At 35.9% G+C, this 72,089-nt stretch overlaps 1 long non-coding RNA gene across 1 annotated transcript; it reads right to left on the bottom strand.

Moving 5' to 3' along the window:
* Positions 1-12,833: 12,833 nt before the first annotated feature.
* Positions 12,834-63,392, bottom strand: LOC144224606 (uncharacterized). Its single transcript, XR_013333085.1, has 4 exons — positions 63,195-63,392; positions 60,652-60,878; positions 28,698-28,792; positions 12,834-12,903 (listed from the first exon to the last, which is right to left on the bottom strand). It is a non-coding gene; the product is annotated as an uncharacterized LOC144224606 (long non-coding RNA).
* Positions 63,393-72,089: the final 8,697 nt, after the last annotated feature.

The following is a 72,089-nucleotide window of genomic DNA, read 5'->3' as shown; positions in this document are numbered from 1 at the left end:
AAAATTTTAATAATCAGAATTGTATGCTGCGGATTTCCAAGAGTTTTTGGTATTTTATATCCAAAACACAGGGTAATTTTTAGACTGTGAAACCATCTATCAAGTCATCCTGACACAGGAATATAACAGAGTAGAAAGTAAATTGGGTTTTGATACACTCATCTGACATTCCCATCAACTAAGTCTCACCCCTGTGGGTAAATTTATTAAGACTGGTTTTGAGCAAATCAACAATATATTCATGATATTATGCAACTATGGCAGATTCAATCTATACTTATATACCAGTGAGGATGGTTCTGCTCTGCACAAGTCAAATAAGATCAGTGTTAATTATTATTTAACTGAACTACATTCCATATAATGTAGTATTATGATTAGTCAAGTGGTCAGAATGATCCCTTAATTCATAATGTCTTCAAGCAGGCTCCATTATTCTGCATATGTACATTATGCTAAAGTACTATTTCAGTTCCATGAAGCTGGTAAATCTTAAGCTAATATAAGACTGACTCTTATTTCCAAAGTGTTATCCTTCTCAACCTCTTCTTAATAATCTGTAATATATGTGAAAATTAAGGTATTTAAGCTCATAAGTTGGAAGAATTAATATTGTTAAAATGGCCATACTACCCAAAAGAATCTACAGACTTCATGCAATCCCTATCAAAATACCAATAGCATGTTTATCAGAACTAGAACAAATAATCCTCAATTTTTCATGGAACCACAAAGTACCCCAAATATACAAAGCAATATTGAGAAAGAACAAAGCTAGAAGTATAACAACCATATTGTTCAAGATATATTACAAAACTATAATAATCAAAACAGTATGATACTGGCACAAAAATAGACACACAGATCATAGAACAGAATAATGAGCTCAGAAATAAACATGTACTTATATGGTCAATTAGCATGATGAAAAAGGTAAGAAAATAAGGAAAAGACAGTCTCTTCAGTAAATGGTATTGGAAAAACTGGACAGAAATAAGAAAAGAATGAAATTGGACCACTCTCTTACACCATAGACAAAAATAAACTCAAAATGGATTAAAAATCTGATGTGAACTTGAAACTATAAAACTCTCAGAAGAAAACATAGACAATAATCTCTTTGACAGTGGTCTTAGCAACATTTTTCTAGATATATCTCCTCAGGCAAGGGAAACAAAAGCTAAAATAAACTATTGGGACTACATCAAGATAAAAAGATTTTGCACTGTGAAAGAAACTATCAACAAGCGAAAAGGTAACCCACTGAAAAGAAGAAGATATTTGCAAAAGATATATCTGATAAGGGATTAATATCCAAAATATATTTTAAAATAACAATAATCCAATTAAAAAATGAGCAGATCTAAATAAGCATTTTTTCCAAAGAAGATATACAGATGGCTAATAGATACATGAAAAGATGCTCTACATCACTCGTCATCAAGGAAGTACAAATCAAAACCACAATGAGATATCACCTTACACCTGTCAGAATGGCTAGGATCAAAAAGACAAGAAAAACAAGTGTTGGCAAGGATGTGGAGAAAGAGGAACCCTTGTGAGCTGCTTATGGGAAAGTAAATTGGTGCAAAGAGTGTGAAAAACAGTATGACAGTTTCTCAACAAATTGAAATAGAAATAGCAAACAATCCAGTAATTCCTCTATTGGACACTTACCGAAGGAAAATGAAAACACTAATTCAAAAAGATATATGCAAGACCATTATGTGTCTTGCAGCATTATTTACAATAGCCAAAAGAAGGAAGCAACATAAGTGTCCACTGATAGATAAATGGATAAAAAAGATATAGTATATTTCCACAACAGAATATTACTCCAACAGAAAAGAATGAAATCTTGCAATCTGTGAGAACATGGATGGACAAAGAGGATGTTATGTTAAGTGATAAGTGATATATAGTCTGACAAAGACAAATACTCTATGATTTCAATTATATGTGGAATTTAGAAAAAAAAATAAAACAGAAACAGATCCATAAATACAAAGAACAAACTATTGGTTGCCAGAGAGGAGGAAAGGTGAAGGAATGGGCAAAATGGGTGAAAGAGAGTCTTCTGTTTATAGAACAAATAAGTCTTGGGGATAAAAGGTACAGCATAGGGAACACAGTCAATGGTATTGCAAGTGCACTGCATAGAGACAAAGAGGAGCTACTCTTGTGAGCATAGCATAAGCTATTGAGTTGTTGAATCACTATTTTGTACATTTAAAACTAATGTAACATTGTGTGTCAACTATACTTCAATAAAAAATACACATTTTCAATATAATTTTAGTTATATTGAAAATAAAAAGAAAATTAAAGTATTAATTTTCAGGATTCTGCCAAGAAACATATGGCAATCCTGATTACTTCTTGAACAAAGGGACTATTTACAGAGGTTTAAGTAGGTTTAAGGGAATCTTAAGCAAGCAATGGTGAAGCACCCAGGAAGTAACAAGAAGTCACTGCAGTCCTTGGAAGTTAATGAATGTAGGGAAGGAATGATTATTAGTGAGGTCCAGAGAACTTGTGCAAGAGAAACCACATGACGGGAGCCATACTGTAGAACCAGCCCTGACAGAACCACAGAAAGGCAGAAAGAGAAAGGAGAATGGGGATAAATACCCTGACCTCCCTTGTGTCCTGTCATCTGATCTCCTGCTTGTGTGTGCCTCCTTCGGGCTGATATCAGTAAGAAGAAAAGAAAATCAAGGTAATATAAACTGTAGTTGCCATCCTCCTGGGACACAAGCCAGGGCAAGAGTGGGGAGCACAGAACAGAGCAAATAAGATACAACACAATGATTAGATGTAGTAGATACAGTCAAATAGATATTCTATGTTGCATACCCACAGGAAATATGTTTATTAAACATATAGTCTGTGGCCTCCTCTAATAAAACTATGAAATTACTTTCTTTCTGAAGCCTGTTTCTTTTCTTGAAATAATTCATTTCTATTTCAAGAATAAATTATCTGGTAGCAGATTTTAAACTATAATTAAGTATCTCCACAAGTGTTACTTATCCAAAAGAAGACTTTATTTATAGAATATCGGATGTGCTTTAAAATTCACTTCTTTATCTACTAAAGACAAGTTTAACCATAACATTGCTCTAGAATCCCAATACTAACAAGCACCAATAAGACACTTAAAAATGACAAAAACCATACGATGTATTGACCAAGACTTCCTTTTTATTCAGTTCCATTAATCTTCTTCTGAAAATGTTATTGCAATCCAAAAACCCCACTCAGATTGACATGGATGTAAGTAATAACTTTATTTTGAAAAGCTAATGCTTTCTTTATGTAGTCATGAATGTGTGATCCAATATGTACTATTTTCAAAAAATACGTACTCAAATGAAACATTCTCACATTTAAAAGGGGGCTTAACTATTGCCAAAACAAAACAAAACAAAACAACAACTAATTATATCTTTGACTAAGTGAAAAAATCCAAGCAGATGCTGAGTGTGGAGAGAAAAAGTGAGCCCAGCCTGATGTGTATAGATTAATAAGAGCAAAGACAGATAAGGAGATTGTAGACAGTGGAGGAGTGGTGAATTCTAGACCTCAGAAGTGAGGCATGTCTTCTAAAGACTAAATTCATACTGGTGTTTCATAGAGGTAGAATAGAAATGGAGTTTAGTGAACAAAGAGGTAGAGGAACTATTCAATTAAGAGATTTAACGAACCATCAACAAGAATAAAAACGGGAGTGAATTACAAAGGGAAAGATATAATGCATGCTTGTAGCCTCTTCTGCTATTTTTTTCTCAATGTCGAAATGTTGACCTGACATATTTATCAAGATCCATATTTTTCGTACTTTTAATACATGCTTCCCAAATGTATGCAGATATGTTAAATAGTCCATTTAGGTAACTCCACCAAACCATAATTGTCTTTCTGTATCTGACCAACTAATCAGGCCCAAGCATGATCAAATTTTTCATAATTTCTCAAAATTATTAGAATGTTCAATCTGCTTGACTAAACACAAAAATATAGCTCAGCTCAAGTGGAAATAAGCCACATTTACTCTTATTTAACCTCTTTTTAAACAAAGTTAGCTGGGGCACCTGGGTGGCTCAGTCGGTTCAGCATCAGACTTCGGCTCAGGCCATGATCTCATGGTTGGTGGGTTTGAGACCCATGTCTGGCTCTGGGCTGACAGCCATCTCAGAGCCTGGAGACTGTTTCAGATTCTGTGTCTCCCTCTCTCTCTCTCTCTGTCCCTCCCCTGCTCATGCTGTTTCTCTCTCAGAAATACATTTTTTAAAAATCATTTAAAAAATAAACAAAATTGGATTCCAGAGCCCATGTTATTTCCAACATTACTATGCATCTCTTTATGAAGAGAAGTCCTATTTCCCAAACTAAGGAAAACACTAAAGTAGAAAGATTAGACTGGTGATTCCTAGTAGCATAGAGCTCACAGCACAGAGCAAATTGCTAAAACAACAAAGTTTTGATGAAATGAAGTTAATTTATTTTCCTACCTAGATATTGTCACAACTGAGAGGCTCATGTCTTTTTTTTACCGTCTAATGCTACAACCAATACCCTGAAGCAGAGTACATTCTAAATTCATGCTGCCTATTTACTCTGTTATATAATTTCTGGAAATCACTCACTCAAATCTAAATTATATTTAATTCACATATAAGCATCTCAATGAAGGCTAAATATAAACTGGAGTTTTCATATAACTATGAAAATAAAATCTAACAAATGGCAAACTGTTGTAAATTATTTTGATCAATATTCTTTGGGCTTTTAAGGCTTTCAGAAAGGCTTTAAACTATTTCTAAAGCCATAATTTCATTTTGTTATTGGCTTTATGAACATAATATGGATTTATCGTCATTTTTGTTTCTTCACATATAATAAAACTCGACCATAGGTATACCTCATTTTATTATGCTTCACTTGATTGTGCTTCAGTTAATGCAGTTTTTACAAATTGAAGCTTTGGGTAAGGCTGCATCTCTATCTGCATCATTTTTCCAACAGCATTTACTCACTCTATGTATGTGTCACGTTTTCGTAATTCTTATAAAATCTCAAACTTTTTCATTATTATTACATTTGTTAGGGTGACCTGTGATCAGCAATCTTTTATGTTTCCATTGTAATTATTTGGGGGCACTGCAAACCATGCCCATATAAATGCAGCAAACATAATTGACAAATGCTGTGTTCTGATGGCTCTGCATACTGGCTATTCTCCCAGTTCTCTCTCTCCCCTACAGTTTCCCTTTTCTCTGAGATGCAACAATATTGAAGTTAGGCTGATTAGCAACCCTACATAACAGTCCTAAGTGTTCAAGTGAAAAGAAGAGCCATATGCTTCTCACTGTAAATCAAAAGCTAGAAATAATTAAGCTTGTTGAAAGCCAGCATAGATCAAAGGTGAGGTCTCTTGTACCAAACAGTCAAGTTGTGAATGCAAAGAAAAGAAAATGCTTTGAAGGAAATGAAAAGTGCTATCCCTGTGAACGCTTAAATAATAAGAAAGTGAAGCAGCCTTATTGATAATATGGAGAGAGTTTTAGTGGTCTAGTAGAAGATCAAACCAGCCACAATATTTCCTTAAGCCAAAGCTGAGCCCAGAGTAGGACCCTAACTCTCTTCACCATTTGAAGGCTGAGAGAGGTAAAGTAGCTGCAGAAGAAAAGCTTGAAGCTAGCAGGGGTTGGTTCATGAGGTTTAAGGAAAAAAGCCATCTCAATAAAAATAAAAGTGCAAAGTGAAGCCACAAGTGCTGATGTAGAAGCTGCATCAAGTTATCTAAAAGATTTAGGTAAGATAATTAATGAAGGTGGCTACACTAAACAACAGATTTTCAGTGTAGATGAAAGAGTGTACTGTTGGAAGAAATTGACATCTAGGACTCTCCTAGTTGAAGAAGAGAAGTCAATGCCTGGCCTCAGAGATTCAAAGGACAGGCTGACTTTCTTGTTAGAAGCTAATGCAGCTGGTGACTAAGTAAAAGCCAATAGTCATTTACCATTCCAAAAATCCTAGGGCCCTTAAGAATTATGCTTAATCTACTCTGTCTGTGCTGTAGAAATGGAACAACACAGCCTGGATGACAGCATCTGTTTACAACATGCTTTACAGAATATTTTAAGCCCACTGTTGAGAACTACTGCTCAGAAAAAAATCCTTTCATAATATTACTGCTCATTGACAATGCACCTGGTCACTCAAGAGCTCTGATGGAGATATACAAGAGATTAATGTTGTTTTCATGCCTGCTAACACAACATCCATTCTGTGGCCCATGAATCAAGGAGTGATTTCAACTTTCAAGTCTTATTATTTAAGAAATACATTTTGGAAGGCCGTAGCTGCCAAAGACAGTGATTCCTCTGATGAATCTGGGCAAAGTAAATTGAAAACCTTCTGGAAAATATTCATCATTCTAGATGCTATTAAGAGCATTTATGACGCATGGGAAAAGGTCAAAATGTCAACATCAGCAAGAGTTTGGAACAACTTGATTCCCACCCTCATGGATGACTTTGAGGAGCTCAAGGCTTCAGTGGAAGAAGTCACTGAAGATGTGGTGGAAATAGCAACAGAACTAGAAGTAGAAGTGGAGTGTACAGATGTGGCTGAATTGCTGCCCTCTCATGATAAGACTTCAAAGGATGAGGAGTTGCATCTTATGGATGAGCAAAGAAAGTGGTTTCTTGAGATGGAATCTACTCCTTGTGAAGATGTTTTGAAGGTTGTTGAAATAACAACAAAGGATTTAGAATATTACATAAACTTAGCTAATAAAGCAACAGTAGAGTTTGAGAGGATGGACTCCAATTTTGAAAGAAGTTCTACCATGGGTAAAAGGGTGTCAAATAGCCTTGCATGATACATAGCAATGATTTGTGAAAGGAAATTTCAATTGATACAGCAAATTCATTGTTGCTTTATTTTAAGAAATTACCACAACTACCCCAACTTTCAGCAAATACCTCCTTAATCACTAACTTATTATGTAAATATAAATTTTATATTCACTGGAAAACCAAAAATTCATTTGACTCACTTTACTGTCATATTCACAGTAAAAACTTATTGCAGTGGTCTGAAACCAAACTGGAAATACTCCCAAAGTATGTCAGTATATGTTTTTCCATACCAAAACTATTTTTCATATGCACATATGGTATATAATAAAATAGTCTCCTTATATCATAATAGCCAAAACCTTAGATGATAACCTTCTTCATTATACTTGTAATAGGGTTCTCTTAACTTAGAAATTTCATTGATAAATTCTCTTTTTTTATAAAGACAGCACAAATTCAAAGGATAAAATCTTGGGACCAAGTAGACATTAAAGACACTCAAATAGATTCACCTCTGCTATCCCAGCCTCCTCAGAATGGGCCAGAATTAAGTTATTCCAGATAAAAGGTGAGGATTTTATATAGATTTTGAGTCCTCTAGAGAAAGAAATTGTTCAACCTTATAATGTACTTTTAGTACTTTTGCTGTTAGCTTATTATATAATCTGTCCTATAGCTTCCATAGGTATTACAGCTTATATATATCTTAGCCCCTTTTCTTTTGTTTTGAAGTCCATGTAATGCAATCTGAAGAGCAGACCCTCGTGTGATGTTATATCCTAATTTCAATTCCTTAAACTTAGAATAGGAAAGAGTCTTAACATCACCTAGATAAATGCCCTCCAAATTTACTACCTCCTTGATATGTCTGCCCCTCCTTCACTTGAACACTCACAGTGGCAGGGAGCTTAACACCTTGTGAAGATGTCTCTGCATGCAGGTCTTTTCTGCACTAGGTTAATATCTCCTTTCTTCCACTGTTTACCCTTTGGCCATAGTATCAGCCTTTTAACTATTTGAGGTCATTATGCTTTACTTTATTTTCTTCAAAGAGAAATGTCTGATATTCCTTCAGGGAATGCAGTTAATGATATTTAGCCTAAGAGAACACCCATGTCTAAGAACGTATAAGTTTGGGTCCCCAAGACCTCAGACATCCCACACAGCATTCTGTCTCTCATAGCAAATCCAAAGAATTCAGTGAAAGAATGGGTATCTTCCCAAAAATCAACTTCAAAGATAAATGTAAATATATGATCTCCAACATTTCCTCAGTTAATGATTATGTATTTATCATCACAGAATTTAGGTCTTTTGAACCTGTATTTCAGTCTCAACTTTCTTCAAATAACTATTATCTTAAGTCTATAGTTACACATAATAAAAAAAGATATTTGTTTTATTAGTCTTAAACAATCCCATTAAGGTTTAAAGTAGCCCTCTAGTTTGAGTTTTCTAGAATATGACAAATCAGCATTGTAGACTATTTTTCCGTCCTCATTTTCCAACATTGTTTACTCCTAATCCTCCTCATCTGCTTTCATACAGTACCTCTTTGCAACCTTTTCTCTACCCACTCCCTCCCCTAAAGTTTTCTAATTATTGATCTGGAACATGATTTTTTTTTCACTTCAGGGAATAGTGCTGGAGTATCTCACAAGTTTTAATATATATATATACAGTATATGCTTTGGTTTGTGAGCCATTTGGGCTTTCTGAGAAGATACAAAGTGTTATTGAGGAGTAACAGCTGTGTAAGGAAAAAGGAGGAAGCAGGATTGGGTAGGGGAGCCATTAGCGATCTATCATGCTGGCTACTTCTGGATGCTGCAGTATATAATTTAAATAATAGTGGTGCCTGGGTGGCTCAGTCGGTGTCCAACTCTTGATTTTAGTTCAGGTCATGATCTTAGTGAGATCAGGCCCTGTGTCAGCTTCTGTGCTAACATGACAGCTCAGAGCCTACTTGGGATACTCTCTCTCCCCCTCTCCTGTTCATGTGCAAACTCTCTCTCTCTCAAAATAAACATTTTTTAAAAAATCTTTATAATCAAACAATAGGTCCTATGGTAATAGGTCCACCTCCTTATCTTTTTCACTAATTCAGTCCCTTGGTCGGGTACTATATTATAGGGATTCACTACCTGGGAACCAAGTACTTCGTAAGCTGTTGGATTGTGGTATCGATTGAAGCTCTTTGGGGAAGAAAGGCAGTAACCAGGATAAGTGTTTGTTCTTATGAGAAGGAATTACTGGTGCCTCTAGAACAGAAGAAGCCCAAGATAATTAACTTAATATCAAGTGGTTGTTTAATCTTCTCAAAGAATATTATCATTTCAAAGACTCGTAGTTGGTTTCTTACTGTCAGTCTGATTCCTCATCTTCTAGATGGCATGTGCCTCGCTAAGGCGTCCAGCATTTTTGCCATCTCTGGCTCATCCTGCTTGATCAGCATGTTATCATTTTTTATGTAATGAATCAATCTGATGTTTTGAGGGATGCCGTGTAATTCCATATCTCTTTGGACTATATTATGCCAGAGAGTAGAAGGCTTAACATAGCACTGGGGCAGATTTGTGAATGCATGCTCTTCTCTGTTCCATAAAAATACAAACTATGACCCTCTTTCTCTATTGGGAAAAAATTTCATTCATCAACTTAATGGCCAGATACCATGTATAATGAGGTCATACTAATATGCTCTAGGGATGGTACCATGTTTAGTATGGTAGTTGCAAATTGGGGCTATCACTTGGTTGAGACTGATGTAGTCTATAGTCATTCTCCACGACACATCTGGTTTCTGCAGTAGCCATATTATAAAGGTTCATTAGGTCTTTAAAGGTGGCACTAGTCTCCACTCTACCACCTTGGCCAGCGAGGGGCAGTTTCAGGGGCTTCTTCTTGGTCTTCTTCACTACAGACCAAGAACTCAATGTGAGAGTTCCTCCAATTGCCAAGAACATCAATCCCAATTATGCATCAGGATCCAAAGGAAATGAAGACTAGTTGGATTCACAGATCCAATGGATCCACTCTAATATGCATTTTAGGCAAGATTATACTTATTATATAGTTCCTGTATGCCTTCATGTAAATGGGGGATATAACAATAATGATTGCTGAAGTCTTGTGTGTCAATACTCAAATTGTTTGAGTATTCTTTTTTCCCAATATATAGTCACCTGAGTAAGTGGCTATTATATTTTGAGGAAGGAATGAAGAAATCATTACAGAACATGTTTGTTGTGCTGTTTAACTTGCTTTCCCTGAAGGCCTTGCTACCTCATCAATCAGTGGGTTCCCAGACTGAAAATTGGCACGAGTATGGAAACTGAGCAAATGATTTGGTATTTTACTGAGGCCATGGTCTTCCATTTTCCATTCTTCCATTCCTGCTTACTTTTGATTATATATATTAAAGAATATCCTCGTTAGCTGCCCATTTATTTTGCCCTAAGACATACTGTATGCCATTAACCATCTTCACAACTTTCTGCAGGTCAAGACCCCTGGGCTATCCTTCTGACCTTTATAGTTGTTATAATAATTATGACTCCTAGTTTCTGGAATTTAACTGCTACTACATGTTCTATATTGCTTCTGAGCTATATCATCCCCATGGCTATCAAAAAGCTGAGTTGCATTACAACCTCCCTCCCATAAGCCCTGACTTTCAGAGAAGAGTCATTCCCAAACATTTTAGTGATGCTGGAGTCCCTCTCACCAATGCATTCTTTAAAATTTTTTTTAATATTTATTTACTTATTTATTTAATTCACTTTTTAAAAATATTTTTATTTATTTCTAGGAGAGACAGAGGGAGAGACAGCATGAGCAGGGGAGGGTCAGAGAGAGAGGGAGATACAGACTCTGAAATGGGCTCCAAGCTCCGAGCTGGCAGTCAGCACAGAGCCCCACGCGGGGCTCGAACCCACGAACCGCGAGATCATAACCTAAGCGAAAGTCAGACGCTTAACCGACTAAGCCACCCAGGCGCCCCTATTTAATTCACTTTTTAAATTTAAGAGATGATTTCCAGATAATTTTATGATACATTGACTTATAGTTACAGACAATATAATTTCTGGTTGGTCCGTAGTAACTCTGGTATTCGATAAAGATACTTTAATGTGGAAGAGATGCTTTTGGAATCTATACCTAATTTATTGTTTTTTATTTTATTTAAATCCAAGTTAGTTAACATATAGTGTAATAATGAATTTAGGAATAGAATTTAGTGATTTATCACTTACATTGACACCCAGTGCTCATCCCAACACGTGCTCTCCTTAATGCCCATCACCTATTTAGCTTATGTCCCCACCCAATACCCCTCCAGCAACCATCATTTGTTCTCTGTATTTAAGAGCCTCTTATGGTTTTCTCCCTCTCTCTTTATCTCATTTTTCCTTCATTTCACCTATGTTCATTTGTTTTGTTGCTCAAATTCCACATATGAGTGAAATTATATATTTATCTTTCTCTGAATGACTTATTTTGCTTAGCATAGTACACTCTAGTTCATCCACGTTGTTGAAAATGGCAAGATTTCATTCTCTTTAATTGCCAAGTAATATTCCATTATATATGTCTTCCTTCTCCCTGTCCACCCCCCTCCACACCTTCCAGAAGGCTTCCATGTACTATGTTCATTCCATTGGTCTGAGTGGAGCTCCATGAACAAATCAATTGAATCTCTTTTCTTCCCAACTCAGCACCCTGGAATATTTGCCAAGTCCTCACAGTTCTGCCTTATTTACCATGATAATGATCATGCTGAGGGTCGTGACTGTGATGTCCAAGCTATGAGAAGACCATGGAGGGCTGCGGGGTGAGGTGGGAGAAGTGTGGAAGGGATGGCACTGGAAACCACAATGATGGTGGTGTAAGCTGAATTAATGATGATGGTGCAGAGTGAGGGTGACCTCAGGGATGACTCTGTTACTTAAGAGTATGGGTGAGTAGGTTGTTTTAAATGAGACAGAGAGAAGGGGTACAGACACTGTCACTGCAGCATTCTTTATGGGTTTGGGGAATGGTATGTCTTCCCACCTTTACAAGAGTCTTCTAAACTCACATAGTATTTCCATTCTAACATCAATTTCCAAGCTTTTAAAATCTCCCTCTGCCATCTGTATAGCATTTCATACATTTCAGCTTCATTCAAACAGGGCTGCTGTTTCTAAAAGTCACCTTTGCAGCAAGTTTTTTTCCATCACCTCAGTCCCTGATAGGACATTAAGCAAGTATCCTGAGAGTATGTTCCAAGTCAATATGTTCTCCCTCATTCAAACTTACATTTTGACCTCTTTGATTTAATTCTGGAACCCTGAAAATCTAATCCCAAGTAAATTCCTCCAACTCTTGCTGGTTCATGCTGGTTAATTCTTGCAGAACCTTTTGTATAAAGTTATTTTCTCCCATATCATGCTCCACATATCTCCAGCTTAGTTGTCCTTCAACTTAACCTTACTTATTGGCCCAAAAGCTAAGAGAGGAGTAGGGACTAATTTTGAGTCCCTGCAGCAAGGAAAAGGCCTCAGCCTTCCCACATGTAGGTGTGCTAGCTTCTGATAGATAAACATGAGTCACCTCTGGGAGGCTCTGGGGAGTCAGAAGGATTTGTGGAGCCAAATGCTTTAGGCACATTCACCCAGATGTGGCAGGATACAGCTTTTCCCAACCAGGATGATGACTTTGGCCCAATAGTCCTGCCTTGGCTGAACATTCCATCATCTTTGAAGCTCAGCAACTATGAAAGCCTGTGTTTGGTCATCAGCATTTTGTGCTCCACTGACAGGTTCAGCAATCGAGCCACCACCCACCACCTTATGCCAAGAATAGGGTCCTTGTGCCAGGGATATGCCTGGTATAAGATCCTTATTGCCAACCAGATGGTGGGCAATCCAGACCCCAAATTCCATCTTACTGTTTTATTGGACCTGTTCTAGTACAGCTGTGTCAACTGAGTTCTCCAGGAAGCAGATCGTGAGGAAGAATTAGAAATTCAAGTTTTATGGGCAAGCAACACCTATGAAAGGAAGAAAGAAAAAATGAAACTGAGCATGAGGGTCTGACAAAGTTTCTGTCAGTCAACACATCACTTGCGTATAAAAATTCCCTGTTAGAACAGTCCCATATTGGGTGGAAGCAGCCTCCCCTTTATAGCACAGTCTGGTTTAGTCACTGATTAAGGCCACCCTGAGAATATGATCTTAACTCAGAGGCTGAAGCAGAAGTGAAAGAGTTAAGAAACAGCAACTGTCTACTTACATACTAGTCCAATGGTCCCTATCATTGTCTGTCATAGTTTTACTTCCCAGAGCTTGTCAAAAAGCACTCAAGATTTTGAATTTTGGATGCACTAGGACTCTGATCTGAGGCCTCTGAGTAATAAAATTACTAAAACAACTTCTGTTGAAGGTCAAATCCTTAAGCTAAAATAAAAACGTAATTCCTGGCTGATCTAGCTGTCTAGTTCAGATAGAAGACAAGTGTGACCAGTATTTTTCTTTAGTAAAGTGTGCTTGCTGATTGTTCCTTAGAAACTTGCTTTCATGAAGGTGTTTGCAAATTGATTTTCTTATAGTTGTTCTTGATGCTTCTTTTGCTGCGAGTCTTATCTGAGTTAATCTATTACCTTATATATTGGTACAACCATAAGTCAGATAAAACATAACACATTTTCATTTTGTCACTCCATTATTTTTGCAGTAAGTCAATATAATCTGAGGTGAAGCATGCCTTGCTCAGCATTTATTGATCTGTTAGTTTGTTCATTGTTTACATCAAAACCCCACTTGTCAGTTCTGGCTCTATTACAATTATCTTCTCATAGGGAAAATGACAGCTTCAAAGCCCAAATATGAGTCAATTTCCAAGGTGAGTTATTCTCAAGATGCTGGTCCCAAATGTGCACATCACTTCCTCCCTCTAGGCATGAATGATGGATGACTTTCATTTTCTAGCTAAAAAAGAGAAAAACATATATCTATCCTAACAAGATACCACTTTCTCCCATACAAAAGAGTTTTAATTGCATCACAGTTCATGAGCACACAGTAGATGTTCAATAAATGAAAACCATTATTAATATTGGCTCAAACAATTGTGAGAAGGTCTGATCATTAACAGGAATCAATTACGGTGAGGTGGGATGGGGGATGAGGAGATAAGGTGGGTTGGAGAAACTTTTCCAACGCCCACAGAAATTAATTGGTCTTTCAATTAGATCTCACTAGGCAGACAACAAACAATGCTGAGCTAGACTTCTCAGGTTTCTAAGCTTCTTTTTGTTTATTTTAGAATTATTCTGCAGCCACATTAACTCTCTTAAGTCATAGAAATATTAGTAGTTTACTAATATTTTTACCCAATTAGAGTGCTTTTTCTAACTATTTTACTATCTACTCATTTCTAGAAAGTAATTTAACCTCTAATTCAGTCACCAGCCCTACCAACCCAAACATATGTTAATTAATCACATCCCTAACTATAGAGAACTTTGCCACTAACAGCCCTTTTAAGAAAATGTCCTTTGCTTTGATATGAAAATTATATTAAACCAATCCTGGGGCTCAGCTCAAAATCTACTTTTTTCATGGAGTCTCATACATGAGGACTATCTACATAAATCTCTCTTATTTCCGATAACATTTTCTGATCACTTCACATGTTTTGGCACTTGGAAGAGAATTGTTTTTTCACGGCACTGATGGTCAGTGAATCACTTTTAGAATGCAGTCCGGGAAACACACATGACAGGATTTGTGTGAACTTGGGTGAGTCCCTGAGACTATGAGCCTTTCTCTGTACATTCTCAAGTTCCTCCCAAGTCTGTAATTTTATGAGTTTGGCTTTATTTCTTAGTCTGGTATCCTACACAATTTTGAGTATCTTCTCAGAACCATCAAAGAAGTTAACTTAGTACATATAGAAACATAATAAGTACATGTTGAATCAATGAATGAATTAATTCATTAATTTAAGGCTTCACTGACTTAGAAAATATAATTTGGGTTGAGAAATCTAGTTATAACTTTTGCTATAGTTTATGTTATTGAAAGCCATAGTCACTATTCCATTTAGGTTTTGAAGGGACATTTATTTTCCAAAATAGTTTTTCTAGATAAGATGGTCACTGTTAGATGTACACATACACACCTGTACTTGTTGAGTTGAACAATCATTTTGATAAGCAACAATTTTTAAATAAGTTGATCATATGTATTTTTTCTTTTTTATATTCTTTTTTAATCAAATTGTCACAAAGGCAACTTCTACTATGTTCAAAAATATTATAAAAGCTAAAGTAGCTCAAAATATGCATGTATGTATGCATATGTATATAAATTATTGAAAATGACTGAAAAGGATAAAAGCAATGGCCCACATCTAAACCCCAAATTTTAAATAGTGTCCAAAAATTGCCACTCTTTGGAGGTTTATATATGAAAATAAATATATATGAACAATAAGGTTCATGATAGGGGGAATAGACTCTAAACTTGTTAAAATCTAGCAGTATATGATGTCTGTTCTTATTCTGTAAGAATGGAAATCCAATGTTTCTGGTATTCTCCTATTTACCTGATTGGTCAAGGAGAGGTCTCCCACTCTAAGTATTACAAGATGACTGAGCACATGATACATGACACTGGACACATGAGATTGAGAGAAGTGCACCAGTTACATATACTCACAGCTCAGGGGGAAAGGACACTGCATACCATGCAGGACAACATTCAGGTTGCTCCCAGGAACACAGTGAACCAAAAGTGGCCATGGGAGAGGCAGGCTTGGTTATAACAAGAGGGTGAGGTATCTCTTTGTTCCTGCTGTAGAATGTGATTGGCTTGTTTGACTATCTTATGGGCTATAAGGGAAGTGAAATCCATTAGGTTGAGAACCAGGTGGAAGGCAGCTAGTCTCACTGGTATGGCAACTAGATGGATGCGGAGACTTTCCTCTAATGGGAAATATATCTGACAAGAGCAGGGAAACTCATAGATAGGCCTCTGGAGCCCTGTGAGCTTCAATGAAGTCAAAGCAGCACTTAAAATTTTAGGACCTGTAATGCTTGAGCAGAAGCCAATATGAGGCCAAGGTAAGTTTCTATGCAAAAAGGGATTGTTAGACATTTATAAATTTATAAATATTTATAAATTATAAATTTATAAATANTCAGTCCTCTATAAAACACATTACATATGTACTTGGCCATTCATATATATATGCAACAGGAGATAATATCCAAATGAATGTGAATGACACCTGAAATTTACTGAATGTTTGGTATCAATAAAGGTATAATATGGTAGATTTTTCAAGAAATTTTATTAGTTTATGCAGCAGTCTAGTTTTTAAGATTATTTATACTGGATATTTAATTTAGATAACATGTAAGTTTAAAAACAATAAACAGGAAGAGAAGAGTAAGAAGAGAAAAAAAAGGCAAAGGAAGATGATGAAGCAGAGGTAGAAAAGGAAGAGAAGAAACAGAAAGTTCTTATCCTCCCTGCCACTGAGCCTTCAATATAAATATAGAGATTTCACCAGATCTATCTAGGACTTTCCCTGCTCTTTCAGTACAGGAATGGTTAAAAATTTTTATATAGTCAACCTTTGAACACCAGAGTTTTGAATTGTGAGAGTCCATTTATACATGTAATTCTTTTAATAATACAGTACACTACTGTAAATGTGTTTTCCTTGCAATTTTTAAAGTAGCATTCTTTTCTAATACATAATACATGTAATAATACATATAACATACAAAATATGTGTTATTCAAATCCTTATTGGTAATGGTTCTGGTCAACTGTAGGCTATTAGTAATTAAGTTTTTAAGGAATCAAAATTACACTCAGATTTTTTTACTGTGCAGGACGTCAATATCCCTAACCCCTATATTGTTCAAGAGTCAACTGTAAATGCAATTGGAATTAACAAAAGCTTGGGATATTACAATTGGTATTGTGAAAATACAAGTATTAAGAACCCACAAGATCTAGCTTGAATATATCCCCCAAACTGTCAGAGCCATAGAAATAAGCTTTTATTCTGACTTTCAACTGTTAGCACTGCAGAGACTATGAACATCAAGCTTTCCCCCAGGAATTACATTTGCCATTCAATAAGCTCTAGGGAAAATGTTTCAGACAGATAGTGGCTGTGTCCCTGTCAACATTAGACTAGGCCAGGGACAAATCCCAACAATTACACTGCATCTTATAAAGCATCCCTATATTCTTTTAGGAAATAAATCATTTCATGCTTATCCATTTTTATCATGACATGTGCAATACTACTTATTCCCCAGAAAATAAATTACAGCCACACTTTCCCCCCAAAACACTTATAATGTCTTCTCCATCAGTCCCCAAAGCAAAGAGTGCTGTAAGCTGTTAAGGGGATTCTGGAAACGGTTTTGGATGGAAGGATCAGGAGGCTCTGATACTTAGGGGTATGGAGTAGGACAGGGCATGCATAAATGAATATAATCAGTAAAGATGTGCTTAAAGGATCAATCACTTTGTCTGACTCACAAAGATGAAACATTTCCAGCACCTCCTAGGTTTTGACCAGGGAATCTTAAAGGAAAGGAATTTTATAAATTCAAGTGGAATTACCCTATAAATCTGAATGAAGCAGATGGAAACCTAATGGGATTTTTTTTAAACCAAATTTAGTTTTTTGGACTGAGAGTTTACATAAGAAACTATATCAAATCCCCACATTCTAAAATTGAGCTATAAAAGTGAGTTGAAGATTAGTTCCTAAAATGTGAATATTTTTAAAAGACATTTGCCTTTGTTTAGAATTGCAAATTTTCCCATCCCTGGATGTGCAACGCCATCTGTTCCTTCTTCCCTCCTGTTGAAGCACAGGTTCTATCAGATTCCAGTCTACCCACTTTTTCTCTCTTTTCCCTTTCTTAGAGGCTATACTCCTACATCTTCAGTCCTCTCCCACTTTACTGATTCATCCTTTTCAATGTCCTAATGGGCTTTAACTCCATCTGTATCTTAAAAAGATAAACCTTGATCTCATATCCCCCATCCAAAATATCTACACTATTTCTCTACTCCACTCCACAAATTCTTCAGCGTTTAGACTATCTCCAATTTCTTATCTCCCATCCAGTCTTCACCTAATTGCAAACTGATACCTACTCCTAACATGTTACTGATAATGCTCTTTCAGGAATCACCAAATATCAATGTTGCTATCATACAGGATACTCTTTTCTGCTTGTATCTTACCTGGTTTATCATTCAAAATAGCCTAGCTTTCCTTCAGTAACAAAGACCCAAACAACAAAAGCAACAATGGTTTATTTTAACTAATGTTACATGTCTATCACAGATCAGCTATGGCTGTGCTCCACTTTGCCTTCACTTAGGAGCCAGGCTGGTAGAGCATCCTCTACCTGGGTCCCATTGTTTGTGTCATGTCTAAAGGAAAAAGGGTAGATGAAGTATGTGCTAGCTTGAAATGACTCATATCTGGTCAAATCAAGTCCATAGACATGGATGACTTTAACAGGGAGGAACAGTGAACGTTGGTGAAGAGTAAGATAGTCTAAGACATGTTGCATTTCAGCTATTTTTTCATAGTTGGATACACTTTCATTTGTGTGACATTCTCATCACTTGGCTTACATAATACTATTTTTTCCAAATAGTCCTTCTACCCCTCTGGCTGCTCTTTTTCAGCACTTTTGAGAGTGCTTTTCTTATCCAACCCCTGAGGTTTGGAATTCTTCAGGGTTCAGTGTAAGGCCTTTCATGACAAATACTCCCTCCCTTAATGTTCCTTTCCACTCTCATGATTTAAAATATTGCCATATAGAATACATCAAAATAAAAAGCTCAACAGAAGAAAAAGACACCATACTGAATGGGAGAAGATATTTGCAAATGATATATCTGATAAAGAATTATATCCAAAATATTTAAAGAATTTATCAACTCAACACCAAAAAACAATAATCTGATTAAAATGGGAAAAACACGTGAACAGATATTTCACCAAATAAGATATTACAGATGGCCAACAGATACATGAAACATCACTAATCATCAAAGAAATGCAAATCAAAGCCACCATGAGATATTACTTTACACCTGTCAGAATGGCTAGAATAAAGAAGACAAGAAAAGCAAGTGTTGGTGAGGATGTAGAGAAAAAGGACCTCTTATGCACTGTTGGTAGGAATATAAACTGGTGCAGACACTGTGGGAAACTATATGGAGGTTCCTCAAAAATTAAAAATAGAATTAATGATCCAGTAATTCTACAACTGGGTATTTAACCAAATAATATAAAAAGACTAATTCAAAAAGGTAAATGTAACTCTGTTTATTGCAGCATTATTCTACAGTAGTCAAATTATGGAAGCAACCCAAGTGTCTATCAACAGATGAATGGATAAAGATATTTTATACACACACACACACACACACACACAATGGAATATTACTTAGCCACAAAAAAATAATGAAATCTTGTTATTTGCAACAACACAGATGAACCTAGAGGGTAAAATGCTAAGTTAAATAAGTCAGTCAGAGAAAAACAAATACCATATGATTTCACTCATATGTGGAATTTAAGAAACAAAAAAAGAAAAGAGACAAACCAAAAAACACTCGTAAATATAGAGAACAAACGTGATTACCAGAGGGGAAATGGGTGGGGGAGATGAGTGAAATAGGTGAAGGGGATGAAGAGTACACTTACCATGATGAGCACTGAGTAATGTATAGAATTGTTGAATCACTATATTGTATCCATGAAACTAATATAACACTGTATGTTAACTATGCTGGAATACAAATAAATAAATAAATAAACATAAATTTATATGTTTATATACAATATATATTCATAATAAATAAATAGATAGATAGATAGATGATAGATAGATAGATAGATAGATAGATAGATAGATAATTACCCATACACTTACAATTCTTTTTTTAAATTCTTTCACTCAGAGAGAGCAAGTGGGGGAGGGGCAGGAAGAGAGGAAGGGAGAGAATCTCCAAGCTAACAGTGTGGAGCCTAATGCAGGGTTCAAACTCACAAACCATGAGATTATGACCTGAGCTGAAACCAAGAGTCAGGCCAACCAACTAAGCCACCCAGGTATCCCTCCATTTACAATTCTTAAATATAAACTCCAGGTTTATCTGTGCAACTATCTCTTAGACATACTCACTTAGATATCACACAAGCATCCTGCATTTAAATGGTCCAAGAAGCAACTTTTGATCCTCCCCTGCCAAAACTGTTTCTCCGCAAGTCTTCTCATGCCAGTAAATGGGATTTTCAGCCACCTAATTGTTCATTCCAGAAACCTGGAGTTGTTCTTAATACCTCCCTCTCCTTCACCCCCACATCCAATCCATTACCAATTTCTGATTAGTCTACCTCCTAAAATAACCTCAAATAAGTCTGCCTCTCACTGACTCTTCATTGTAGTTTAAGCCAGTGATGTCTGTCACTTGAACTACCACAGTAGTTACCCTCTTAATTTCTTCCAGTCTCCTTTTCTGCCCACTGTCCTGTATCCCTATGATTTCTTCTTAGAGAAATATGGCAGATCAATTAAAAAACCACATCCAATTTGATCACATCATTCTCTTGCTCAAAACCATAAAATAGCTTTCCATTGTCTTACAATAAAATTAAAACTCCTAATGTGTTCCTAAAAGGCATGCTGTGAATCAAATCATTTTCCAATCTCATCTCTGCCCTTCACTCTCCACTCTCCAAAAGGCTACCTTTTTTCTGAGCCTAGAAATATGGCAAGGTCTTTCCTTACTCAAAGACTCTGTAAATGCTGATCTCTCTACCTGGTCACACCTTCTCTTCCTCATTGCCTTTATCTTCATCTTACTAACTGCTAATTGCCTCTCCATCTGGACTAGAGATTATTTCATTAAGAGATCTTCCTTGGGAATCCAAACGAATATTATTTTAACTATTCCAAAGCTCCATATTTTCTTGCATAACACTCTAAAAATTGAATATCGTGTCAGTTTCTAGAGCTGTTACAGTACCACAAACTGAGTGACTCAGAACAAAATAAATGCATTTTCTCAAAGATATCAAGACTAGGAGTCTGACATCAAAGTGTTGAAAAAGCCATGCTTTCACCGAAAGGTCTAGGGAAGGAGATTCTCTTGCTTCTTTGCTTTTGATAGTTACTGGTAATCTTTGGCATTCCTTAGCTTGTAGATAAATTACTTCAAGTTTTGCCTGTCTTCACATGGCTATCTTCCTGAGTCTCATATTATCTTCCTTTTATGAATGTCTCTATGTTCAAATTCCCCCCTTCTTATAAAAATACTAGTTACCGGATTAGGGACCACCCTAATCCAGTATGACCTCATCCTTACTTGGTTATATCTGCAAAGAATTTATTTCCTTATAAGATCATATTCACAAGTTCCAGGAGAGGAATATTATTTAATTCAGTACTGGTATATATACATTCATTATTCTTGTTTCATATATAAGGCACATTTTGTACCTTGTGGCACATTATATATATATTCAATAAGTATCTGTTGAATGAACCTGAGAATATCTGGATAGGAAAAAATCAAGGGGCATTTTGAAGAGATAAGATCATATCAATATACCATTATTTATTAGAAGTAGATTTATCTTAGATAACCTCCATGCTTCTTTTTAACTGTATCAAGGTATAAATATTTCAAGAAGTCTTGGAAAATGTAACCATTACCACAATTAAGATATTTCCAATAACACAATCTAAGGAATGCCAAAGATTACCAGAGGAAAGGGGGACGGGATAGTTATTTAAAAATGCACTTGTGAACAGCACTCTCAACAATAGCCAAAACATGGAAAGAGCCTAAGTGTCCATCAATGGATGAATGGATCAAGAAGATGTGGTTTATCTATACACTGGAATACTACCTGGCAATGAGAAAGAATGAAATCTGGCCATGTGTAGCAACATGGATGGACCTTGAGGGTGTTATGCTCAGCGAAATAAGTAAGGCAGAGAAGGACAAATATCATATTTGCACGTATAGGAGGATTAGGAGGAACTTAACTGAGGACCATGGGGGAGAAGAAGGGGGGAAATAGTGGGGGAGAGGGAGAGAGGCAAACCATGAGAGACTCTTGAATGCTGAGAACAAACTGAGGACTGATGGGTGTGAGGGGGAGGGGGGAGATGGGCATGGAGAAGGGCACTTGTGGGAATGAGCACTGGCTGTTATATGGAAACCAACTTGACAATAAACTATTTGTAAAAAAAAAAAAAAAAAAAATTCCAGAAGAGAACACAGGTAATAATCTCTTTGGCATCAGCCATAACAACCTTTACTAGATGTTGACTCCTGAGGTATGGAAAGCGAAAGCAAAATTAAACTACTGGAAATTCATGGGGGAAAAAAACAAGAAACAAAAAGCTTCTGCACACTGAAGGAAACAATCAAGAAAATTAAAGGCAACCTGTGAAACAGGAGAAAATATTTGCAAACAACATATCTGGTAAAGGGTTAGTATCCAAAACATATTAAAAAGTTATGAAACTTAACACCCCAAAAAAATGCGCTTGTGAAGAGCATTGTTTTATGGAAGTATTGAATCACTATACTGTACACTTGAAACTAATATTACACTGTATGTAACTAATTGGAATATAAATAAAAACTTTAAAAAAAGTATTTTTTTCATCACTTCAAAATATTTCTTTTTACTGCTTTGCTGTTAAGTCCTCTCCCTAGAACTACCCCCCACCCCAGCCACAGGCAGCCACTAAAGTGCTCTCTGTCACTGTAAATTAAGTTTGCCTGTTCTAGAATTTCACAAAAATGGAATAATAAAGTACACATGCTTTTATACCTTGCTTTCATTTACACAATACAGCGTTTTAGGGATTCATCAATATTGTTGCTTGTATCAATAGCTTATTCCTTTTTATTGCTTATTAGTTTTCATTGCATAGATACACTACACTTAGATTATCCACCCACTTATTGATGGACATTGAGGTTATTTCTTTTTTAAAAAATCTCTTAAAAATAAAGCTTCTATGAACATCTTATACAATTTGTGTGTGTGTGTGTGTGTGTGTGTGTGTGATTTTTTTAATTGTTCTTGAGTAAAAACCTAGGAGTGGAATTGTTGGATTATATAGAAATTATATGTTTAATATCATAATAAACTGTCAGTTTCTCAAATGAATTGTAATGCAAATATTTTCTCACAATTTAGGCTCACCTTATCATTTGTGTAAGTCTTTTGAAGACTAGACTTGTTAATTTTGATGAAATCCAATATATTAAATTTTGTCATTGATAACTTATGCTTTTTGTGACCTATATAAGAAAACACCAAGAAGATTTTATTCTGTCTTCTTCTGTAATTATATGTTTTGTTTTTACCTAAGGGTGTAAGATGTGAAATAAGAGGATTGGCACATTTTTTCCATATGGATATCTAGTTTTTCCAATACAATTTGTTTTAATGTCTATCCTTTCGAGTTTCTTTGGCACACTAATTAAGGATTGTTTGACTAAATGTGTGTTTCTATATTTTTATGGACATTCTATCTGGTTATTGATTCACATGTCTTTCTGTATACCAATACCACAGTGTCTTGATTTCTTTGGTTTGTAATAAGTCTTGAAATCAGATAGTATACATTTTCCAAATTTTCTTTTTCAAAATTCTTAGCTTTTTATATTCTTTCAAATTACAAAAAACTGCTTGCTAATTTCTATCACACACACAAAAAGTACACTGATACTTTGAACAGAATTGCCTGTATATATATCTCAATGTGTGAGCAATTTACATCTTAAAATGTTAAGTCTTCTAATTCATGGACATAGTATATCTTTCCATTTACTTAGGTCTTTAATTTCTCTCAGTAATATACTGCAGTTTTAAGTATATATGATATGCATATATTTTAAAAGTTCATTCTTAATATTTTATGTTTTGGCATACTTGTAAGTGGTATTTTTATTTCTTTTCCATTTTTGTTGCATATACATTGTAATAAAATTGATTTCTGTATGCTGTCCTTGTATCCAGCAACCCGTTTAAATTCATGTTAGCTCTGATAGCTTTTTTATTTATTCTGTTTTCATTTTTTAATTTAAATTCTAGTTAATTAACATACAGTGCATTATTGCTTTCAGGAATAGAACACAGCAATTTATCACTTACATACAACACCCAGAGCTCATAACAGGTACCCTCCTTAATCCCCATCACCTATCTAGCCCATTTCTCACCCCTTCCCTCCATCAACCCTCAGATAATTCCCTGTCTTTAAGACTCTCTCATGGTTTGTTTCCCTCTCTCTTTATTCCCCTCTCCCATATATTCATCTGGTTTATTTCTTAAATTTCATATAGAAGTGAAATCATATGGTATTTTCTTTCTCTGACTGACTTATTTTGCTTAGCATAATACACTCTAGCTCCATCCACATCACTGCAAATGGCAAGATTTCATTCTTTTGTATATATGTGTATACACACACACACACACACACACACACTACATTTTCTTTATCCATTCATCAGTCAGTGGACATTTGGGCTCTCTCAGTAGCTTGACTATTGTTGATAATGCTTCTGATAGCTTTTTTATATATTTCTTAGGGCTTTCTACATATACAGATATGCTGTATATGAACAAAAACAGCTTTACTTTTTCCTATTAAATTTATTTGTATTTTTTATTTTCCTTTCATTATCACCCTTACTAGGGCATCTACTAAAATGCTAAATAAAAGTGGTGAAAAAGCAGACATCCTTGTCTTGTTCCCAATTTTAGAGAAGCAATATTCAGTCTTTCAACATTAATAATAACCTTCACTTTAGGTTTTATTATAGATATAATTTATTAGATTGAGGAAGTTTTCTTCTTTTCCTAGTTTATTGAAAGTTTTATTAATTATTTTTGTTGAATGCTTTTTCTGCATTTCTTGAGATGATTATATTTCTTCAGATGATTGTATTGTTAATTTCCCCTTTTCTAGTAACATAATAAGTTCTATTTATTGATTTTCAAATGTTTAAATAACTGCATTCCTGGGAAAATCCCATTTTGTCATGATATATTTCCTTTTCATGTATTCTTTGATTTGATTTTGTTAGGAATTGTTTTCCCATTTATATTCATTAGAGATAGTCTTCCTAGCTACTTGTGTGTTTTTGTAATGTAATCAATCTTGCTTGAGTATCAGTATAATTATGCCTCCATAAAATGCCTTTAGAAAGTGTCACTTCTCCTCTATTTTCTGAAATATCTGTGTAGAAATAGTATTTCTTTTTCCATATATGCTTAATATAGCAATTACCAAAGAAGACTGAGCAAGTTATTATCAATTCAATTTCTTTAATATAGAGCTACTTGGATTTCCTATGACTTATTGTGCAAATTTTGAAATTTGTCTATTATATCTAATTTAGTGGCATGAAATTGTTCATCATATTCTTTAATTATTATCTTAATGTCTGTAGGATTTGAATTGAAGTCTCCTTTTTCATTTCTGATGCTGCCACTTTGTGTATTCTCCAGTTTTGTCTATCATAAATCTGACCAGATTACCAAATTCATAAATGGTTTCAAAGAAGTTTTCAGTGGTACAGATTTTTTTATTTCATTGATTTCCCCTATTATTTCTGCCTTTAGTGCATTAATTTGAGACATTTATTCTTTTTTAATATAAACATTTAAAGTTTAAATTTCCCATTAAACACTCCTTTCACTCCATGAAAAAATATATATATATATATTGTGTTTTCATTATCATTGAGTTCAAAATATTTCCCTAATTTACTTTGTAATTTGTTTTTCTACTTAAGAATTTTTATAAATATGTGAAGTTTTCTTTTCATTATTAAAGAATTTTAATTTATATCTTTTGTGCTCAAAGAATATGCTATGTATGATTTCAAATATTTTAGGTATCTTATGCTCAGTATATGGTTTATTTTGGTGAATGTTCTATGTGCACTTCAAAAAAACATGCATTCTGCTGTTGTTGTGTATGATATTCCATATTTGTCAAAGTCTACCTGATAGTTGCTAGGTCTAGTTTCCTGATGGCATTACTCAAATACCCTATCTCTTCAGTGATTTAGTGACTAGTCTTCCTAGTCTACTGATTATCCAAAGAACAGTGTTGAAACTTTCAAACATAATTGGGAATTTTTTAAAATTGAAGAATAATTGACATATCATATCCTATTAAGTTTCAGGCGTGCACCATAGTGATTTGATATTTGTATACATTATGAAATAACCCCCCATAGTGAGTCTAGTTACCATCTGCCACTATAGAAGTTATTACAATATTATTGACTATATCCTCTACACCATCCATTACACCTCCAAGACTCATTTATTTTGTAACTGGAAGTTTGTACCTCTTCATTCCCTTCACATATTTTGCCCACCCCTCAGCCCCCACCCACCTCAATCTGGTAACCAATAGTTTGCTGTGTCTCGGAGTCTCTTCTTGGTTTTTCTGTTGTTCACTTATTTTGTTATTTAGATTCTACATAAGTGAATCTAAATACAGAAAGATGCTGTATGTATCTTTCTCTGACTTTTTCCACTTAGTATAATCACCTCTAGATCCATCCATGTCACCACCAATAGCAGGATTTATCTATTTCTTATTTAACATATTTAGTTTTTGCTTCCAGTTTTGAAAATTTTGTCATAAACTGCATACGGTTCTAAGATTTTTATGTCTTGATAAACTAATGCTTTCATTGCTAAAAATAATCATTGGAAATATGTTTATGCTATCTATTTTATGTTATTAATATACATATTGTATTTTCTTATGATTGGGATTTACACACTGTAACTTTTCCATTATTTACTTTTGATTTACCTTTGTCATTACATTTAAAGTGGTTTTTTTTCCTCCAAAAAAGCATACAGTTAGTGCTTGCCCCTTTTTTTTTTTCAGTCTGGTCATCTCTGACTTTTACTTGGAGTGTTTAGACTATCATATGTAACATAATTATCGATATACTTGATACCATCAAGGTAGGAAACACACCATCTTCCTGTGTTTCCTATTTGGGCTGTCTTTTCTTTATTCCCTTGTCTTTTTCCTGCCTTCATTGTATTAATTGAGGTTTTTTCTTTTATTTTTTCCTTTTATCTTCACTCTTTTATTATTTCTATTGTTTTATGACTTAGAGGTTGATTTGGGTTTATATTTGCATCTTTAACATACCACAATCTACTTTCAAGTAATAGGATACTCTTTTGAATAATGTAAGAACTCCATAACAATATACTTCCATTGCTCTCTCCTCCAGTCCTATATGCAATTGGGTTATAAAATTTTACTTCTATAACTGTCCCTACATCTTCCTCTTTCACCACTTATGCATTCTCTAACAATATCCAATTCTTCTTATGGGCACTTGGGTGGCTCAGTCAGGTAAGCATCCAAGTCTTGACATCAGCTTAGGTTATGATCTCATGGTTCATGAGTTTGAGTCCCACATCAGGCTCTGTGCGGACAGTGTGGAGACTGCTTGGGATTCTTTCTTTCTTTCTCTCTCACTTACTCTCTCTCTCTGCTCCTCCTCTACTTGCTCTCTGTCTCCCAAAATTAAACTTTAAGAAAAAGATTCATTCCTCTTTATCAATGTCTTTTCCAAATTTTGATCATCCAGTAACATCCCCTTAGAAGAACAACTGCCTCCCTTTAGAAATTAGCATTCTAATGTTTGCCATGTGGGAGCTCTAGGAATAAAATAAGAAAATGTGTTCAAAAACACCTTATAAAGTTTAAAAAGAATTATATGTGATATCTTCATGATTCCATAAGTATTTTCACAAGTAACATATGCAGCCCTCAACAGAAACATAGTAAGGCATATATATAAGTTCAGTACTTTGAAATGTGTGGTCTATGAATGGACATGAGTGCAATTCAGGTTTTGAGCTAGAATTTACATTTGGGCTTTCTGTAAAATGAAATTTGATAAGCAAAGAATATTGTAAACATGGCAAATACTTAGCATACTTAACTGTGAAGGACAGCAAACTATTTTAAAGCACCACAGTATCAGATTCTTTGCATTTAAAGAATTAATATGAGTAAAATCTGTTTGAAAGGCACAAAAGGATACTTTAAAATAAATAGTCAGCTCCATCACATCTCCCACCTCAGTCAGGAGTTACTGAGTATAGCCCAAAGTAGTAAAGCTATATTTCTTTTGAAATATACTATAATTCAAATTTCACATCAAGTTGTAGTGACCTTCCTTTCAGTTAGTGTGAGTTAGTGAGGTTTTAAATTACTTTTTATCACATAAATACTGTAAATAGAAGCTGGGCTTACAGCTATCCCTCTACACTAGAGAATTGAGTGCCAGAAGGGTCTAGAGAAAGAACAAGAATTACTTTCATTGTATCTTCTTTGCAGTGCTTAAATTTTTTTTACCATGAATATAAATTACTTTTTCAATTAAAAAAAGGTAGTTAATAAAACCATTTAGTGATATAATTTCATAATTTTATTGTGCATGGTCCATTATGGATTATAAACTGCCAGTAAGGATGCATACCTAGCTTTTATTAGCACTATATCTGAAAAGGTATTTGTTGTGCATAATTGACTACTGTTTATTACACTTTAATGATTATAAATGCACAGCACTCATACACTAAATATAAATAATTAGTGATGAATAAAAACATTTTTCTTGACAGTGTTAAATAGCTAATAAAATATCAAAATTTCATTGATTCCCATTAAAATTAAAATTCAGTCAATGGACTCACACTTAAGCATCACACCAATGCTTCCAAGAGTCTTTGGATGTCAGATAAGGATGCAGTGAATTCTTCTTTCAAATGCCATATGTCCAATACATTTTCTGCAGAACGTTAAAAATGATAAACAGTGGTGTAATGAAGTGGAACCTTCCATTATTTCAGCATGGTTTATCATTATATCACTGAAACAAGAACACTGACTTGTAAAATCTACTAGCTCCCTCCAATTTATATTTAGAATCACAGAAAATTAAATAAGAGATGTAATTAGGTTGTTCCTATGAGAAAATCCAAGAAGCACTGTTTTTACAATGCCTCCTTTCACAAATGTTAATGCTTTATTTTTCAAACATGTTATCCGTGTCCAACATTAGGTTGGGTGCTGGGAGAATCTGACAAACTGACACTAAGGTGGACACTTTTATAATGTGATCAGCTCTGAAAACCTCACAAACGAAAAAGAAAAGTCCATTTTCTTCTTACGTATTTCTTTCCATTTAATTTCTGAGGCTATTCTAGAACACCAAGTCTTCTAGAATGACTAAGAAAGAAATTATTTATACCCTATATAGATTTTTGTCATGCCTAAATAGCAGCTGTGTCTTCAGTGAGGATTTCTACAATTGGAGAATAGTTATGTGTCAGTTGATTATCGATATACAGTTTAAAGAAATTTCTATATAAATACCAAGAAGATTTTTTGTATGTATAGACAGGTTATTCAAAAAAATTATATGGAAAAAGAAAGAAACTAAAATAATTTTGAAAAGGAAGAATAAAGTGGGAGGCATCAAATTACCCCATTCTGAGACTTAATCCACAGCCACAGTAATCGTAACTGTATAAAACTGGTGGAGAGTGCTGCTATGAACATTGGGGTGGGGGNGTTAAATAGATCACTAAAATTTTTCTTAAAAAATTTTAAAAAGGAAGTAATTGATGAGCAGGGTAACTGGAAGGAGAAGAAAAAAGAGGAGAGGCCTTCCAGGGCATGTTGGAGCCTGGCATCAAGGGCGATAGATGCAGTGGCAGGGCAGCCTGAAGAGGAAGGCCAATCGCCGGATGTTCTACCTATGCCATGGAGCCCCGGTGGCCACTCTCGTCTCACACAAAGGCCTTATTTCCAAAGGTTTATGAAACGGTTCTCAAATATTATCATTTGTGACTCCCACTTTGAAGAGGAAGAAACTCGGGAAGACTCAGGAGAAGAATTTGCTTAGGGTGACAACCACTGGGAGAGAAAGACTCAAGCCAAAATGGAGACTTGTATTTAACTGTAAATTGCAGGACTCTCAGCCACGTGCAGCTTCTGCATAGGGTAGGAGACAAGGTATGAAAAACCCACTCACTTTTCAGTTTACATGTGCATATGTGAGCATATTTTGGGTGTTGGGTGAAGTAAGTTACTTGAATGATGATTTTATTTTCTATTAAAATTACTCCTACTCTGAAAAAAAGTATGTGTCCTCTGGATTTTACTTTTAAAACCCCTAACTCTCAGTTCTGCAAACAGTTTGGCCCTTATTAAGTAAAATTCTACTGGGAATATTTATATTTAACTCTGTTTAACTTATACCAGTTGTAAATTTTTTTTTTTTTTATGTTTTATTTATTTCTAGAAGAGAGAGAGAGAGAGAGAGAGACAGTGTGANCTAGAAATAAATAAGACATTTGAAAAAAAAAAAAAAAAAAAAAGTTCCAAACAAGAGTCCAAAAGTTGTACAACGCATAAAATGTTTCTTCATATACTTTCTCTTATACCCTAAGTGACAGGAAAAGTTCAAACCCTAAGTGACAGGAAAAGTTCAAGTATGGCTATCCCTAAACTTGCACACATTACACAGCATGGGTGGGTATGCTGTGTTTAGCACAACTGACTGGCTTCAACAGCATCAGAGGCTTCCATGGGTACCGTCTTCTCTAAGCATGTTCATTGGTAGATTCTTTAGACTCCTCTTTTATCATCTCTGCTTCTCATACAGCTCAAGTGTCTCTACACTGGCTCTAAAATTCAAACAAGCCCCTAGCCTCAAGTTTTAAGACACTACAGCTAATACCACCAATTCTCACTTTAGATATGGATCCCTATACCATTCTATCAAAACCATAACCCTCTTCTTCCAAACTTTGGGATAGAATTCATCTATCCACTCCAAGTTATATGCAATCTCTAGCCATTCTGTTATTTACCAGCATTGTTTAAAACCTTTCAGAGCTGCCCATTAATCTTGGAATAAGGGACAAAATCCTTGAGCATGGCCTAAAGGACCATAAAGATTCTCGCTTTCACTTTCCTCTCTGGTTTCAACCCCTACTAATTTCTTCCTTGCTCCTGACATGCCAGTCAGACAGGGTTTTCAGTTTTTGTTGTTATTGTTTTTTCCATTTCTTGAGCACACTATGGTTCCTATTGTCTCTAGGTTTTCCCATCTGCTTTCAACTCTGCCTGGAAAGTATTTTCCTGCATTGGTCATTTAAACTTCATTTCTACAGAAAAGTCTTTCCTGATGCCTTTATGGTAGGTGTGACAAACTGGGAAATAATACAAATAACAATAGTAACAACAATAGCACCAACAACCACAATAGCCCCTAACATTTACTGGACATTCCTTTTATACCAGTTTCTGTTCTAGATATTTTGCACATATTTATCAATTTATCTTTAAAATGACCCTCAAAGCTCACTCAGTTAAGCGCCTGACTTCACTTCAGGTCATGATCTCAAGGTTCACGAGTTTGAGCCCCATGTGGGGCTCTGCACTGTCAGTGTGGAGCCTGTTTGGAACTATCTTTCCCTCTCTCTGCCCTACTCCACATGTATGCATGCCCCCCACCCCGCCCCGTTCTCTCTCACTCTCTCCAAAATAAATAAACTTTGAAATAAAATAACCCTCAAAAAAATTAGTACCATTATCGTCCCATTTTATAGACAAAGAAACTGAAGCCAGTGAAAAACTCACCCCAGGTCTCACTGTTAGCAATTGAGGAGCTAAGCTCCAACCACAAGCAGCCTGACTCCAGGTTCTGTACTCTTAACCAGTGGCATGCCACAATGCTTCATCTCTCTAAGGCAGAAAATGCAGCAATTCTTTTTATTCAAATGAGATAGAAATTTCAGGATACCAAGAGATAAAGATTCATCAGATTTCATAGGCCCTTACCACTGCTAAGCAATATCAAATCTAAATTCTATTTGAACTTCTTATAGCCTTCTATCTGTAAAGGGAATTTTCAATTACCCAGTTTTATGTTCCCAAAGTTGGTGTGATTTGCTGGTTCTTAAGGTGGGTCACAGAAGGGTTCTTAAGGTCCTGGGAAGGATAAGGAATACTTCTAGCAAAGAGCAAGGACCGTATTATTACTTTCCCTGGAGCAGAAATTGTCAGCCAAAGTTAAAATCCCATTATAAAAGGGTTTTGGCCCTATTTGAGATACAGAGGAATGAGTTTCCTTCCAATTACAGATATCAAAAAATTAAACCAAGCAGGATTTTATATAAAGGTTATATAAATTGGCTTTACACAGAATAGAGAATAATACAGATGCTACGTTTTCTCTTTCTGTGCAAATACCTATAGGTTGCAACCATGCTCTCATATGTTATCTTAAGACCACTGTAATTATACATTAGTCTCATGTAGTTTGCTAAGAAGGAAAATATTTCCATTTTGTGCCAGTTGTACCTGTCACTTCAGACCCATATTAGGGAATTTTCCTAAGAAGTCACCATTGTCCCTAATGCTTCCTGAGGGCCCTTTTCCCATCCTCTCATCTGGCCCTCACTCCCTTTTTTTCAATGCTCTGCACTCTTCTCTTTCTTCACTTTCTTCCTCACTAGCGCAAGAAAGCCGGGGTCATCTCAATCTATTTCACACATTGTGAATTGGCCCAGAAAATTCATTGACTGGCTACAGAATGAATAGGTTGATTCAACAATTATTTCATTTATTCTTCCAATGTATTCATTCAACAAATATTCTCTAATGTTTAGAGGATGTCAAAAAATGGATAAGACACAGACATCAAGATTTTTAGATTCTAATGAAGGAGACAGTCAAATTTACAGGAGATTTCAGTACTTCTATGCCACAACAGGTTTGAGCAAGGAGTGAGAACACACCAGAAAAAGAACTATGGTCTTGAGGGACTGAAAGTGATCACCCACGGGGAAGGACACTCAGCTGGATCACTAAAAGTGGACTTGAAGCAAAGGAGTGAGAAGGTACTCCTGTGAAGACATGTGGAATTATGCGGATTTGATGACTTGTAGACGGTGAACCAAAGGCTGGGAAAGATGAATCTCAGAGGGAAGCAGGGGCCAAAGAATGGAGGGGCTGGCCTCGTATGTTAGAGAGTTAGATTTTATTCTGAACGTGATGAAGAAGAAGTGAAGGGCTCTAAGGGAAATGACTGTCTGATCAGCTGTGTGGTCTAGAAAAGCCGCTCCAGAGGTAGTGTGCAGGAGCTGGGGGGAAGGTTGCTTAGCTGCATATGTAGTTGGGAGATTATTAAGTGACAGACATTGGCATCCTAATCTAGAGGACCTTTGGGAAGAGTTGAGAACAAATAGAAATGAAGTTAAGAATTACTGTGAACAGAATCGACAAAACTTCAGGACTGATTAGATGTGACTCCAAGGCTATTGTCACTGCCTGTGTAGCCACTTATACAGAATTTAGATGGTGTGTGTGGCTATGTAAACAACCATTAATCCTATCCTATTTAGAATCCACCTCGTTTAACTTTTTTATAATTGTTTTTTTAAATGTCCAAAGTTTAGAGGATTTTTTTTCCCCTTTGGGAATTCCTACAGTGCTCAATACCAAGATTTCTCAAGATTTCTATCCAAAGATTCATTCAATATAGAATGCATCCACCTTCTTTTTTTTTTTAAGTTTATTTATTTATTTTTAGAGAGAGAGAGAGAGGGAAAGAGACAATCCCAAGCAGGCTCTGCACTGTCATCATGGAGCCAATGTGAGGCTTGAACCCATGCACCATGAGATCATGACCTGAGTTGGAACCAAGAGTCAGACGCTTAACTGACTTAGCCACCAAGGTGTCCCCATCTTCCTTCCTCAGGTTTGCACAGCAAGTTTCTACCAGAATCTTGGGCCTCTTTGATGAGTTCTCATCCTCAGGAAATCCACCTTGGGAAGCTTCATTTTGTACTTTTTTAATGATCCGGTTACAAAGCTCAGATATGGCCTCTTTCCCATGCTTGCCTCCTGTGTTTTAGTGACTTCCATTACCTCACCTTCACATTTATGGAGACAGAATGAATTACGTCACTGGCCTGTATCACTCAGAAATATAGGTGAAATATAAAGAGAAGTCCTCTGAAATTAAACTGACTTCAAAAAATAATTATTTTTCCCTTTACTATCAACATTTAATATTACCTTCAGAAAGGGTTTCTACTTGCTTCTCTATTATTTTTGTATTTCACTATTTTTTGAAAATAATAGTCAGATGTTCCATATACTGGATGGCCACAGGGGGAATTTAAGCAGAGTTCAGACTTTCATGCATGAGCACTGAAGGAAGCATGAGAGGATTCAACAGAGTGAAGGCCAGTCCTTTACAAATTTAAGGGCATAAATCAAGATTAGGTAAAGCGTATTTCCACTAGTGCCATGAATGGTACTGCCATGCCCTATAACATTCAGATAGCTGAACGCTGAAAGGAATAGAGTCTTAAATTATTACTAATGAGATGGCTATCACAAGGAACTGCCTAGTGGGAATCTATATTTTTGTTCCTGTCTCTCCATGTTCTGCACGACTTGCATTATGAGTCAAATGCAAGGCATGAAAGCCAAATCTGATGATGAAACAGCTCCTTCTGATTCCCTCACAACACAATTTTCCCTGACTTCTCTGATAGGCAGTTGATTTTCACACAGAACTTCCTCAAGATACTCTTTTTACAGAATAATGAATCATATACCATGCTTTCAGTTTGATAGCTTTACAGAAACCAATATGCCAATCATTATTTTCCTAACCATATTCTAGTTTCAACCATGATGATTGACATCAGGACCCCTTGCTCAGTAGTGCTTTTAATTACAGCAGAGAGAATGACCAACCTCCTACCAGTAAAGGCATTTCACAATCTCATATTGCAGTATCTCCTTTGTGGTCCATAACGAAAGGAATTCCTGTTTTGATAGTATTTTGTCATGTTTTAAGGCATATGATAAAGATATTTATTTGATAAATGATTTGGCAATACTGTACTCCTACATTATTAGACCGTGTGTAAACACATTTAGTCCCATGTTTCCAAAAGCCTCTTTATCTTAACTACAGCCAACAGAGTCTTCCAAAATGTAACACTTAAATACTTTGAGTATAGTTTAGTAGGAAATAAGGGTATAAAATTAGTCTCAGCTTTTAAGAAATTTGTGTTGATTTTTAGAATTGTTTTTATCTTAAATGCTCTCTTTTATTGTACAATCTTTTGTCTGTGGTTAAAAACATGTAAAATATCTTGTTATCACATAGACTATAATTGGTAGGAGAAAAGCCTACACAATAGTTCATGTGAAATGGTTAAGTGGGCATATCAAGCATATCTTCAGGCACAAAGGTATATTGAACTGACAGAGCCGAGAGAGTCAGATTCGTGGTTTAATCTGGAAGTGCTATAGAGTCCATACTTCTCTGCAGGGAGTGGGAAGGTGCAAGAGTGACAACTTTTTCCATGAAAACCTAACTTAGGAAGTTACTCATTCCCTCCAAGAGATATTTTAAGTACTTCATTTTGCTGTATTGCAGCAGAGAACAAAGGAGATGAACACGTAGGCAATCAGCCAGGGCGTTTAAGGAACAGAGCTAAAGCTGTAAGAAAGGAAAAGAAAAAAAGAGAAAAAGAAAAGAAAAGAAAAGAGAAATGAAAAGAAGGGAAGGGAAAGGAAGGGAAAGGAAAGGAAGGGAAAGGAGGAAGAAAGAGAAAGAAAGAAAGAAAGAAAGAAAGAAAGAAAGAAAGAAAGAAAGAAAGAAAGAAAGAAAGAAAGAAAGAAAGAAAAGAGAAAGAAAGAAAGAAAGAAAGAAAGAAAGAAAGAAAGAAAGGAAAAGAAAAAAAGAAAAGAAAAGAAAACTTATACCAAAATAAAATGGTAAAACAGCAGCTATTTTGTAGGAAGTGATTCTCCTTATTAATAAGGTTGATAAACATTTTGCTTAAGGAAATCATTGAACAAACGTAAAAATAAAGACTAAATCATAATAAGGGCTCTAATCTAAATTGTAGCAAATCAGCACAGGCCAGTTTTATACAAGAACTACAAAAAGAGTCAGTGGAACTTATAAATGTTAGAAGAAAATAATTCAAAACATAAATAACCATAGAAGTAGAATTTAGGGGCACCTGGGTGGCTCAGTCGGTCAAGTGTCCGACTTCGGCTCAGGTCATGATTTCACAGTTCGTGGGTTCGAGCCCCGCATCAGGCTCTGTGCTGACAGCTAGCTCAGAGTCTGGAGTCTGTTTCAGATTCTGTATCTCCCTCTCTCTCTGACCCTCCCCTGCTCACGCTATCTGTCTCTCTCAGAAATAAATAAAACATTAAAAATTTTTTAGAAAGGTAGAATTTATCTAGTATTTAATATTTTACAGACACCGTGTTAAACACCCTTATCTGTATTGCATTATTGAATCCTCATAATGAACCCATAAAGCAAGTGCTTATTTTCGTGTCCATTTTATAAATGTAGAATTGATGCTTAATGTGAAAGAATTTACCAAGGATAAGTGGGAAAAATAAGATTCTGACCCTGTCAGAAAGACGGTTATCATGCTCTTTACCACCACTCTAAGGAGAAATAGTGTCCATATAAAACAGATTACTTTCCTGATGGCTTTTACCAGCTCCTTAATAAAAAATGAGTCAATTAAATTAATTAATAAGATTGAATAAAAATGATTCCAACTTACATTGGAATATCAGTAAACAACAATTTTAAATTTTGTATAACCTACCAGCAATGCAAGTTGAAACCTTGCTTAACAAGAAAAAAAGTCTCTGCGTCTAGTTAGAGTGACAGTTTAGTCATTCTCAAAAATTCTTTCATACTTTTCTTGAAGTTTCTAATTAAAGATCTCATATGGAAACAACGTACCTTATAAAATGCTTTTACAAGACATAAATCAATCTGGGAGCTTTCCATGTTACAGAAATACCGTATCTATGACTGATGCCATTTTTATTGGTCTCAAAGTTGCAAGAACTATATAAGGAAATTTTTACTAATAATTTATCTGTCTTCTAAGTATTTGTGCTTTATTTGTGTATAATGATCATTTCTCCCCACCTGTTTTCTACAAACGATTTATTTGCCCATGTGTGCATAAATGCATACACTCACACTTGAAGGCTTAACATATATATACACAAACACACATAGTTACAGATTTTTTTAATAATTTCAAGGCTATTGTGGTTGAGCAGCTACTTTTATAGCTTAGCAGTTATATTCATGCAGTGTCAGCAACTGCCCAGGCTATGATGATATAAGGGTGCTAATGATATTATATTCACTGAACTGCCATAATAAGTTTCCAGAGAAAGATAACTTAATTGGCAGCCTATTATCAGAGTACATATATGGGTGCTCTGGCGTTTGGAATGTGCTCATTGAAGCCAAGGTAATTGAGGCATCGGGTGATTTGAGTAATGGTGATTAGAATCATCTGTGTGCAATGTGCAGTGAGTAGGAACATGTGTAGAAAAGGATCCTTTTTATGAGACATTTAACTGTTGAGACCCCTGAATAACCTTCCTATTCTTTTACCCTCCTCACTTCTAAATCTACCAGCAATGCAAGTTGAAAATATTTAGACATACATTCCTGAGATCAATTTTTGTTACAATCCCCAGATCTTAGAATAAAAATATGAATTTATTTTTAAGGTAAATTTTATTTAATATATATTCTGCTAAGTGTATATATATGCACCTTCCGTAGTCTATACCAAAGTTAAAGGAATCACACATGATTTTTAATGTGTTAAAGCATAACACGATGGGGGCACCTGGGTGACTCAGTCGGTTAAGTGTCCAACTCTGGCTCAGGTCATGATCTCACAATCTGTGGGTTTGAGTCCCATATCGGGCTCTGTGCTGACAGCTAGCTCAGAGTCTGGAGCCTGTTTTGGATTCTGTGTCTCCCTCTCTCTCTGACCCTCCACTGCTCACACTGTCTCTATCTCAGAAATAAATAAAAAATGTTAAAAAGAAAAAAAAAGCATAACACGATGATAGTTTCTGAGAGATAACAAACAGAATTGCAGATATTGTTAATGTTGAGGGGGGGAAACATATCAATATAAAAGTGGGGTGCCTGGGTCGCTCAGTTGGTTAAGCATGGACTTTGGCTCAGGTCATGATCTCATGGTTCGTGGGTTCAAGCCTCACTTTGGGTTCTGTGCTGACAGCTAGCTCAGACCCTCGAGCCAGTTTCGGATTCTGTGTCTCCCTCTGTCTCTGACCCTCCCCTCTCTCTCTCAAATAAATAAAACATTAAAAAAAAGTTTTTAAAAAGTTCTGTGTAAGTACATGGTAAATTCATAAATAACTATATGCATAACCCATAACAACGTACTTATTAATAAAAATAATCCTATTATAAATTTTAAAAACATATACATTTATTCTGGGTTAGATTTTACAACTTTGAAGTTTTGTTCTAGCTTCCATTAGGCCTGGGGTACTTAATATTGGTAGGAAAATAAAATCATGATGTACAAGGAAGGAATAAATCCCTAGGGTTTGCTGTATAAACTATTAGTAAAAATTATTATTCTAAACAGAGAAATCCAGAGATGAAAACTCTTTGATATATTTTTTTCCTCCAGTAGGTGTTCACAGATATTTAGTGAATAAGTAAATGTATATTTGGGGACCAGACATTGGTAATCTGATGATAAGATTATAGTAATTTCCTTTTGAATTATTTTCCAGTAGAAACTCAACCACAAATAACACCAAATAGCACTGAATTTGAAACAAATACCACATCAAGTCACTAAAAAGCTTCAAATTATGTTATTCTGAATATTGATTGGTAAATCTTATTAAATGAGAGTTCATATGGTCATGACTATATTATTATTGAGTACTTGTGTTTCCCTAAAATGTAGAGAGACACTGGAAATTAGCATCATATATAAACTTAGTGTTAATGAAACCTTTGAAATAGCCATTACCATGTCTTATACAGACTATGTGGAAGCATCAGAACCAAGTCTACAGCAGATGACTAGATCCTGAAGATCACCTTCTCTTTTTGGGTCCCACAGAATCCAGGTCCTAACCCTGTCTATGGCCTTTCTGTATCACCTATCTCTTTTAAAAATGAACTATCCGAGTGATGTGTAATCCTTTTACAAAAGAAGCTTGGACAAAAGTAGCATTATCTACTCACTAATAAAAGACTTAAGCTTGAAGATAACCTTTCCTTTCCTTTAAGTCAGGTCTCTAGTTTTCCTATGTCATGGTTTATCATAACTACTTTATATTTAGCAGAAAAACTTTCATGCTGTTAGAGTCTAATTAGGTAGTGACATTATGGGTGAACTCTGAAGAACAGATGTTTGGGAAAGTAGAGCAAGAGGTCATGTCTGCTAAGCATATCCCAGTGCAATAAAACTCCTAATGTGTCCTAATAACGGGCATCAGAATAACCCACCTAATAGGTTAATTAACGTTGCCAATAAAGAAAGAAAACAAAATCACTACCTAACATGACTTCTTTCAACTAATATTTTCTATAATAGGTCTGATAAAAAGAGGTTGGAAGTTACAAGGCAGCCACTGTTTTCACACAAAAAAAGACCTTTCTTGTCGATCAGCCATATACCTCACTGAAGAAAGGAATCATTAACAACCTATAAAGCTTTTATTAAATTTTAATGAAGAGGTGCAGTTGCTAGGATTTATCAGTCTCACAGCTAGCATGGAGTCCTTTATAAGTTTCTCAATGTTCACATTTATTTTTAATCATCTTTCTTGAAAAATGAATTCATTTTCCTGATTCTCCTGTTACTGTCAATGCTACTACCATCCAACATTTCTAAATAGCCAGAAAGAAAAGTCTAGCCATAATACCCATATCTGTTCAGTCATCAAATCCTATCATTGTTTCCCTTGGGATATTCTTCATATCCAGTTTCTTCCTCTGAATTTCTGTTGCAATCAACAATGATATGGGTAGATCCAGGAATTCCTGGAATCCAGAGACTAAGCACATATTGGTAAACAAGATTTTTTAAAATGTAAGGAAATCTGTTGTGTTTTGGTGGCTTTGTCTTTCTTTTAGTATTTACCCCTTCTACAGTGAATATAGTCTGGAGGGCCTCAGAGTGTAACAAAATTCTACAGCATTTGATCTTGTTAAGGAAGTCAGGAAAGGCTTCCCCAAGGAATTTAATCTGAAGCTGAGCCAAGACATGAGAAGAAAAAAAACTGAGCAATGAAGAGAAGGAAAGGTAATCCAGGCTGAGAGAATATTATGTGCAAAGGCTCTGTGATGGTAAATACAAGGGATAAAAGAGGGCCTGCATTGCTCCCATGGAGAGCATTAGGGAACACGGTCACATAAATAAGACTGGAATAGAATGGAGGGACAAAAACATGTACTCTTGATGGGTATGTTAAAGAATTTGTCTTTATACAAAAATCACTGGATTTTCTATGAAACCTCAAATGCAACGTGTTGGGAGAGAAAAAAAAACCTTTCTTCACCTTAATCTCTGATTTCTCCCTGTTTATTTCCTATCTTTTAGTGAAAGGTATAATCCATCCACAGTCTAAAACAAAGTTGGAAGCTTCCAGATTTAATTGGTCACTAAAGTCAGTCTCTTCTACTTCCTACCTATGCCTCAAATTTATGCCATTTCTATCACTGCTGTTTAATCCATACCTCATCATTTTTTCTTGATTGATATCATTAGAATTCTTCTGGTTCTCTTGTTCAGAGTCCCTCTAATCTATCCTCTTTACTGCTCATCAAGTAACCTTTCAATTTATTAATGTAATCACATTAATCCCCTGCTTATAATCCTTCGTAGTAAAACTGACTTTTGGCTCAAATTTCTTAGTTTACTGTACTACCCACTACTGAAATCTTTATTCTGTCTTACAACCTCTTTAAATGAACCTTTATTTCATTATCGAGCCTCTTACAACATGAATGAGACCTATTGTTTCATGCCTACATGCTCTTGGGTATGATGTACTCCTAACTTAGCTTTCCTTCTCCAGCCTTATCAAGATAACACCTCAACTTCAAGACTCAACTAAAGCATTACCTTCTCAAGAAAGACTCATGCACTCATCCCTATCTGACTCCATCAACTTTTAATAGAGTACTTAAAATGTTTAGTAATGTTTGGTTTTAAGGTTCATTGCTTCAACCAGATTACAATCTATTTCATCACAGGGGCTATCACATTTATCATTATATCTCTAGCACCTAGAGCAATGCTTAAATCATCAAGAAACTTAATAATTCTTGTCAAACTAGATGTTACATGTAAATACATTTAATTTTATAATAACGTTTTGGAGTAAACAATTTTAAAGTTATTAAAGTTGAAACTATGACTCAGAGAAGGTATCTTGCTCAAGTAACAATTCTTCAATTAATAGAGATCTCCCTTCCCCTTTCCAATAAAAAGCCACTAGTTATATTATAGACAGGTCTTTAATTTCTGAGACATGATTTAGCCTCACTATTTACTGTCTTCTCCTGGGCCATTATTAACATTAAACACAATGTTCTGGATAAACATAACTCCATTTGAGGACTTCACTGTGAAGAGCCCACATATAATATATGTGATATATTGTATCACAATTATAATATTCTAACACTAATTATAATGGCAATAGTAATGTATGAAATTCCCAGAATTTCAGGCCAATATCGTCTCTTCACACATAGACACAACATGTGTCTCCCAACATCACTGAACAATTTTGTGAAGTTTAAATCTCTGAACAGTGATGAATGATACAAAATGTAATCTTACTAATCCCTTAGGTATAGAGAGTTTTCAGGGAAAACTCAGAGGAGTTTGCAACTTTGTATCAATTGCTCAGGTAAGGCCTCACTGAAAGAGTGATGTTTGGACTAACACCTGAAAAAAAAAAGCCCGTTTAGGACCCTGAAAAAGAGAAATCAGACCAGAGGAGATTAATGTACCAAAACAAAACAAAACAAAACAAAAAACAAAACAAAACTGAGGCTCACACATAGGTCTAGAGAGACGAGAGTATGAAGAAGGAAGGAAAAAGAACAGCATAAATACTACAAAGTGGTCATATAAAATCAAGACTAAGGAACGCCTATTCATTTTAATACATTTTAATAGCAATTTCAGGGCAAGCAAAGGGGCAAAGAAAAATATAAAACAAAGCAACAAACCCAACTTCAGCAACTTGAAAAGCAACCAAGAGGTGAAAAGAAAATTGGTATATATGAACAACTTTTTTCAATAAAATGATACTGAATCCATCCAGAAATCATGTTTCCATTCTCTTGGAAATGCGTCCACATCTTACCGCAATTCATTCTCTTCAGTGCTATCCCTAATCTAAGACATGACCATCTCTTCTAGACAGCTAATACAGCCTTCTAATTGGCCATTCTGCTTATACTCTTGTCTCTTTTAAGTCTATTTGTCACACAGGAACAAGAACATTCTAGTTGAAATATCACTTCTCNTTGTGGGGATGAGCACTGAGTGTTATGTGGAAACTAATTTGACAATAAACTATTAAAAAAAAAAAAGAAATATCACTTCTCCAATCGAAACACACCAGTAGCTTCCCTTTCACTCTAAGTCTTTGTAATGATCACAGTATCCTATATGATCTGTCCCTTACTACTGCCTTGTTGACCTCAAGCTTTACAACTGTTTACTTCCCTCACTCAATTCCAGCCATAGTGGCCTTTTCAGATTCCTCCAGTAAGTCAAATGTGGTCTTTCCCAAGGGCCTCTGTGCATGCTGTTCCTGCTGCTTGAAACACTGTGCCTTTCAGGTATTTCTGTAATTTTTTTCTTCTTTTCCTTCAGGTCTTTGCACAAATAGTACTTTCAGGGAGGTTTTCCCTAAGCAACTAATATAAAATTGCAAACTGCAATCCCCAAAGGTCTCTCTCTACATACCTTTCTTCTTCTTCTATTTTTCCCTAGTACTTATCATTATGTAAAAGTCTATCTATTTTATTTACTTCTTAGTTTATTATATGTCTCCACACTCTATAACATTAACTCCATCAAAGCAGCGATCTTTATCTGCTTTATTATCTTCTGTATCTGCAGAAACTCGAATATGCTAGTCATAATAATAGGTACTGAATTAGTAATTTTTGAGTAAATGAAAGAGTGGCTGTCAAGAGAAAGAAAAATATTAATAAAGGAAGCAAAGGTTTATACAAGGATTTTATAAATATAGGCAATACTGCAACATGTGGAAGGTAAAATGTTGAAGATACAGTAAAACAAGAAAATTGATGACAGAACAAAGAATCTGAAACAGCAAGAAAGCATGAATTTTAGCACAAAGATAAAGTTAAAAGTGCACAGAATGGTGCCTAATCTATGTTTACTGGGATTCAGGGTTCATTGTTCCTAATTGTTCTCAGAAATTAAATGCAAAAATGAAATTAAAGCAACCTGTGGTATGTCAAAAATAATGTTTTTCATTGTGTTTTCATGAAAAGCAACTTTGTCATACAAAATTATATTATGCATTATTCCTAAGAATTATACTAATCGGTTGGTATCACAGTAACTTGTTTAAATAGGTACAGAATGGTTTCAATAAAAATATCTTTATTCCTTATTTTAAGGAGACCTAACAAAGAATTCAGATAACCATCACACCATACCCAAGCCATTAGAAAGCCCAACTGTTAGAAATGATCAACACTTTTTAAAAGATATTTGTTAGGTTAATGGGAGATTAAAGGAGACCCATTGTTATTCCATCTGGATCCAGCACTGCACAAATTAATATAAAAGCTTAAATAAAAATGATTTCCTTCCTTACTATTTGTGAAACAAAATCAAAGAAATCAAACATCACATCAAACAAACTGTCCCCAATTCAATTTCACATGCCTAGTAGGCCTGATTAGTTTTGACAGCATGTAAAGAAGGGACTTATTGAAGGGTTCAAACACTTGGCATCAGATATAGCTCTCCTCCCTACCTTATTTCCATTTTCCAAGCATACTTCCAAGAATTTTATATTTCTCCTCTGAAAGTATATTCCACCCTCTCTAACAGCATTTTCACTATTTCACTATATCAAGTCCTTGTCACCTCTCTCAGGAACCATTACGGCAGCCTCCTCATCCAACCCATTGCTTTTTGTTTCTTTGGACCAAGTGGTTACATACATATGATGAAGTGATTCCACTACAAATCCGATACAATTATGATATCTTCTATGAAGTTTTAGTGACAATAGAACTCCAGGTTGGTCAAACTCTACAAGTATCATGTAGAATCACAAATTAACCTGAAGTTGGCTGTGGGTGGAATGTCCTCTAGAGAAACTCTTAATTAAAATAATTTACAAGCCATTAATCATTTGATCAGATATTTTCTATGAGAAAAAGTAACATTATTCCAGAAGATAAGTGTCATTTTCTCTTGATATATACATACATATATACATACATACATAGTTGTAACATTTTTTACCCCAGAACCATTTTGCTTTAATACTCCCACAGAGTATGACCACACATCTGATGGACTATTAAGGAGTCTGAGTTCCATTATGTCACTCAACATGCTATTGGTTAAAAATAATATACTCTTGAATAAGACTGTCTTAGACAATAAAAAATGTTTCTCACGTAACATTTCTCCTCAGCACTAGCTCCTCTATAGTATTGGTGGAACTATCTTCCTTTGCATGTTGGCTTCATCCCCAGGCTGAAAGAAATGTGGTGGCAGCAGGTTCAGACATCAATTTCCAGACATAACAATGTCTGGAAAAGGGATGAGAAAAAGGGATGGTGTCTTTCTGCATCTCCTACTTAGGAATGAGAATTTTCCAAAAGACCTCCATAATGGGTTGAATTTTGTCCCACAAAAAAGATACTTATGACTGGAACCTTATTTAGAAATAAGGTCTTTGCAAATATTATTGGTTAGGATGATGTCATGTTCAATCCATGAAGAAAAAAATTAATATTTTAATTAAAGACTAGCTCTTTATTGTCTTTAACTAAAGACAGTATTAATGATTGAGGTGAGTCCCCAAACTAGGGTGACTAGTACCTCCATAAGAACATCATGTGGGATGGGGCGCCTCAGTGGCTCAGTCCAATGAGCCTCCAACTTCGGCTCAGGTCATGATCTCATGGTTCGTGGGTTCGAGCCCTGCATCAGGGTCTGTGCTGACAGTTAGCTCAGAGCCTGGAGCCTGCTTTGGATTCTGTGTCTCCCTCTCTCTCTGAACCTCCCCTGTTCATACTGTCTCTCTCTCTCTCTCTCTCTCTAAAATAAATAAAACATTAAAAATTAAAAAAAAAAAAAAAAGAACATCATGCGGGGGCACCTGGATGGCTCACTCAGTTAAGGGTCTAACTCTTGGTTTCAGCTGAGGTCATGATCTCCTGGTTTGAGCCCTGTGTCAGGCTCTGTATTAATAGCACAAAGATTGCTTGGGATCCTGTCTTTCTCTGTCAAAAGAAAACAAATATTTTTTAAAATTTATAAAAACATCATGTGAACACTGAGGAACAGAGGAGATACAAAAGAGAAAAGATCATGTGAGGACAGAGAGAGAGATTGGAGGGATCCAGCCACAAGCTAAGAAATGCCAAGGATTATGGGCAACCACTAGAACCCAGGAGAGAGGCCTGTAACAGATGTTCTCTCAGAGCCTCCACCCTGTGAACACCTGGTGTTCATACTTCTAGCCTCCAGAACTGTGATTAAATCATTTTTTGTTGTTTTAAGCTACTCACATTGTGGTCATTTGTTACAGCAGGTTTAGGAAACTAATACATGTGGATCATGTTTGCCAGGATTGGGTCACAAATCCATTCCTGAACAAATCACTGGAAAGGAGAATGGATTATGACCATTGGTTTGATCTAGTCATTTGTGGTGGAAAAAACTGTGGAGATGCAATCACAAGGACCATTACAGTCAGTCACTGTTTACTTCTCCCTGCTCCTTACCACCCTCACACACAATTACTGAGTTCCATAGATTGTGCTTTGTCAATATCTCTTTTGTATGGATGTCTTTCTTTTTATTTCATATGTTACATTTTGACTCGTAAAAGCACTCACGTTTCAAAATTCAAAATATTGCAAAACAAAATAGAAAACTATAAACATCCACCCAGAAGTTCCCTCTCATCTATGCCCCATTCATTCTGTTCCACTACTACTCCAAACTTGGTTAGCCATGTTTATTAGTTTCTTATATATTTTTTCAGTATCTCCTTGTGCAAATATTTTTAAAAGAATATAATGCCCTTACACAAAAGGTAGCACTTTGGTTTCTTTTCTTTTCTTTTCTTTTCTTTTTTTTTTGATAGCAAGAGAGAGAGAGCAGGGAAGCGGCAGAAAGAGAGGGGGACAGATGATCCTAAGCAGTTTCCTGCTGACAGCAGCAAGTCTGACTTGGGGCTCAAAGCTCCCAAACCATGAGACCACAACCTGAGCCAAAGTCAGACACTTAACTTCCACCCAGGAGCCCCTGTTTTTTATTCTTTTTAATCTCAACTATATTCTGGAGATCTTTTCTCTAATTATCTTGAATATCCTTCTACATTTTCCATGCCTTTGGCCACTCTCCTACATTAAGCCACAATATTTCTCTTCTAGGGAAGTACAACTATCTCCAAATGATGCTGTTGCATTCAGTGTTGACCCACACCAAACAATGGTAATAGCGATCTTTCTAAACTTTCACCTGTTCTTGTCACTTTACTCGAAAGGTACTGATAATAAAGTTTACCTAAGAACAGTTATATCATTTGCATGTCCCAGGACAAGGTGAGAATGTGGGACCCCTGGTTCAAAAAGAATTTCAAGATGGTGATAACAGAGCATGGGACTCTTCTAAATAGAGTCCTGTGTAACTGCACAGGTCTCCTAACCTTAAAACCATTCTTGAGTCTACATCATTTATAAATTAGTCTGGCCCTAAATACTTTCCTAATTCTATAGTCAAGTTCCTTTGACTTTCTGTACCACAATCATACTAGATTATGTCAGCTTCTTATTCCCTACATTTTTCTCTCATTCTATCACCTCCATGTACTGCTCTCCACTCACCTTTCTTGCTTCTTCACCTAAGTCTACGGTGATACAATACTAGGACTTGATACAATCCTAGGACTTGGCTAGTATTTTACTTCTTCTGGAAGACCCTCTGTGAATCCTTAAAGTAGGTAAGAGCTCCCCCATTACCTGTCACAACAAAGACCCTACAATCTGACTCAACCCATATGTGAAGTAAGTAACCTACATCTGTTTGACCTAATGTTAACATTTTCTAATATTTATTGAGTGCTTACTATGTTCCACCCAGGCAGAGACAAGGGTGTAGTAAGTGAGGCACCTGCCTTGGACACAAAATTTAAGGGGTGCAAAAAAACTATATAAATAAGATTGATAATATTTTGATGTGATACTTCAAAAAATCAAAATGCAAAAATCCCATGATGCACAAAATATTGATGTTTTAATTAAAGACAAGCTCTTCAATGCCCTTAATTAAAGACAGCATTACTAATTTTTCTTTTTGCCTCAGGCTGCAATATGGCTCAGTACTAGTACCTAGCATTGTGCTAAACCTGCTACACACTTAAAACTAAAGTAATCTTCAAAACAGTTCTGTTACAAATAGATTATCATTATTTTTCTTTTGCAAATGAGACATCCTTAGGCATAAAGAGGCTAAGCAACTATGGCAATGCCATGGCTAAGGAGGGGTGCTGAGATTTATACTCTAGTCAGCCTGCCTCCATGGTCTCTCCTCTTAATCACTGCTAAATTACCTCCTGGTAGGTGGATAATTGGAAAGTTTTCCATGTACTTTCTATTTTATACACATGTTTGGGCATAAACCACCTGACCACAAAACACTTCTTGGGGGGACAGGAAAAAAGAAATGACATGAGAGAACATTTATAAAAATAAAAACATATGAACATTTATTAACAGGTTAAAATGTAACAAAGACTAGTAATTCAGTCATTTGCTAAATTTCAAATTCCAGCTCCTTCACTTACAGCAATGTAGTTTTTAAAATCTTAAAAATCTTCATGTAAGTAGTATTCACTTAGTCAATAAAAATGTCTGTATTTTTAAAATGTATCCATTGCAGATAAAATATTAGATTATATCCATATGTTAATTAGCCTCTGGGGGCCAAAATTACGTTGAATAAATTTTTCCCTATACTATACGGGTGATCATCTTTCATTAGAATCAGTCATGTAATTTAGTGAAAACAAATGAAATTTCCTTACATTAAGGATAAAGAGAGTTCCTAATTTTTTACAGGTTTTTCATCTCACTCTTTGGACATCTCATTTGTCAGGTAATTGTGTTCTTTTCTTTATTTTTGTTGTTTTCTTAATATTGTAAAATAAATAGAAAAATAACAGTAATTTTATTAATGCTATGCCCCCTCCTATGTGCTTGAAAAAGGGCTATTTTGGTGATTGTTTCATTCTTTCAAAGATCTTTATGGAATAAGGAGAGAGCAAATGTTTCCTTTTGCATTTTACACTTGAGGAAATAGATACACAAATAGCTCAGTGACTTACCTCAGATGACTCAAAATCAACATAATATTTCAATCATATGGCCAAATGTTCTTATTGTGATCTAATTCTGAACCTTAGGTAGGTGATGAGGAGGAAAAGGTTTCTGACTAAAATAAAAGAGAATATATGAGTAAGAGAAAACTATAAACCTGAGACACTTAAAGGACTATAAATTCTGTAAATAAAGCTATATGTATAGCGATGTTATACATAATGGATTCATAATATTGTATCACACATTTAAATAGGGGATATACACAGGAAGGAAAAACCTGAAAATCAGTGTCACATAATAAGAAAATGAAGGGCACCTGGGTGGTTCAGTTGATTCAATTTAGGCTCAGGTCATGTTCTCATGGTTTGTGTCAGGCTCTGCAGAGAGCCTGCTTGGGATTCTCTCTCTCTCCCTCTCTCTTTCTGCCTCTCCCCTACTCACTTGCTTTCCCCCTCTCCTTCTTTCAAAAAAACAAACTTTACAAATAATTAGAGGATGGCAGAGAAGTAGGGAGCGCCATACATTTCACTCGCCCACATCTCTCAAACAGAGAAGGCCTAAAGCCATAGGACACTGAACCGCAGGGATCTGGGAGGAAAAGAGAAAGAGCCCACGAAGAAGACAGCCTTATAGGTGCATGATTGCAAACTGGGAAAGATAAAACTGGGCCGGGACCAGGAAAGACAAAACTGGGCTCCCGGAAGGGAGCCCCCTTCACGGAGAGCCGCAGAGAGAGATGACGGGAAAAGAAAGAGTGGCCTAAACTCCTCTTAGAACTGTCCCTGGAGAAGACAAAAACCTTGGCCCTGGATGGAGAGGGATCCTAACATCCCATTCATAACTGCAGGGCATTCAGAGAGTGATCCTATTTCTAGCTGTGGCACTGTCTTTGGGTATGTGCCCCGGTCCCAGGAGGCACCAGGAGAAACTGCTTGGCTGCTCTACTGGCTCAATCCCCAGCTGGGAAGCAGCCTGACATGCAGGATTACATCTTGGGTGGTATCAACAAAGCACACAGACTTAGATCTGGAAACGAGGCAGGGCTTGCGATGACCCACCTTGGCTACACCCATGGCACAGGGAGATTGGACCCAAAAGAGTGATTAGCAATCCTTGGTTCCAGAAGGGACTGGGGCACTGCCATTTTTCTTCCCAAGATCACCAAAGTGGGACCTCAGGGAGTGGCCCTCAAGTCCACAGTGGAGGCGAGACCCGCCTATACCAAACCATGCCCATCCGCCCCGGAGAGCTGCTTTTGTTTTTTTACCAGAGCCTGGGAAAAGACCAACATGGATGTTGTTACTGCTTTGATTAATTCTAGATCAATTCTTTCTATTCAGATACATTTTCCCTTGTCTCAGTTGTATCCCTCCCCTCTGCTGGACTGGGCACTCTGGTCATTGGTTCGCTTAAACTGTCACATTTAATCTATTCTCTAGATGTATATTCTACACCTCCACTGCTACCTTCCTATCTCTCTCTCTCTCTGGAGTAATCAGACTATATGGTTTCTTTGGGTAACATTATCTTTGTTTCTTTCTCCTCACCTCCTACCATATTCTCCTTTCTCTGTCTGAATTAAGCCTCTTAGTCTCCCTGCCTGGTCATTATCCAATTTCACTTTCTCCCTGCCCCTGTCATTTCTCTCTTTGTATATGCTCTTCCATCAGCACTGCATACACCCTGCTCTGTATTTGTAGCTGGGAATTCTGGTTTGATGCTTTTAGAGTGTCCTTTGTCTTTTGGGTTTTTTTCTTTTTCTTTTTTTTTTTCTTTTTCCCTTTAGGTTTGCTTGTTGATTGGATTTGTCTGTGTGTTAGCATGCCTTTGTTACCTGTGTGTTTGTCTGTCTGTTTTCCTTTTCAGGGCTACCTCAAGAAACAAACCAAAGTACACTTGGTGGAGAGTCACAAATATCACTACAAGTAGGGAAATAAAATTACCAAAGTCTCAACAAGAGAGACCAAGAGACACCATTCAAAGAACACTTCCGAAATGGACAGGCCCTGAACAGCCATTGAGCCTTCTTTAATATAGCAATACTCAGAGGTGCAAAGCACATAACAAGTTTTAAAACTGACAAGAGACAGAAAGCTAGCCAAAATGATGAAATGGAAGAACTCTCCTCTAAAGAAATTCCAGGAAGAAGTGACAGCTAAACAACTGCTCAAAACAGATATAAGCAACATAACTGAACAAGAATTTAGAACAATACTCCTAAAATTAATCACTAGGCTTGAAAAAGGCATGAAAGACATCAGAGAAGCTACTGCTACAAAGACTATGGACTTTAAAAATAGTTGTGATGAATTGAAAAATGCTATAAATGAGATGCATAATAAAATGGAGGCATCCAATGCAAGGATTGAAGAGGCAGAGAGGAGAATATGTGAATTAGAACACACAAATAAAGAAAACAGAAAGCTGAGAAAAAGAGAAATAAACTGATCCAGGAGCACAAAAGGAGAATTCGAGAACTGAGTGATACAATCAAATGGCACAATATCCATATCATAGGAATTCCAGAAGCGGAAGTGAGAGAAAGGTGCTGAAGGGTTAGTTTAAAAAATTATAGCTGAGAACTTCCCCAATCTGGGGAAGAAAACAGACATTGAAATCCAAGAGGCATAGAGAACTCCCCTCAGACGTAACTTGAATCGATCTTCTGCATGACATAACATAGTGAAACTGGCAAAATATAAGGACAAAGAGAGAATTCTCAAAGCAGCTAGATGAAAGGGCCCTAATATACAAAGGGAGACCTATAAGAGTAGTTACAGACCTATCTACTGAAACTGGGCAGGCCAGAAGGAATGGCAGGAAATCTTCAATGTGATGAACAGAAAAAATATGCAGCTAAGAATCCTCTATCTAGCACAACTGTCATTCAGAATAGAAGACATAAAAGTCTTCCCTAATAAACAAAAATTGAAACAATTCCTCACCACTAAACTAATCCTACAAGAAATCCTAAGGGGGACTCTATGAGGGAAATGTTGCAAGGAACACAACACCACAAGCATGAATCCTACAAAGAACACAATGACTCTAAACCCAAAATTTTCAATAATAACGCTGAATATAAATGGACTAAATGTTCCAATCAAAAGACATAGGGTAGCAGAATGGATTTTAAAAAAATCCATCTATTTGCTGTCTACAAGAGACTCATTTTAGACCTGAGGACACCTTCAGATTGAAAATAAGGGGATGGAGAAATATCTATCATGCTACTGGAAGTCAAAAGAAAACTGGAGTAGCCATAATTATATCAGACAAACTGGACTTTAAAGTAAAGGCAGTAACAAAGGATGAAGAAGGGCATTATATAATAATCACAGGTCTACCCATCAGGAAGAGCTAATAATTATAAATGTCTATGCACAGAATATGGGAGCACCCAAGTACATAAAACAAATTATCACAAACAGAAACAATCTTATGGATAAGAATGTGCTAATAGCAGGAGACTTTAATACTCCACTTACAGCAATGGATAGATCAACTAGACAGAATATCACTAAAGAAAAAATGGACTTCAATGACACATTGGACCAGATGGATTTGACAGATATATTTAGAACTCTACATCCTGAGGCTATGGAATTCACTTTTTTCTCAAGTGCACGTGGCACATTCTCCAAGATAGATCACATACTGGGTCATAAAGCAGCCCTGAATAAATATAAAAAATCGAGATCATACCATGCACACTTTCAGATCACAATGCTATGAAACTTGAAATCAATCACAGGAAAAAGTCTAGAAAACCTCCAAAAACATGGAGGTTAAAGAACAACCTCCTAAAGAATGAATGGGCCAATCTGGCAATTAGAGAAGAAATTTAAAAATATATGGACACACAAAAAAATGAAAATACAACAATCCAAAATCTTTGGGATTTGGCAAAGGCAGTCCTAAGAGGTAAGTACATTGCGCTCCAGGCCTATTTCAAGAAGTTAGAAAAGTGCAAATGAAAACTTTTAAATTTGTTAGAAATACAACTACTAAAATTTAGCTTTAGATATTTATGCAATGTTATCTATTTGTAACTTAGATGAGGTGTAAGTTACTAAGCAATACTTATCTCCTCTAATTTTTGCTACTTTTTGACATCAAAATGCTTATTAATCAATAAAGTAACCCATGGGCATAACTCTGAGGAAAAGAAGAACTGAAAGCTAAAAGTTCTAAACATCTCCTAGTTAAACAGTTACTAGAAAATAGAAATTGAAACAAAGATTAAGTAATAATAATTAATTATTTGGGGGTAAGAGTGATCCAGGGCAGGGGGAGTGAGGTAAAGTGGAGTTGGGCAGGAAGAATGGCAAGCAATGCAAAGTGACACATTACTGGGCCACCCACTGCTTCCTGAAGAGCCATGAATAGACACATCTGATCATTTAGCAGAAGCATCTGCACAACCATGAAGAATATCTCTGGACGTTGTAAGAAAAAAAAAATGTCCCTTAGAACATTCCAGTAGAAGAGGAACAAAAGCAAGTATAACTCTTCACAGGTCCTGCCCATTTCTTGTTTTCCACTGTTTAACGTGTTTAAATTTCCATAAGAACTTAACCCCTTACATATTTGGGCTGCATCCTACTCTTTAGCAATTTCTTAAGAAGTATAACCCCATGCCCCACAGAATGGCACTAAGGCTCCAGGCAGTCCAACATACAAGTCACAAGTAATAAGTCAACCATGACAATGGTGGAAGGGGAGCAAGGAGTTCCTTAAGCTTTCTTCATTCTTTTTCACTCTTTTTGTTGTTGTTGTTCCTCTGAATGGCTTCTACTGCCTGTCTTCAGGTTCACTAATTCTTATTTCTACTTGCTAGTCTGTTATTGAATCCTTTATTAATTTGTCAAGTCAATTACTATATTCTTTGGTTCTAGGATTTCTGTTGTTTTTTATTTCTACCTTTGTTGAAGTTATTAATTGGTTCATGCACTGTCTTCCTGACCACTGTGAACATCTTTACAGCCATTATTTTGAATTCTCTATTGGGTAACTCAATTATCTCAACTTCATTAAGACCGGTTTTTGGAGATTTATTTTATTTTTTTGGAACATATTTCTATTTCCTCATTTTCCTTAATTCTTTGTGTGGATTTCTATGCTTTAGATAAAATAATCCCAGTCTTAACAGATTGGTCTCATCAAAGATATGAACTCTGTCAATCGTCTTGGCCTGAGCTCCTGGTTACCTCTCAAACTTTTCTGATTATCCAAGTCACCATCTTTGTTCTTAGTGGTTCCTAGTAGTTGAGGGTGTGCCGAGACCCATCAGTGTCCCAAAGTGGAGGATTGCGGTCAGCACCTAGATGCTGGCTGATTAGAAATCAGACTTTTAGGCGGCAGTTTGAAAAACAGTGTAATCCCTTCTAGAGAAAGACTGGGACATGAATGTTCTTATCTGCTCCCTCAGTGTTGAGCCTTGGTGAGGATAGCCATGGTGAGTGCTATGTATCCAAAAGAACTATTTCTTTTTTTCTCCTAAGGTCCTGTGGGTCTTACAGGCATTGACTTCATTGGCTTTCAGAGGTAGATGTTTTGAGGTCCCATTCTTCAGGTGGGAGCCTTAAAAGTTGAGGTGCCAAATGTGCAGGTCAAACTCTGTTTCTCAAAAAGAAGCTGGGAGTTAGAGATTCCCTCCCAATTATATGCTAATGTGCCAGGGTGGAGTTTATGATAAGAGTATGTCTCAGCACTTTCCTACTTGTTTCAATGTAGGTACTTTCTCTTTCACCCAATGTGTAGGACTCAGCTAATTTCTAGATTTCTCTCAGAAGGAACTACCCTGTTTGTAGCTGTATATTCAGTGTGTCCACAGGAAGAGGGAAATTCAAGAACCTCCTATGTCTCATCTTGGTCCAGAGTCTAATGTTATTAATTCGAATTATCTTAGTTTTCTTATATAGTTGGTATTTAATTTTAAATTTATTTAGGTTTTATCATTATCATAAGATCTATAATCATAAGAATTTATATTTGATGTACAGGTATACATATTTATAGTATTCAAAATCATTTGCATCCACACTAGGAATCCAAGATAATTGTAGAAATTTATTTAATATATTATTTTAGCTTCAGGTATGCTGTAATATATCATTGCCAGGTTAATTTTCCTAATGCATAGCTCCCAATATGCCATTCTCTGATATAAAACCATTGTTTCTCATGCCCATAAAATTAAGCTCAAATTTATGAATCTGGCATTCCTACATATATAAGTTCTCTTTTACTGTGCCAGGACTCATCTTTGTTTTCCAAACTTCACCTCACCACACGTACACATAACGTACTCAGTCATCCTGTCTTTTATATATATGTTTTTGTCACGGTTGCCTCATGACTAATCCTATCCCATACATTAAGATCCATGACACCTTGCCTGATCCTTCAAACACTTGAACCTAACACTCCATTAGACACCCTGCAACATTTTGTGTACACCGTTTTTCTAGCATTTAACATATCTGCTTTCTATTATGGTTGCTTGTGTACATACTTTCACAGATCATCTTATCTTCATCTGGATATCCTTCAATGGGCCTAGACTGGCATTTTTTACAGGTTATCTGTTCAATAAATACTTGTAAAGCTAACGTAAGACCCAAACAAAATTAGCTGCTTACACACTTGAAAATGTCTATGTACCGTGAAAGTAATCACCATGAAATTATAAATGGCTGAAGATGAGGCAAGTAAGGGAAGCTCTAGAAGAGTGAATTTGTGTGTAATTTGTTGAATACCCAGCAAATAATGACATTCTAAATGTAGGACTTTTAAAAGGTAATGAGAAGCACTGGAATCTAGGCCTGTGTGNGCTGATGAAGGGGGGGTGGGGAGGAAGCAAATAATGACTAAAATAGTTCTTTGTTGGATACCAATTAGCTGCTAATATGTTTGCTCTAATAGACCACTTTTAGAGGAAATAATAAAATTAGCTATACACATAAGAAACATTTATTGCCTACATATTACTTTTGCCCTGAGACCAGTGCAATTCAGCAAACTTGTACAATAAAATTGTTCAGAAAACAGTTTAAAATCACACAAGCTTTTAACTGAATGTATTTGAAATAAGATTTTTTTAATACTAAAATCCTAGACATTTAACAAAGTAAAAAAAAAAAAAATCTGTGTCTTCAAATGATTTTAGAATACTGTGATTTTTTTTAAACTTCTGAATTGCTTCCTGCATCTAGAATACTATCTAAATCCCTGCTGATTTATCCTTACACTTTCAGCAGGATTTCTTTGCTTCTGGCACCAGACAGTCTTAATAATGGCAAATCCTTTCTGTCCCTGGTTAGTGCAGGTGGGGCTTTGATTGACAAGGTAATAAAAGTGTTAATGAGACAGTGGCACAGTCAGAGATCAATAGTTACCAATAAGAAAAACAATTCTAATACTTAATTTTGTAGAATTCCCTTAAATCAGTTAAAAATCTTTCGCATCAAAATAGAGACTTTCCATTTTATAATAGATGATTTTTTCAAGTCTCTGTCAAAGCTGTCATAGCATTAACGATGCCTAGAATGGATAGTGTTCATATAATCATTCCTGAATTCCTTTGCTTGCCATTCACAGATCTGGTGGTCTTCAGATAGTCTGTTGTCACAAAAGGCTGCAGTCAAAATGAAACTTTTATCTCCTTTACTCAGCAGTTGGGAGACCTAGGGCAAGTGTTTAACTTCCCTGAGCCTCTGATCCTACATCAGTCAAAAGACTTTACAAACATCTCCCTTGCAAAGCACTCACAAGGGCTAAGTGATATGAAATAGGTAAAAAAGTAAACAAAGTGACACATAGAAGACATTTCAGAAATGATAGGTATTATTACCTTTAAATGCATATAGCTATTTTACCTCAGTTAAGACTGGCTTAGAACTTAAAGGTTATTTTTTTCCCTCCTTCATCTTGGAAATCTGATATAATGAATTAATAGGACCACCTTTGGATTCAGAGCTGTACATGGATATTTACAATTGCTTTGTGGTGTTTTGTTTTCACTTGATCTTTGTTCTATTTTTATTTCACTTTCTATTTCTTTGTATCAACTAGCATTTGCTTCATAACAAACTATCTCCAAAATTAGTGACTTAGATTTAAAAAATCATTTATTATTTCTCACAATTCTATGGGTAAGCTAGGTACACTTCTGTTCTAGCCCATCCTAGCTGGAGTAGGATGGGTGTAGGATGACTTATTTCTTGCTTAACAGTTGGTCTATTGTCAGAAAAGACAATAGAGATGATGCGGCCTCATGTAGCTCATCACATAGCAGGCTTGCCTGGGTTATATGCATGCTGTAGTCACAGGGGTCTCAAGAGTAGCAAGAAAGGAAAAGCCCAGTGAACTGTGCTTTTGAAGTCGGGTTCTATCACAACTGATATCATCTTATTGATCAAAGAAAGTCACACTGTCAAGTCCAGCGTAAAAGTGTGAAGACTACTTCTGAGCACACATAAAGAGGTGAATTGTTGAGACCATTTCTGCAACAAACAACCATACTCTCACATAGTATTTACTCATATGTTCTCAAGAAACAGGTAAATATTCCTCAAGAATAATAATTCCCTTCATATATAATGTTGTCAGAGTTAAATATATCAAAAGCTCTTAATAAGCCCTTATGTTTTGTATTCTCACTGAGTGGTCTGATAAGCTTTTAATTATACCTAGTGATGAGAAGCATATTTGAAAAGAATACACTGTTTATACTATAGATCACATTCATTGGAAGCTTTTTGACCTATGGAAAAAATGTTAGTTTTATCTCTGCAGTTTAGAAAGCATGGCTTTTCCTTTTCTTTGACTCTTTTTTTTTTCCCCTTAAAGATATTACTCTGGGGTTAATTATGTTTTTCAATTTTGAAAAGAACCAACTTAAGTTGTTCATATATCTGTATATTGTACACCTTGTTTTTACTGGTTAGTTTTATTCTATCTGATATGGCCCCAGAACATAAAGTATCTCATGTTTAAAATGACAAAAAGGAGAGGAGAACTAAATTAGTCTTCTCAGGCTGCCATAACAAAATACCAGTACTGTGTGGCTTAAACAACAGCAGTTTATTTTCTCACAGTTCTAGACACAAGAAGTCCAGGTGCTAGCCAATTTTGTCCCTAGGAGAGTTCTTTTCCCAGCTTGCCTTCTTGCTATGTCCTCATACAATGAGAAGAGAAAGAGGGAGCTTTCTGGTTTCTCTTCTCATAAGGACACTAATCATATCATATTAAGACCTTACCATTATGACCTCATTTAACCTTTATCACCTTTTTATAGGCCTTATCTCCAAACACAGTCATATTGAGCATTATCAATCACTTCAACATATGAATGGGGGGAGAGCAATTCAGTCCATATCAGGAATATTGAAAGACAGTAAAAAGTAAAAGCTTAAATTTTTATGAACGTTACCAATGTAATCAAGGTAAGTTTGATCTATGTGGTATGTGGCATATACACAAACTTCTGCGACTCTCTATGCAGCACTGACTAATCACAACATAGTTTTAAAAAAGCAAACAAACCTAAAATTTGATCAAGAAAGTTTCACCTGAACATATGTAACTGAAGGTAAAACTTGACTGGCGTGGCCTGATGCAGCACCTCGGAAATCCTCTGGAAAACAGCTTGAAGAATCATGAACAACATAAATTGTTCCTTCTTTCTTTGAATTAACAAAAACATAAATAACTTTGTAAAACTATTTCCTATAATACTTTTTTCTCACATATTCTTGATGTGTACCTGGTGTCATCAATGATTGATTTAGCTGGTGCAGCCACTGTGGGAAACAGTATAGAGATTCCTCAAAAAGTTAAAAATGGAACTACCCTACTGTGGGGAATAAGGTTAGGAATTCTCTGAGCGTGTACCCATGGGTTAACAAGGCATAAGGAAATAGAAAGCCACAGGATGAAGGAGTCTAAGATTAGGTAAACAGGACAAAGGCTCCCAGTATAGGACAAAAGTATAGGAATAGGAAATCTCAGGATGAATACATCCAAAATTAGGTAAACAATATTAGGTATTTAGGGTAGAAATCCCTACCCCAACTTAGTACAATAGCAGAAAGCTGCTTTTACAGGAAGGAAGGGCCAAAATAGGTAAACAGGGCCATAGACCAAAGCAGGGGGAAGTTGCCCAGAGCAGAGCTAATTAGCAAAAGAAAGGTGTGTTGTTGACCCTGAGGTAGCATGCTCTGTCTTTCTTGTCCCCTAGGTGAGTATAGGTAAACAGATGAGGGGCCTCATGTCTGCTGTAAACAACCATCTGCCCAATGCCAGGATTTTGTTTTGTATTGACCCAGCCCCCTAACACCTCATATCTTCAAAACCCCCTTTCCCTCACACCTATGAGTTAATGTTCACGGTTTCATTGTCTCTTTGTGGATGTCCATCATTCCTGTAAGCCTTCTGATCTTAATAAAAATGGAGCAGGGACCCTTACTCGGGGCTCTTGTCTCCTGCCGGACAGTAGCCTCTCTTATTTTAATCCTGCATCGCTTCTCTTGCTGGACAAGAGAGAACTTCAGACCCAGAGTCTACAACACCCTATGACCCAGCAATTGCACTACTAGGCATTAACTCTAAGGATACAAAAATACTGATTCACAGGGGCACATGCACCCCAATGTTTATAGCAGCACTACCAACAATTGTCCAAATAGAAAGAGCCCAAATGTCCATTGACTGATGAATGGACAAAGAAGATGTATCTAAACACACACACACACACACACACACACACACACACACACACACACACAGAGGAATATTACTCAGCCATCAAAAAGAATGAAATCTTGCCATTTGAAATGATATAGATGAAGCTAGAGTGTACTATGCTAAGCAATTAAGTCAGTCAGAGACAGATAGATACCATATGATTTCACTTACGTGCACAGTTTAAGAAACAAAACAGATGAAAGGGAAGGGAAAAAAGAGGGAAGCAAACCATAAGAGACTTTTAATTATAGAGAAAAAACTGAGGGTTGATAGAGGGAGATGGATGTGGGATGAACTAGATGAGTGATGGGTATTAAGGACCGCAGTTGTTGTGTGGAGCACTGGGTGTTCTATGTAAGTGAGGAATCACTAAATGTTACTCCTGAAACAAATATTACACTATATTTTCACTAATTAGAATTTAAATAAAAAATTTGATAAAATAAAAATTTTAAAATATAATAAATAAATAAAGGAAATGGAAATATTTAATGTGACTATAATATAAATGTAAGATTGTACTCCTAAAGTAAGTTTCTCCAAGAGTAGTAATTGTGTAAAAATCTGAGAAGTATAAATTTTATTTCATAAGTAAATGACTGTTTTAAGAAACAGAATAAACTTAGGGAGTTAAAAATACTTAAAGCATTTTTGAATGTCTTTACACAGGGTGAAATACTTAGTAAAATTTCAGCCACAAAATTCTCTTGGGTGATATATAACTGACTATCTTTATGAATTATAAAATTTTCTACCTCCATTATTTTTCCTATTCAATATTCTATCACCACAGATGAGTCTACAATATGTTTATCAAGTAGAGTTAAAAACTCTGACTTATGAGATACTGCTAAATTATTTAAAAAAGGCATTTTAAAAAATCATCTCTATACTGAGAATGTAAACATGAAAACAAAATTTAGCATAAATTGCTTGGAAATATATGTTAGATAGTATATTCTTACAATATATTTTCCTTGTTAATATATCCAGGGACTAAGACTTTAGAAAGTTATCTTAGAGAGCTTTGGGCTACCACAACAAAATATCACAGGCTGCATGGCTTAAACAATAGAAAATTATTTCTCACAGTTCTGGAGGCTAGCAAGTCCAAAATTTGGATGCCAGCTGACTAAGGTTCCTGGTTAGAACATTCTTCCTGGCCTGCAGATGACTGCCCTCTCACTGTGTCCTCACACAGCAGAGAGAGAAAGAGAGAAAGAGAGAGACAGACAGACAGACAGAGAGGGCACTTTCTGTTTTTCTTCTCATAAAGACACTAATGATATTATCAGGGCACTACCACTATGACCTCATTTAATCTTCATCGCTTCCTCACAGGCCCTATCAGCAAATACAGTCACACTGGGATGTGAATTAGGGCTTCAACGTACGAATTTGATGGTGAAGGAGGGACACAATTCAGTCCACAGCAGAAGGCAACTGCTATATCTTCAAGGCAGACTTCAAGGATAATTCTTCATGTCAAATTTTCCTGTTGTGACTTGAAAACTGACGGTTCTTGCATCATTAGTTAGGTCACAGTTCTCCAAGCTGTTAACTATCATATACCTATTAATTTTGAAACTGTGTACTATAGACCCTACTTTAAGGATTATCTCTGAAAGAGAAGATAAGAGAATTTTTCATTAGTGCTAGGAAGCTGAAGTTCTGCAATCCAGTCATTTCTTCTGGCAGAAAAGGGAGCAAGGTTCATTTGTCTCTTGACTCCTTCCCATCTTTTCCTTCTATACTCATATCCTCAGCATATTCTAACATATGAAACAAACTGCAGAAACTGAAATTTTCCTATTGGCTTTGTACTTATTCATTTATTATCTTATTCAAATAGAATTTATTGAGTGTTCACTAGTGTCAGATGTTGTGCTATGAACTAGAGGGAAAGATAGCATTTGGTATTTCCATAAATTTAACAAGCACCTAAAATGTACTAGACAGTATTCTAGGCATCTGTGAATAAAATAGAAAAAGACTCCCTTCCTCCTGGAGCTTATATTCTATAGGAGAAAAACAAACAATAAACAATCAATTTTAAACATTAATTATATACATATTAGAAGTCAATAGGTGCCAATAATTATTACAACAGGATAAGAAGGTAGGAAGTGGAGGGAATGAAGTGAGTTACAATAATAACTAGTTTAGAGTACTTCATTGAGAATGTGAAAGTTTGAGCCAAAAAGACCAAAAGAAGAGGAGAATGTTAGATGAGCAGACATCTGGGGGTAGAACATTCCAAGCAGAGAGAACAACTAAAGAACAAACTTTAAATCTGGCACGTGTCTGGTGAGTTACAGAAATACCAAAGAGGCAAGTGGGGTTGGAGCAGAGGCAGCACAGGGAAGAAAAAATCAAGGTTAATGAGTCACATCACCTAAGACCTGTAAGCTACCATAAAGTGTTGGATATTAACACTGTGTAACTTGGTCAGACATCTCAGCATTCTGAAAAAATGGAATAACATGCTCGGACTCATTCTCAAAGCATTGTCTTTAGATTTACATGCTATAAATAATATAACTGCATTTTGGTGTTTAATTCAGCCTTATCAATGAGGTGAAAAGTTTATCTCATTAATCTTAATTAGAAATTTGTATTTTTTGTTACCATCTTATTTTGTATTTTTCATTTGTCCTTTCTCTTTTCCTTTTTGCAGTAGCTTATTTTTCTTTCTTCTTTTAAATTAATTTTACCTCTATCTATTTCTACTTTAAAAAAATTTTTTTTAATGTTTTATTTGTTTCTTAGAGAGAGAGAGAGGCAGCGTGAGCAAGGGAGGGTCAGAGAGAGAGGGAGACACAGAATCTGAAACAGGCTCCAGGTTCTGAGCGTCCAGCACAGAACCCGATGCAGGGCTTGAACCCATGAACCGTGAGATCATGACCTGAGCTGAAGTCAGATGCTTAACTGACTGGGCCACCCAAGCGCCCCTATTTCTACTTATTTTGAAGTGAAATGCAATAATTTTATCTTTTGGTTTTTTTCCCCAGAAATTCTGGTATGCTTATTTAACCTCTTCTACCTTGATTTCCCTTCTGAATAATAGAATGACTTTAGAATGCTTGATTCCAATAACTACACTCTTTCCTTGCTTGTATGAAATTAATGAATAAGACTTAATTTCTGTCTTAAGATTTTTATCCTAATTAGACAGTATTGTTACTATTTTATATAGTTAGTCACTGTTCAGATTTTTCCACTTGTTTGCCATTGTTTTACCTACTGAATTTCATGAATTTAAGATCTTTCCATAGTGATCATTTTCCTTCTTCCTAAAGAAGATCTTTTAGAAATTCTTTTAGTTAAAACCTATTGTTAGTAAAGTCTCCATTTCCATTTGTCTGAAAAAGTATTTCACTCTTGTTCTGAAAAATAAGATTTTGTTCAGAATACAATCCTTGATTACCAGATGTTTTCTTTCCTATTTAGGCTATATCAGGCTACTATCATCTGACATCCTTTGCTGTTACTGAAAAATCAGCTGTCATGTAAATTTTCATTCTTTCAGATATAATCAGATTGTCTCTTATCTGGATGCTTTTAAGTAGTTATCCTTGTAATGAATTACATTTTTAAATTTTCTAATGAAATCACTACATTGCTGGAAGAGCCCCATAGGCTATGATTCTAATAATATATTGTTTGATATTATTGTAATACTGTATATAGGATTTTTTGCTTCATATTAGGATTTTCATTTGCATAGAATAATCTGCCATTCCCATGTCTGGCTTCTTCTTGCCAATCAGATATTCTCTACTGGACTTCCTCTTCCTAAACAATCTAAAAAGAAAGCCCTTTCACTATCCCTAACATCACTCTGTTTACATTTTTTAACTCTCATAACTAACATTATCCTGTCCATATGCTTGCTAAAGCATCTGATTCTGCACTCCTCCACCCTCCCTTTCCAAACCTGTGTGAGTATAGAAAACTCCCAGAAAAGTCTTTGTTCTTCATGGAATGGGCAAGAGGGCCCAAGTTTCCTTTGTCCTAGCAGCTCAGATGAAATCGAGTCTTTCATGTTGGGGGCGCCTGGGTGCTCAGTTGGTAGAACATCCAGCTCTCGAGGTGAGTGTTGAGCATCCAATTCTTCTTCTTCTTTTTTTTTTAATGTTTTTTATCTTTGAAGGAGAGAGAGACAAAACGTGAGTGAAGGAGGGGTAGAGAGAGAGGGACACACAGAACCTGAAGCAGGCTTCAAGCTCTGAACTGTCAACACAGAGCCCGATGTGGGGCTTGAACACATGAACGTGAGATCATGACCTGAGCCAAAGTTGGATGCTCAACTGACTGAGCCACCTAGGCGCCCCGAGCATCCAATCCTTGGTTTCAGCTCAGGTCATGATCCTCAGGTCATGGGATGGAGACCAGCATTGGGCTCTGTGTTGACCGAGCAGAGCCTCCTTGGGATTCTCTCCCTCTCTTTTAAAATATGTAAATAAACACTTTTTAAAAAGCGCTTTTCAGGTCATAGGATTACCCATTTTTATCATTTATTTTAACTGGATTTGGAGAAGCTGCACATCAGTATATGTCACCAAACTGCCTGGGTCACAGTTCCTTATTTGCCACCATTATGTTCAAATAAAATGCTATAATTAATGAAGTGCATCTACACATATTGACTTGGAATAGTGTTCGTTTTACACTGTTAAATAAAAGAATAATTTAAATAACATGATCCTATTTTCACAGAATAAGTATTTGCATGCTCAGATGTATATTTTTTACTCATATTTAAATGTGTTTAGAGGTAGTAGTATAGAAGTGGAGAGAGGGAATTTCAGTTTATTATAACTTCATACCAAAAGTTTTAAGCAGATTTGTAATTTTAACTTTTTTGTTTTAGTAAATTGAGAAAATAATACAAGTTAAAAAGAAAAGTCAGACATTCACCAAGGATTCCATTAACTAACACATTAGCTTAAAAATAAAAGAAACAGAAAATTAATTACCTAAAAATCTCGGCTTTCTTTCTTACTCTAGTTCTGGAACCATGTATTTAGCCTTCTGTTTACTGTAGAAATAGGACACTGAGTTTCCAGCTTTTATTAAACTTTTTCACAATTCCATTCATTTCTCCAAAATACAACCTCATATCAGCACTTCAGTGTTTTGTATAAACTTTTGCCACCTCGTTAATTGGCAAGAACCAGAATCAAGGGTAGCCCTTATTCACACATGCAGTTGAGGGAGTTAGCATAACTTTACTTTCAAGACCTTCAAGCCATCATGCCCAGAAATCTGAGAAAGCACTGTTCCAGTCTTCCATCAGTTTGATACCGAACAGTGAAATGTATAGCACAAAAAGAACCTAACTCTGCACGTTTGCTCTGAACAAGGCCATAAAGAAAGAGTATCCATAAAAAGAGGTCTATATAACTGAATTTCATGGGGGTACAAGAATACATTCTTTCTTTATGAGAAATTCTTACGCCTTGGAGCCCAATTGTAAGGGACTGCATTTCAACTCTTTCAACTCTTATTACTGGAGAAAAAAATAAAAGATGGATTACTCTCTGATCTAACAAAACTCAAATGGCTAGCAGATTGAGCTCTGATACCTTTGCTCCATTTTTGAAAGATTTGCAATGCAAATAACTGTTCAAGATTCCTTTGGCTACACTAACATTTATGTGTGTCATGCCAAATAAAATAGCTATTTATGTGTTTAAAGGAGAGCATTTCTTGTTCTGTATGTACACACCTGGGCTCAATTCCCTTGAGAAGATGCCTTAACAGCTCTAGTATAACAAGACAATAACAACAGAATAATAGAGATTTATAGTGATTGTCCAGGAGTCAACAGGGGATGGCTCACACAGTGAGCATAACCATAACAAGTGTCAGGTTTTTTTTAAGCAGAAAACAAAAGCAGAGCTGTTTGATGCAATCTAATGTTTCACCCACAAACCACATTGGATCTACAGCCTAATCATAGCATGTTCTTGTTTCCAGAATGAAAAATAAAAATCATAAAATATTAAACTATAAAGCCTATAAACCAAATTGCACATAAAAATCTCATTTTTAATGATAATTTTATGGATTTTCATTGCTAAAGGTCTTTCCTAAAGATCAAACTAAGCCATAGATTGCTTTTGCTTGACCTACACAGTAAGAAGAAAACCAGGACATTTACAGGTTTAAAAGTCTAGATTTCCAGGTTCTTTGAATTATCAGAGGATTTAGCAAATTTGGAACAACATTCCTGCATGGTAACAATCAGATCAGCTGAGTAACAGCTGCCCCTTTTGTTAGGCATTTCTTTTCTACTTGAGTACATACCCTACTACTCCCTATTGTCTTTCATCTTCTATACTTTTACTAATTTATAAATAACCATTACTTGTCTGACACTTTTTGGCATTTGAGTTTGCATTCCCCAGTACAGATAATTCCTATTACTGCTCCAGAGTCAGGCTTTATCATCGAGGATTTTATATCTCAGGAAAAGCTCTGATATAGACATTATGATGTGAAAGAATTTATAAGGCATACTAGCTGAGTCTTAGAACTTCTAAAATGACTTACACATGGAAATTAAGAAATATCTTTAGAAGGAAACTCCAAAGAAGAGCATAAAGAGTTTACTCTTCATAAAGAGTAAATTTTCCAACTTTTGAATCTTGGAAGAAAATACATGGTAGCATAATGGAAGAATCCAGAGCTTGGTGCTAGCCTTGCCTCTACTTTGGGCATATGATCTTACCTATCTTGAGTTTCAGTTTCCTCATCTCTAAGGTAAAGGAATTGTGACCAATGATAATAAGGAGTGTAGCTTCCAACTCCTGGTTTCTGTATAAATTCCAAACTAAGGGGAGAGGACTCTTTCTTAAGACTTCCTGGCTCCAGAGAGCCAAGTTGTAGAAGGAGGAAACATGTTTATATCTACCTTCTAGTTGTTTGGTAGACTTTGTAAAGTGAAAGTTATATTTAATCAGCATTCTCCAATAAAATAATCATTTCTCCTTTGCTTTAATCATCTTGAGTCCTCATCAGCTCGCACAAGGAAACATGCAATAAGACATGATGAAAATCTGAAAGACTGCTCCAAAGTATCTAGGCTTCTGCTGTTAAAAGAAAATTTTCCACAGATAATTTACTGATTTAATGGGCTTCTGTTAAGTTATTCATGAATCACTAGTAGATAGAAAGGAGCTCAGAAGGGCTGCTTAAGGTGAGAGATTTTTACAGATCAAACTGAGCAAGAACAAGAAAGTTATACTGAGAATTTGCTGGTTGGTTAAAGCAGGACCACTTTCCTTATATCAAGGAAAGGGAAGTCTTAAAGCTAGGTTACACAATTTGAGCTGAGCAAGAAAGTGCTAATTGGGTAGCCTAGGCCATCCTTTCCTGGGAGAACCAAGAATAGAAATTTAGTTGTTTCCATTTGCTTAGCTTAAGTGACTCCAGCTTGAGTCTAGTATAGACACTTTAACACTGGGATTACTTTGATGATTATAAATATTCTAGCCATGATTTTCTAAAAACAATGATGATCTCTGTGGTTTATTGACTTTCTACTGAAGTTTCTGGCAGGCCCTTATATGCAGTATCTTATTAAATTCAGATCCCCATTTCATTAACACAGGAAAGATTCATTTCCAAGCATTTCTGTATGTCCCTTCTCAAATTACATTTCCAATGCCATATGATGGAGATTCAATCAGTGAGGTTCAGAAATGGGAAAACATAAACCCAGAATGGACAAAAAGCCTTCCTACTGCATTGAGTACCAACCATGAAAATGAAAAATTAGTGAGTGGTTACAGACTTAAGAGTTCACATTTGCCCATTCCATTACCATTTTATTCCCTACATTCAATAGCTTTTCTGTCAAAATATGCTTCTTTCTTTTTGAAAAATTTTAAGTGTTTGTTTATTTTTGAGAGAGACAGAGTGCAAGTGGGGGTAGGATAGAGAGAGAGGGAGACACAGAATCCAAAGCAGGCTCAAGGCTCTGAGCTGTCAGCACAGAGCCTGATGCGGGGCTGCTTCTTTCTTTTTGAATGCACACAGACACACATAATACTTATAAGTCCTAAGATTTAAAATTTATTTAAAAAGTAAACTGTTCTCATTTCCATTCTAATAGATAGATAGATAGATAGAGCTTCTCGCTATATGTATAGATATATGAGATTCTATTATAAAGTTGCTTGAAATATAAAAGAAATCAATTAAAAGAGAAATTATTACTTTAATTAACATAATGTTTCTTAAATAAATAATTTAAATTTATAAAGCCTCACTTATTATCTATAGCAGGGGTTGGCATACTTTTTCTGTAAAAGGCCAGACAGTAAATATTTGAACCTTATATACTCTATGATCACTACTACAACTATTCAATTCTTCCACTGCAGCATGAAAGCAGCCATAGACAACAGATAAATTAATGAGTGGAAATTTTAATTTTATATAATTTTCACATGTTATGAAATAGTATTGTTCTTTTGGTTTCCTTCCTAACCATTTAAGAATATAAAAAACATTCTAAACTCACTGGATACAAAATCTGTCCATACAAAGGCTATATTTGGCCTATAAGACAAATACGTGAGCTCTGACCATATCAAGCTATAATTTGCTGACCCCTTAAATACAGAATGGAGATTAAATGAATTAGTTTAGAGGGGTGCCTGGGTGGTTCAGTTGGTTGAGCATCTGACTTTGGCTCAGGCCATGATCTCATGGCTCGTGGGTTCAAGCCCCACATCGGGCTCTGTGCTGACAGTGCAGGACCTGGAGCCTGCTTTGGATTCTGTGTCTCCATCTCTCTCTGCCCCTATCCTGCTCATGCTCTCTCTCTCAAAAATAAACATTAGAAAAAAATTTTTTTTAAAGAATTAGCTTAGAAAGTTATCATTAAGGGGTGCCTGGGTGGCTCAGTGGTTAAGCTTCTGACTTTGGCTCAGGTCATGATCTCATGATTCATGAGTTTGAGCCCCATGTCGGGCTCTGTGCTCACAGCTCAGAACCCAGAGCCTGTTTGGATTTGGTGTCTCTCTCTCTCTCTCTCTCTCTGCCCCTCCACTGCTCTGTTTCTCTCTCTCAACAATAAACATTAAAAAAAAAGTTATCATGAAGTGCATATTAACCTATGTAAATACATAGTGTCTACAACATAATAGACTCTCAATAGTTATCTTTAGTAATTTTTATTATAAATAAGGCGTTTTCCTTAGTTTAATCCATATTCTTTCATAATAGGTTTTTAATCTTAATAGCTGATAAGTACCAGGTTAGGATTTATAATTTTAACAAAATTAGAAAAATAAAATCCAAAATGTTTCATTATTGATTATTATAATAAAGACTATGTTAGCAAGTATTTTTTATAGTTCCAGCTTAGACATCTATGAACATCATTTTTATATTAGTTGTATGCAATTTTCCCTAAACATCTTCAATATTCATACCACAACTTTCCTAAGTCATCACGAATGTCACAGTGAAGAGAAAGAGAGCCTCAGAGTTTCATAAATAGTTAAAATCTCAAAAGGAGTATCATGATCCACGGCTATCCAAATAGCCTGTTGAAAAAGAGAGTTATAGTAAGCCAAATCCCATTATATTCTATCAATAATATATATTTTTGTACTCAGTGATTCAGAGTATTGAAGGAGGTCTAAGATGGTTGTGTACACCAGAAGGAGCTGAGATACAGTGTTAATGTTCTCAGTCCTTCACCTGATAAGCATAATCATCCGTTAATGGTAGAAGTTTCTCTATAAAGAACCATTTCCAGAAAATCAATTTTATCATCATTAAAATGAAGAAAGTTTGTTGTTCTTAAATTTGTGAGAACATATATACCTATTGTTTCTATGAAACTCATAGGTGACACAAAGCTAGTTAAAGAAGAAATATATTAGATGGCAGAACCACAATGACAAAATACACATACTATCATTTGGGACTGAATATAGCAAATAGAAATTGAAAAGAGATGCAACTATCAGGGGATAAAACACTGCCTTACTCTGCTCAAACCTAGCACACCTTCCCAGGAATTGTGTTCAATTCTCAGTGAGGTGCTCTAGGAAGAGGCCAGAGACACTGGACCATAATCAGGTTGGCACAATGTAAAACAGTTTTGATGACAAAAAGGCTTAAAACTATAACATGGGAAGGATTTCTAAAGGAAATGAGAATTTTTTAAATGAGAAACAAAGATGAAATGGGATAATCATTTTTAAAAGGTAGGACAACTCTGATGTCCAGATGCTCTGTTTACTCTAAATATTCTAAAAAAGAGGATGAGTCCAGGCCAAAAACTGGATGCTACAAGCAAGCCAACACAAGGAAAAGTATTTAACAGGCAGAACCATTGAAAGATAGAATGAGCTGCTTTGGGAGATAGAGTCTACCTTTCTGCAGGTGTACAACTTGGAATGGATGATCATTTGATGGGAATGGTAAGGGAGATTCAAATACGTCAGTGATGATTTGACCAAAGTACTGATAAAGAGTCATTATAACCTTGGCAGTCTATGTTTCCATTTCTAAAAAAAACTAGAGATGAATCTGTTCATGCTGATGGTTTATGAACAACTTATATTCTTTAGATAATTTTCTAACCTAGGAACAGGATCTTTCTAAGACCTAAGAAAAGTAACTATAATATTTGATCAGCATGATAGAAGGATTACAGGTGAGAGAATTCTTATAACAGGAAGACAGTATGATACTGGCACAAAAGTAGACATGGAACAACAGAACAGAATAGAGAGCCCAGAAAAAAAACCCCATGTTTATATGGTCAATTAATCTACAAAAAAAGGCAAAAATATACAGTGAAGAAAAGAAAGTCTCTTCAACAAATGGTGCTGGGAAAACTGGACAGTTACATGCAAAAGAAAAAACTGGACTACATAATTACACCATACAAAAAAATAAAATGGATTAAAGACCTGGATGTGAAGAAAACACAAAGCTCCAAAAAGAAAACATAGGCAGTAATTTCTTGGATATTGGCTGCAAAAACATTTTTCTACACACATTTCCTCAGGCAAGAGCAAAAGCAAAAATAAACTATTGAGACAATATGAAAATAAAAAAATTTTGCACAGCAAAGGAAACTGTCAACCAAACAAAAAAGAACCTGATGAATGGGAGAAGATATTTGTAAATGATATATCTGGTAAGGGGTTAATACCCAAAATATATGAACTCAACACCAAAAAACAAATAATCTGATTAAAAATGGGCAAAGGACCTGAATAGACATTTTTTCCAAAGAAACATATAAATGGACAACAGACATAAGATGCTCAACATCATTAATCATCACAGAAATGCAAATCAAAGCCACAATGAGATGTCACCTTATGCACCTCATAATGGCTAAAATCAAAAAGATAAGAAATAACCATTGGCAAAGATGTGGAGAAAAAGGAACCCTTATATACTGTTAGTGGGATTACAAATTGGTGCATCTGCCATTGTGGGAAATAGTATGGAATTTCCTCATAAAATTAAAAATATAATTATTATATGATCCAGTAATTCTACTACTAGATATTTACCCAAAGAGAATGAAAATACTAAATGTAAAAGACATATGCACCCCATGTTTCTTGCAGACTTTTTACAACAGCTAAGATATAGAAGCAACCCAAGTGTCCATCAATAGATAAATGGATAAAGAAGATGTGGTAGAAATACACACACACACAAACACACACACACACACACACACACACACACACGACTATTACTCAGTCATTAAAAAAGAATGAGGTCAAGAGAGGAGGCAAGATGGCAGAGAAGTAGGGAGCTCCATACATTTCACTCGCCCCCATCTCTCAAATGGAGAAGGCCTGAAGCCATAGGAACCCTTACAGAATCTAGGAGTTTGGGAGGAAAAGGAAACAGAGTCTGCTGAGAAAACCTTATAGGGTGAGTGTGAACTGTGGAAGATAAAAACGGGCTGGGACAGAGACACGGAGGGAGGGGAAAGAGCCCCCTTTGCAGGGAGCCATGGTGAGTCGAGGGGAACAGAAAGAGTGGCTGAAACTGCTCAAGGAACTGTCCCTGTCACTGGAGAAGAGAAAAACCTTGTCTTGGAACACAGAGGGATCCACTTTCTAGCTGTGCAGCTGACCTTGAGCAGGACGCACTCGTCCCAGGCGACACCGGGAAAAACTGCTCCTCTGCTCGCCTGATCGACCTGGAGGGGAAGCAATGTGCTTGAAGCCTCTCTGCCACTCTTCTGACCCAGCTCAATTCACAGGGGGGATGCCACCAGCTTGAAACTGCTCAGAGGGACTCGGCCTCTGGGTTTATATTTCAGTGGTATCAATGGGGGCACGTGGAGTAAGATCTGGAACCGAGGTGTGGCTTGGGACATAGAGCTATGGCCCACGTTGGCTATATCTGCAGCACAGGGAGATCAGACCCAAAAGAGTGAGTTGCAATGTTTGGTTGGAGAGGGGACTGGGGTGCTGCAATTTTTCTCCCCACACCACCAAGGTGGAACCTCAGGGAGATCCTGCAGGAGGCAGTGGAGGCTAAGCCCTGACTACACCAAACCACGCCCATCCCCCCTAGACAGCTGCTTTCTTTTTTTTAACCCGAGCCCCGGGCAAGACCAACATGGACGCACTACCGTGATTAATTCTAGATCAATTCTTTCTATTCGGATATATTTTCCCTGGTCTCATTCGTATCCCTCCCCTCTGCTGGACTGGACACTCTGATCACTGGTTTGCTTAAACAGTCACATTTAATCCATTCTCTACATGTATATTCTATGCCTACACTGCTACCATTCTATCTTTCTCTCTCTGGAGTAATCAGA

The sequence above is a fragment of the Crocuta crocuta genome, unplaced genomic scaffold (genome assembly GCF_008692635.1).
Source record: "Crocuta crocuta isolate KB4526 unplaced genomic scaffold, BGI_CrCroc_1.0 scaffold192, whole genome shotgun sequence".
Lineage (NCBI taxonomy): Eukaryota > Metazoa > Chordata > Mammalia > Carnivora > Hyaenidae > Crocuta > Crocuta crocuta.
The sequence above is the reverse complement of the archived record's forward strand: the minus strand, read 5'-3'. Positions and strand labels throughout refer to the sequence as shown.